At 36.1% G+C, this 60,948-nt stretch overlaps 1 protein-coding gene and 1 long non-coding RNA gene across 8 annotated transcripts; one reads left to right on the forward strand and one right to left on the reverse strand.

The window, feature by feature from the left end:
- Window positions 1-23,215: 23,215 nt before the first annotated feature.
- On the reverse strand, window positions 23,216-36,082 carry LOC126040388 (uncharacterized). Of its 3 annotated transcripts, none has more exons than XR_007506632.1 (3): window positions 35,561-36,082; window positions 34,390-34,932; window positions 23,216-26,019 (listed from the first exon to the last, which is right to left on the reverse strand). It is a non-coding gene; the product is annotated as an uncharacterized LOC126040388 (long non-coding RNA). The 3 variants fall into 3 exon arrangements; XR_007506630.1 differs by lacking the exon at window positions 23,216-26,019 and having other exon boundaries at window positions 27,258-34,501; window positions 34,869-34,932; XR_007506631.1 differs by lacking the exon at window positions 23,216-26,019 and adding an exon at window positions 27,258-34,275.
- Window positions 36,083-36,134: 52 nt separating this feature from the next.
- Window positions 36,135-57,600, forward strand: ZNF507 (zinc finger protein 507). 5 transcript variants are annotated; one of them, XM_049804655.1, is made up of 7 exons: window positions 36,135-36,201; window positions 39,741-41,872; window positions 43,016-43,121; window positions 48,659-48,773; window positions 51,147-51,251; window positions 54,329-54,463; window positions 54,598-57,600. In XM_049804655.1, exons 2-7 carry the CDS (start codon window positions 39,746-39,748, stop codon window positions 54,959-54,961), a joined length of 2,952 nt encoding a protein of 983 aa, XP_049660612.1. In that variant the 5' UTR covers window positions 36,135-36,201; window positions 39,741-39,745; the 3' UTR covers window positions 54,962-57,600. The 5 variants fall into 5 exon arrangements, with proteins under 5 accessions (XP_049660612.1, XP_049660611.1, XP_049660610.1 ...); XM_049804654.1 differs by lacking the exon at window positions 36,135-36,201 and adding an exon at window positions 36,703-37,345; XM_049804653.1 differs by lacking the exon at window positions 36,135-36,201 and adding an exon at window positions 37,068-37,136.
- The last annotated feature ends 3,348 nt before the right edge of the window (window positions 57,601-60,948 follow it).

A 60,948-nucleotide genomic window follows, 5' to 3' on the forward strand; every position in this document is an offset into this window, starting at 1 on the left:
GATCTAGGATAGTCCTTGTCAATCAAACATTGCGAATAACTCCCACTGCTAAATATACCAAAATTGTACAGAACACTGATAAAAAAGTTGATGTTTAATAACATGGTCTGATTAAGCAGTATCAGTCAAGCATACTAACAAAAGAAAGTTCTCAAAAGCTAAGACATACTCTATCTAAAAACCAACAACAACAAAAAAGCAAGACTACAGAGGCAACAAGAAACAATGCCTACAACTGGCAGAAATTTATTATTAAATTGTTTCTGGGAAAATACTTTGAGTTCTGCCCATGATGTTTGCCTAGAAGAATAAGATTTTTATTCAAGATTGGAGTTAGTTTCTTGGCATCATCCTTCTCTCACGCGTACATCAACATCACTGCAAAGTTTCACAAGGCTCACTGTCTCCACTTAACAAAGGTCAATATTTCTTTAGGCGTCAGGTCTCCCCGACACCAAACAACATTCTGTATCCCTTCACATTGTTCACCCAATTCTAATAAACATCGGCAGTTTTTCTATTATACTTCACACATCTCCCCCCATGAATACACACATAAGACATAGGAGAAAAACTGGCAATGTTTGATGCATTAAGATCACCTTTCAGAAAATATCTGTACCCCAAAAGGGCTATATCCCACATAAATCTGCTTCGCCTTGAGTTTCTTTGATGTATACTATTTCAGAAGAGGTACAAAGGCAGCCATATCTTTGGGGTTTGGAACAACTGCTTCCTTTCTCCTTTGATACCAAATCTATCCTACCTGTTTTGACATTTTCACACTGCTTTCTATCTAAAAGAAAGAAAAGAAGGTACAGGATTTGCAAAGATTCCAGAAGTCCTTTCAAATAAAGATATTCAACAAACCTAAACATTAGACATTTTTGTAGAGGGCTTTAACCACCATTATCAACAAGCAACAGATTGCCTTAAGATAGGAAAGTATCATTTTCAGACTCTTTAAGAATAGATCTGCCAAATATGAACTTTATGTAGCAACAAGTTAGCAAACAGTTAATCATGCACATTTGTTGGTGAAGGTATGGTGACTAGAATCTATTGGTATATTCAAATAGTGAGTCACTTTAATATTATACTTCAATAGTAAACTAATTTAGCCAACTAATCTTGTTTATTTCCTAAATACTGTTAGTTTCTATCAGTCAGATGATTTTTCCAGACACTTACATAACAAGCATTAAAAAGATACATTTAGCAGCTACAATTGTTAACATAACAAAGGCTACAGAATCCAGAGGTTATTGCATTCTCCCAAAAGTACTTAAATAATAGCCTAAAATCTGAAGAATTACTTTAATACTTCAATAAAAATAACCCAATTCAAAACATTTTCAAGGAAACAGAGCTCCTTGCTCTAGGCTACCGAATAATGGCTGAAAGAAAGTATATAGCTTGTCACTTCTGATTAGAGAACTGTGCCTCTGTGCTTTGAATGAGAGGCATGTCTGGTAATAGGAAGTGCAGATATTAAATTTAATAAAATAACGTGGAATACGATATATATGAAACTTGACCAAGTATAGCACAAAATGTAACATACATTACCCTGCTCAGTCAACTACTGTGGCCTAGCATCTAATGACAGACTTAATTTCTATTTTCCAAGGAGAGTACTATAAAAATATAATTTTCAGGTTATACAAATATTTTATCAGACTACACAAAAAGTGTAGCCAAAATTGCCTTACATACCTACATGAATATATAACAATAGTAGAAAATTGCTAGACTACAAAATGCTTAGCCTTAAAAGTCCACAGAAAGACATTAGGTCTTGTAAATAATTAGTTACAAAGACCCTGATGCTAATACATCATGGCATCATATGATCCACAGCATATTTCTTTCTCTCCAGGTTTAAGGATTCATTCATTTTGGAGATCTATTTGCTGGGTTTGGGGGTTTCAGATTTTGGGTTGTTTTTTGGCTTTGTTTTGTTTTGGTTTTTTAGTACAATCAGGACACAGCATTTACATATTGTTTATGAAGGAGGAATTGCCTTATCTCTGTTTATGTCTTAATTCTAGCATTCCAATGAAAATCATAACAGCTTTGTCTTTCAATACATTAACCCTCAGCATGTATTTTCACAATTAAGTAATAAGCTCCATATAGTACTTTCCATTCCCTTTCTAACACAATATTATGCTACCTGCAATATGACACATAAGGGATTTTAAAACAATTCCAAGAGCTAATCCCAGTAAACCCAGAATTAAAGTTCTTGTTTTCATATTTCACTTTCAAAATATTTAGAACTTTGACAGATATGACATTATGTTTTCATTAAAACAGCTGATTTCAAAATGCTGCACTGTGCAAAAACACCATAAACAGTTTATGATGAACTGCCACACTCTTAATTAAAACAATAAATCCAGTGCACAATATTTGTGCAGCCTCTGGTTTGACCTTTGCCTCTTGCTATCCACTACCAAAGCTGCTGCCTCATTCTGTGCACCAGATGTAGACGGTTTTAAACCATGATCTGAAAAGCAGTAAAGATAAAATAAGAGAAAATGTGCCATTACTCTTTGCAGTTATGATTAATTCAGTTCATATTTTACAATCTGGTTATGGAGTAAAACTGCAGACTTTACATCAAGTATTTGCCATTCAATATACCAAATGTATAAAAATGCCTGATACTTTAGAAAATGGCACAAGCTAATTCACAACCACCACATGAAGGACAGAAATAGGAATAATAAAATAAAAAAAAAAAGGATGGTAATTAGCTATCCATCTAAAATAATGAAGCTATCTCAGCCACTTGATGGTCAGTCTTGGCAACAACTGCATCTGTTACAACAAAACAAACCAATGCTTTCCGTTATCTCTCTACCACTTGATTTTAGATTAAAATACCCTTTTAAAACTATCAGATCTGCTCCACAAACAGAAACCAAAGGTATTAATTACTATGGCATGCCATAACGATGGCAGATTTGTTGTCTTTTTCTGGAAACAAAGTCGAATGCAGAAACAACTCAAAAACCTAAGTACAGGAAATGAGATAGGATCCTGGAGTACAAGCTGGAGTAGGCAGAAATCTTACAGAAAAGAAGATGAATTGAAAAGTCCTCATTCTGCAAATTCTTATACGCTTATCAGTTCATTACTTTAAGCCACTAGCTTCATACACAGTAAAGCCTGCAGGAGTAAACATCATGGCTGCCTTAGTAGATTTATATGTGACTCTATTCATTGCATACTTAATATTTTCCCTTTCTGTCAAAAGGAATCAGTTTACCAAATGAAGCTAATATAGTTCAAGATCACTTTTATGGCCAATTGGCATAAAAAAAGATTTTTTCCCTAAGATGAAAGAGGGAAAATGCTGTATGTTGCCAAATGAACAAATTCAGGATTCAAATGCAAGACCATTCATTCCCTAAGAAGTTAAGACTTCCTTTCCTATAACAATTCCTCACACAGAGCTCTAGAGAATGAGAACCCTATTTTGCTAGTTCTTTGATTTACCCACAGTCAGGAACTAAAAATCTCTCCTTAAGGCTAACTTACAGACACGTGTCATTCCGCAGCTGATAAGATGCTAGGTGTTTCAGGAGGTAGGGGGGTGATAAGAAGTTTGGTTTTGCTTTGACCTTTTTTTTTTTTTTTTTACTCCACAACTTCAGTTACAAATTAAGACAGAAAAAAATATTGGAACACACACACGTAAAACTTTCCCCAGGTTTGGTGCCTCACACAGTATTCACTATGCATTCAAAACCAAGGTGCATTGCTGTACAAAGCAATGTATCACTTTTCTACATCATTCACTGACAACACAAAAGTTCAAATTCAATGAATGAGTTCTTCAGGGACACAAAAGGGAAAAACATACGTGTATCTAGTTTCCCACCAACTGAGAAACAGGAAAATATATTAAAAAAGGCAACACATACCCAAAAAAGATCCACTACATTAAGAACTCCATTATAATCTTTGTTAATATTGGTAAATGTTCCTTGGATTTCTTTTTACAAAGAAACACAAAGGATTTAGACTATATTCAGTGAGAATTAAGTAAGCAGGGTAAAAAAAAAACCAAAACAAAACAAAGAAAAACAACTCAAACAATTTCAACTCCTCAAAAATAGCTTCCAAACACTTCTTCAGAAGAAAAAAAGAAAACATGCAACATGCAGTTGTTGGAGACTTCAATATTTATGTCTTTCTGTGACTTTCCTCGCCTACACTTGGGCAGATGACTATAAAAGTTCACAGTGAATGAGCTCTTTTAAATTTTTAAGCTCTTTTAAATGAATGAGCTCATTTTAAAAATGGATTAAACTTATGAAGAGGTGGTTTACTTTTAGAGATTCACTTGTTTTACTTGCATTATCACAGGTCCCACAGAAGCGAGTCTAAAAAACTTGTAGAAAATGAATGACATGAATTACGAGAAGAGGTTTAAAATTCAGGGATTCTTGGCTAACTCAGGCAAATTATTCTTCCAGAAACTCTTCCAGATTCTATGACTTTCCTGCTTTCCATATTTCTTAAAAGATGGTGGGTGAAGCTACCATGCTTGTATAACCTTTGAAGTTGTTAGATATTTTCTGAAAGCATGAAATATTCTTGCAGACTATGTACACAATAGGAAAAATTTTACAAACGTCCCTTTGTGATATACACAATGCCATACTTCTCAAAAATAGTAACCAATGAGGGAAGTATTTGCACACTTTTACATTTACCTGAATTCTACTGCATAACTATGAAGTCTGGTTTAAGTGCTTCAAATTCCTCTGAATTTTCTTGGGTTCCTTTGTGTGAATATAAACCATGCTTTAATCAGGCATTGCGAGCTAAAAATTCAAGATTCTTGCTAGCTCATTGCTTTCCAAATACACATACACCGAGTACTGCATATGTCAAATCTGGTGTGAAGAAGCTTGACTGCTAAAATGTGTCCATCATGACATGCCATAATTTAAGCATAACAGAAGATGACCAAATCTGTTCAGAAAATATCATGAGGTTTTTTGTTGCCAATCATAAAAGTTTTGAGATTTCCTTGAATCCTCAGCTCTTTACAAGAAATTATTATGAATGGCCAAATAGAAAAAATAAAACAAACCACAAATCCTTTCCTAAGCTTCTTGATTATAAAAGAAATTTAAGAAATATGGCATAACTTAGCAAACCCTGAACTCACAAAGAAAACAAAGAACAAATATTTTCTGCATTATAAAATCTCAATTTTTATGCCTGTCTCATGATTACAGTAGGCCTGACTCATGACATAAAAATGTTTGGAATTTGCCTACTGATTGCTCTTCCATAGCTTTAATGGAAACTTTCAAAAATAAGCAATAGTCTAACTCATCACCAAATAACCACTACTGTATCAAACAATCCTTTCTAAATCTCTTACACAAAATTCATTATTTTTACACTAGATATACATATTCATAAACTACACACATTACCTCTTCTGTCAGAAAGGACCAGATGTTTTCTAAACACAGGTAGAAAAACAGGAACACAGAGGATTCACCAGAGTTACTACAACTGCTGAACTAAGTGAGAAACAGCCTTGTAAACAATTTCCCCAGGAGGTTTGTGACTGCAGCACCACTTGCACCTACTTAGTCTAACGAGGTTTTGTAGCAAGAGTTAGGATTGGGTGCGGAAGGGGGAGTTGATGTAAATGAAGATTGAGACTTTTGTCTTCATATTAAAAAAAAAAAAAAAAAAAAAAAACAGCCAAAAACATCACAGAGTCTTTTTACTCCTCCAAGTAAGAAAGTAAGAAAGATTGTGTGAGTCTGGTTTGGACCTGGGTTATTGTTACTTCACCTGCAACCTTTCAACTGTCCCTTATGTCACAGCAAGATCCCATCAACCAGCTTGGTTACACAAGTGAAACCCATGTCAGAGTACCAAAACTCCTGCAATGATTTAGCCAATAAGGAAGCTGGAGCAAGAATACTACACAGATAGTGGGACAACTTCCAAATAACTAACTAATCCTTAATGCTTTCACAATACTGAAATTATTCCTACCAGTGTATCAACCATGATATTTCACAAACAAACATTAAAAGTGCAGCAGAGCACTTTCAAGATGTAATTACATTGTTCCATAGGTTTTTCCAAACCAGAAATTTTCACCCTGACTGCAGCAAATTTACCTGCCAAGTTAAAACTTTCTAATGAACACACCTAAACATGTCCAAGTGATGACTTCTTTTTTTTTAATGTGGACACCAAAATGCAAAACTGAAACAAATGTGCCTTTCTGCTATAGATCTATTGCAAAGAAAGGGAACTTTAAAAACTTCCAAAAAACAGGTGTAAGACTATTTGAATGTTAGCCTATGTCCTGTAGTCTAGTTCTCAGAAAAACCTAAAGCATTTTAGTTGAAACACAAAAATTTCAAGAGCATGCAAGTTTTAGTCCATGAAAATGGGTAACATTTAACAAAGTTTCAATACATTTAAAAACTCTCTTTTTTTTTTTTTTTTTTAATTAGAAAGGCTGGGCAAACTTAAATTAAGGGTGATGCATTGGCTGCTATAACAATATTTGCATGCCTACAGCAGAAGAGTTCATCCTTTTAGAAGAAAACGTTGTTCTACAGAGTACATTACATAGGGCATAAAATTTAAATAAGCTTTAAATAGGAATTTTGCCTAAAGATCCATTCCACTCCAGCCTCTGGTAAATGCTTTTCTGAAGAATATTTTTTTATTCCATGCAACGATTAATTTGCCTTCCTTTTCCTTCCTGGAGGAAGGAGTTGGTCAATTTTGATAAGATTCCTGGTGTAGGCACCCTCACATGAAACAGCTTTGCATTGCCAATTAAAGTGGTGGAGCTCTGATTCAGAAAGAATACTGAATACATAACAGAAATTAATACTGGCATATCTATACACAGCATACAGATTAACACAGGAAAGCAAAAAAAGCAGGGAGCAAAACCCTCCCCATACCCCTTTTCAACCATGAAACATCTGCATAGTTATCTCCTACTGGATCACATTAACAGTACATGCATGTGCAAAAAAAAATTATGCCCAGAAGGATAAAAGAACCAAGACCAGCCATCAACAGCCTGGCTATATGACAAATCCAGAAGCAACCATGATTACTCCAAACTTAAAGCCACAACCACTTGAAGAGCTGAATGAAGTTGAACAAAGGGTGTAAGTTTAGTGTCAGTCACTACAGGGAATTTCCATTAGGTCAACTGACAGTCAACCAGCTGGAAATGATAATTACAGATTCAGTATGATGCAGAACCACAAGACCACATTCCTGTAACACTTTTAATGATCCTTTAATAGGAAGAATAAAATGCATGAAGAGAAAAATACAAATTCACCTTCCCATTCAATACTCATCAAAATACTCATCTTACTTTTCTCCTTATCTTTCCCATAGCACATTACTCCAATACTTCAATTAAAAGAAATTAAATTCCATTTTACAGAGAAAGCTACAAAAAAAAACCAAACCAACAAACCACCAAGCCTGTAGAGAATTCATATCCAACAAAAGAACCAGTGAACTGCCCAAAATTTTTAAACTAAACTTTGGATTTTCACAGCTGCCCATCTCTTCAGGATTTCAATTCACTTCAGTGGAACTTGCAGATGCCCAGAACCCTAAAACAAACAAGCTATTTTCTCCATGTCATATTGAAATTAGAGATGTAGTTTGGACTCCATAGTACCTGACTTTGCCTCTAAATCAAGAAACCTTAAAAACAATCACTCATAGATTACTAAATTTAAAATAGTCATAATAGCAACTGGCTGAATAAAACAGTTCACAAATGTTATTTCAGTCCATACATGCAGAAAAACGACATCTGTTTGTCTTCAGCAGAGAGACATTCTGTGTTTGAAAAGTGCATACAATATACTATTAATGTTGCCAGAAACAAATCTATAACAACAAGAGGTCTATGTTTTCAAAGTTTTCCTGGAACTAAAAATATTAGGCATTTTCCTTTAAAATAAAAATTAATTTCTACAAAAGAAGTATTAGCAATTATGTAAAACTTGTGGACAGATACTAAATGTGCCCAATAGCATAAAATTTCTGAATTATGTATTTCCAGAGTTCTTCTATGAGCTGAACTTTCATACTTTCTTCTTTATCCTGACTTGAACAGATTAAAAGAACTGCAGAAGAGTAGATTAAGAAAAATAAAATATATGCTTGAGTCACAATATTCTTTAACCTCCTATCAGAGACCCTGCAAGAAAACAGGCATGTGAAGATCAGCATGTGAAAGATAGCATCCATTAAGGTTTGTGCTGCAATGGCTTTAGGTTTCATGAATAACAAAAAATGAGCTCAGTCAAGAAAAGTGGTTGAATAAAATTGAGAAGAAATACAGTATCCACACAAGGCCTAAGAAGTGCACCTTCCTATGAACTCAGTTAATGCTGTTTTCCTACTACAAAAGTAAGAAATTACTATTTGTTTAATTTTAAAGCAGATTAGTGAGGAAAAATTAGTAAAAAGGCAGCTTGAAGAAAATCTACATTTTCCAGGCTATTGTAGTCAGGTAATAAGTCTTTTCTTACTGGGAAATGTATTTGAGGCAGGGAATGGAGGAAATAGGAATTAACTAGATTCTTAAGTGAATTCTAGCTCAGTAAAGGCACAATATCTGTAGTGGTAAGAAATTTGTATTACAACAAAGGAATAGGAAGGAAGAAAACTGAAATTTTTAACAGCCTATATAACCAAGTATTTCTTTTACATTCAATAGATGAACCCCAACATCTAATTTAAACAGCATAAATGTCCCCCTGAGAGCTGGAAAGTGTTTCCAGTGATAAAAAGTTTACCTACTTTAACAGTAATCCAAAATAGTATGTCTCATATATAGACAATGAGTAGTGTAATCCTCACTGTCTCCCTGCTCAATTGTCAGCTTTAGGAATACTCTTGGATCAACTATGATACATGCTGGGTACATCTGCACACCCATGAAAAGTCTTCAGTTGTCCCAAACATCAGATCTACACTTGAACTCACAGAAGTTGATAGGTGATTAGTTGGTAGATGTAGGTGACTGATTTAAAAACCTAGCTCTGAGGAGACTATCTGAATGAGAATTAACCTTGAATTACATAGGGTAACTATCACAAGTCTTTGTAAAAGAAAAAGATATGCTTTTCCAATAAAGTTATCCACTAATCGTCTATCACATTTATATTACTATAAATAATCTTCCTTTTTAACACTAAGGAAAAGGGCTCCTGTTTACTAAGATGACTAAACAAATATTGAATTTATTAATTTTCCAGTGTTTTCATAACTTTTGTTTGAAAATATACATTATATACTGAAGCTACAGCAGTTATAAATACGAAGACAAGAATCTTGCAGTAAGGTTGTGACTAAAATTCTCACTAAATGAACAATCAATGTCTTTATGATGCTGACCCAGGAAATCCCAGAAATCATGCTTGGAACTACAGAACACCATTAATAAATACATTATCTTTGAAGGTAAAACAAAGCACTTTCTGTACCTCATGTGAAAAGGATTGATCCCACTCAATATTTATACATGAAACAAGTAAATCATAGAGAATCACAATGAAGTAAATAAATTTCACTCTAAATCCTGATATTTTCTTCTTTAACTGGTCAATTTTTTCAGTCTGGTTTGAAATGTTTTTGCCTCAATGTGGGAAGTGGAAATGCACAGCTGTCACCCAAAAGAACTATACAGACACTGTTCAAAACAAAAACAATTGGCTGAAGCAAGGAAACCTGAGACACTCAATCATTTCGATTGTGAGCCTTAATTTGTACTGCAGCACACGTAAGCAGTGCCAAATGTGAACAATTCAATACAAGTCATACTCAACTTCTGAAAATTTCGAATTCTTGGTTTGAATTCTCTGGGCATTATTCAAGAAAAAAATGCAAATTTCATGAGGAATTCTTCTTGAATTATACCTGAAAAAAATCTGTCTTTTTTGAGAATTAACAGAGGCTTTAAGACATCAGTCCTAGACTAAATATACTGAGAAATCACTGCCACCACACATGGAAAAACACTGTTTAAAAAAATCCCACAAAATTAGCTGTATTTTGTCTTTATATGTGTGTCTTACTAAGTTCCACCACTGGGACAGTGGAAAAAAGAATGGGATAAATCTCCATCTAATTTTTTATGTCTTTCTCAGTGCCATTATAGGACTAACATATTCTCCCTCTCAACTTTTTTTTTTTTTTTTTTTTTTTTTTTAATTGTGGTAGCACCACTGGGAGCAGGTGCCTTGAAGTGGGGGCACATGCCGAGCCTGACCTCCCCATGAACAGCTCTGAATTCCCTGATCTTGTTATGAATATTTTTTCTTCAAATGCAAAGCTGCAAAATGCATGAAAACTAAAGTAATTCAATTAAGTATCTATTCTGAGCTGGAAAAGACCATTTTGTTAGAACCAGTGGAGCACTAGTTTAACCCTGGTGCTCAGAATTCCCAAGCAAGTCAGCACATTAAGCCAGCTCTTCAACTTAAGAACAATTACTGTCATTTATCAGCCTGAATAGCAATAATGCACAAATCGACAGCTTTCAAGAGGCAAAGAGCGAGCTAGGTGTAATGATATGCAAAGCCACAGCACTCTACATTTTGAACTGTCTTCAGCCCATCAATACATCTCCAAGTACCTACAATTTATCAATACAAATGTGGTACCCAATGAAGGCAGGACCAAAAAGATAAATATGAACAGGGTGGAATAAAAGGTTCAAGAATGTTTGAATTTTATAATGATGAAGTACAGATCACATTCTTACAGCATTTTACATGCAGTGACCTGATCACATCACATTTTATTCAGCAAGATGAAACTACGATAAGAGATAATCTTTCTTTCAGGTAGTTGTAAGCAGCTGCTTTGCTTTTTTATTTTTTGTTTCTCTGTTCTTTTCTATTCTCCTTTTTTCCCCTGCTATATCTATTTCAATCATGCATCTATGCAGTACTTATACAGATATGGTTACTTTTATTGAAATATATAATTAACATATCATTATTTTTATCTCAAGAAAGCACACTGTATACAAAAGGCATCATTTGAGTCTCACTACCTTATAAACCCATTTAGTAGCACTACCTTATAAACCCATTTTAGTAGCAATTCAAGGATTAAACAAACACTTGGAATTATCTAATAGCATATATACCAAAAGGCATTCTGCTGATGAGGCTCAAGAATACAGAACTGATTTCCTCTGTACTTGATCTAATTGTGTGGGGATTTTTCTTTTGGATTTTTTTTTTCTTTTTTAACATAAACAGCTTCTTTGTGAATGGAACCTTTCAGCAACTAGAGCCTTTTCTTGTATAGGACCTATGCAGGCAGGTATGGTCATTTGGCTTAGCAGTTAACATATACAGAGAATAAAGACACTTCTATGTTTTACCATGAGAAAAAAAAAATCAGGATTATAATTATTTCACCTGCAAGTCTGGCAGTTCTACCTGAAACTGCTCATTTTATAATACCTTTTAATTTTCTGTTCTTTACTTTCCAATTATTACAGCATATAAATGTTATATGCAGTACTATCTTCATTCAAGATTTCAAGGTGTTCACTTGAGTTAAACATCTACTTTGAAATGTATTTTACACAGGGGATCTCACTATGCAAGCTATTTTTTCTAAACTTATTTCCATCTTCAAAAACTTAACTATGTTACAGAAAGCACTGACATGTCCAGATGGATAAAATGAGGTATGAGCAGAACTGAAAGAGGGCGTTATCAAAGAGAAAACACAGTCTTGTAGTTAAAGAACAGAGATCAAGAGCTCTGGGGTTTATTCCTAGCTCTGCTACAAACTTCTCATATAATCTTGAACACATCACTAAAACCTGTGCCTCCTCAGTTCCCCCAGAGACAGCTCTTTTTCTAAACACAGAGAATAGCTTCTTCAGGGGACAGATGACAGTTATTGATCAATGGAAAATAGAACATCATGATCCATGAACATCTGTGTGGTATTCCTCAGCAGAGGTCCAGAACAATATTGTCTTCAGCCTTCAGGAGACAGAATTTGCACAGAGATACAATTCATCATATGATATAGCACAAAGTTGAGAGGATTTAACAGGAGCTTTCACGTTATTTAAAATACAATTTAAAAAAGAAATACAATTTCCTCCTGTTTTACTGTCTTTCTAGAATTCATTCATCTTCTTCTAACTATTGGGGGGTGGTGATGGGATGTATATTCGAACACTCTGAGTTTATTTTTCACATCCCTTTTTATTCCTACTGACAACTTCTTTTACCAACTTTTACAATCTTACTAAGTGAGCTCATTACATGTTCCTAAACATAGATGTCTCTTTCAGACACCCTAGGTTGCCAGCTGCTGAAAAGGGTGCAAGAGATCAAGAGGATATCAACCCATTGAGAATGCCTTAGAGACCACCAAGATGTCTCAAATGGCAGAATACGTCGAAGTGTGAGATGAACTGAGTCTAAGATGTCCTTTTCCTGTAGGCCTTCTTTATATTGCTGATTACTCTTGTTTACCAGTTTAGTAGACTTACCAGTTAGTAATATGAATATTCAGTCAGAAGTAACTCACTATCAAGAAGCCCAATTGAACAGGTTACTAAACAAATAATATGTAGGGTCATCTCATCCCAAGGGAAAAACAGAAGAGAAACACACCACTGATTAAGATAGCAGTTTTGAGAACTTAATAACTGCTGGTTTTAAACAAATTACTTCTATATTTGGTCTAGTATTCTGATCTCAGCTCAGTTAGCAATGTGTATGGAATAATTCAGCATAATGGAAACAAAGTAGTTTAATTTTCCAGGAAGGTGAATGGGAAAATGTCTAAACGGAACACAATGGATGCTTATTTTGTTTTATATCTCTCTCTTACTTGTTACTGTGTTGGCAACACTCATGATCGTTAACAAGTCTTCTGTTGGTATTCCTTGGTATTCCTTCTCATCTAACCACTCCCACAGCTGTATTATTGTATAAAAAAAAAATCTCATTTTCTTTTTTCAAATTATGTTTCTAACATTCAGTAATGATGAGAAAACACCGCAAGCTCAAACCCAAAATTTTCAGAATACTAACGGAAACAAAAAGAACTTGAAGTAAATTGTTTCAAAAAATTTTTTTTAACTAATGTTTGGTTAAACCAACTTTTTTATCTGAAATGCAGTGGTCATTGGTCTTGAATTTTCCTGTAAGTAATGGCTCTAAAGCTACAGTGATAGAGAACTCATCTCTGTAACTTCTTCCAACACATTTGTGTCAACCTCACTACTGTTATCAAGCTCTATTGCTCCTGTCTAATAACAGCATCAGAAATGCAAATGTACTATAAAAATCCAAGGCATAAAACATTAAATTGATAAAAAATAAATAAATTATTCAGAAGAAGAGGAGAAAACTCTCAAATAAATGTGTAACCTGAACAATCTAAATGATATGTTATTGTGTCAAATCCCTTTGTTCATTTCTTACGTCTAAACTGACTGAGAGTTTGATCTTGCTTTCTCTGAATTCAAAACAAAACTTCCATCTTTTTCTTTGAAAAAGCACAGAAAGATCTTCTGGAGTGAGATAGTATCTTCTGTTCAAAAACCTCCAGATTTATCTATTCCTTGGCTGAAGTAATAAGCAGAAACAAAACAGTAAGAAAAATTTCTAACAGTTACAGTTTCAAACATTAATTAACTTAAAAACTATGGTGTACTGGCTGGGTTTTGCTGGGCTTTACAATAATAGAGTTGAGTATCACATTTTGGTTAATTATCTAATTAAACTACAGATAATTCTCAATTGTCAGAACTCAAGATGGCTTGAAGGGACCTGGAGGTCTGGGAACTTTCAAGGCTTCTGACACTACTGTAGAAATAAGAAGAGGGGACAAGTATCTGACCACATCTGCTTCCTTCCTCCTTTCACTAAGGTCTCTGGCAAAATTACCACTTGCACTCAGAGCGCCAAATATAGGCTCCTTAACAAAGATTTTCATAGACATGGAGACACGACTCATCACTGCACAGCCCATAGCTATGAGAAATCTGTTATAAAGTTACCAAATATAATTTGCCACACATACAAGCAATAATATCTACACTGATTTTATCTATAGAATATCTACACCCATTTTATCTATAGAATATCTACACCCATTTTATCTATAGGTACAGCAAAGTAATGACAGATCAGCAGCCACTTTGAAGGCTCACTAAAATGATGAAAAAGATGCAGGTTAGCATCCAATTTGTAATAAAAAAAAAAAAAGGAATGAGCTCTGAGAGCTGTTTGAAGAATAGTGGGAATTAGGCATGTCTGTACTTTTACAAGATGTGTATCCACACCTTTATACACAAATACATTATTACCAATCTGGTTCTGGCTTTGATTTTGTACCCACCCACTTAATTAAAATGTGAATTATGGTGAACAATCTCTACCAAGTTTTTAGTAAAATTAAATGAAACAGTAATATTAATGATTGGTTAATGATCACAATTCTGTAGATAAATGTATAAAGTACTTAGTGCATGACAAAGATAGTAGGAAAGCTCTGGACATGACCAGGCCCTGTGTTCTGCCCATTCACACTACAGGGTTGAGAGTACTTAGGGTCAAACTAAGGTGTAGTACAGAACCCTGAAGAGCACTTGGTTCTTTTTTTCCCAGAGTTGGGATTTCTTCTTTGTTTCAAGGTTTTTAAACATCAATAAAGCTAGAGAATACTCAACGAACTGGAGGAAGAACACCTCTAAATACCAATTCCAGCTCATCCACATTTTGGTTGCCTAGTAGACAGCATGGAGCAAAATTGAACATCAGCATGGTGCAAACCTGAACACCAGCATGGCTTGAGTTTCTAAAGATGGTTTAACCTGACAGCTAATTCCATCAGTAGCATAGAGGGAGCATATGTCATATATCAGGACTATGGCAGAAATGAGGAATTTTGGCAGCAGCAGTCCAGCCACTCTCCTACTGAATAATGGCCAAAAAGGACACAATCAGTCTGACAGAGTTGAATCATCCTTGGAGTTACCTTAATTTTTGCTAAAACAAAATCGATGCCAACCTATTGCAAAATTGTCAAAAGGGGATTGTGGCATCAACTGTTTCAAAGTGCCATAAAGGCTGATTTTATTTAATAAAAAAGAGCTCAGCTTACCATTGTCATTTCTAATGGGCCTTCTAGCACAAAGCTCTTCATTGGAAATGTGGGTATTCTTTTAAAAGGAAGTATTCCTAAATATGAATATTTAATATAAAATCTCATACTGACATCTGGATTTAAACTGGCAGGAAAGATGTCACAGCCATTTTATCCTTGTTTCTATTAACTGTATAACAGCCATGAAATATATACAGAAGATGACATGGAAGAAAAAGCAAACAATAAAATGGGAGCCAAACACTGTCAAACTGAAGAAAACTTCTTCACTCTTGTTACTCTTCTCCTTGAAGTATCCATGCAGTAATTTAGAAGAGAGTGCAGACTCACAAACTGAAAAGAATAGAGGGCAAATCAGGGCTATTTCAGGGATTCAGATCGAACATTGATATATTTAAACATGCTATAACCCAAAGAGGAGGGTTTTCTTCAATGTCATCTTATTACACTGCAAGGGAGGAAAACAGACAGTTCAATCACAAAATCATAATGCTTAAGCAGCATGAAATCATAAAGCTAGCAACAAAACAGGTGAAGCATGTTACATTTATGATTCATATGCTTCCTTTCACCCTAGCACAGTATTGGTTTACTGATAGCCCTAAATGGCCAGTCCCTGCTGGTCTCTCCAGCACAAGAGGAGTGAGCAGTATTATCCTTTTGGGTGTACTTACTGTACTGCACTCCATCATATAAAAATAATGCACATGAATACTTAAACTGTTTATCCAACTGTACACATAGGTTACAAGCTACCATAAATAGGGTTGTTGTTTAGACATGTACATAAAGCTCAATGCATACAAATAATCTTTACTGTCACATTCTAGATCCATTGAAATTGGTATACTGCTACAATGTAATTTGGTAATTTTACTTTGCTACAGACATCCCAATTCTCTTAAAAATTGATATGAACTAAGATAACAAATTGTTTGCAAAATCATATCTATAAAAGAAAGTCTAAATGTGGACTTTGATCATTTAGTTTTCTCATAATTTTTTCAAATCTTATGTGACTTTGAGATAGACAGTGTTGATATTTTTAAGCACTTGGGGGGCAAGTGCATCTTGAAAGAAGTGTCTACTTAAGATTTACTTGAGTATAAATCCAGAGTAAAAACAACTCAGAGAAAACTCTCAGCTTTGTCTTGTGCCTCCACGTGGTGAAACAGGCATTTCCAGCTAAGATACTAAACTGAAATAAGAACATCACAAGATCAACTGGGACATTTCCTCTCTGCACTGAAGCTGGACTCAACATACAGATGAGGAGGGAATGGAAAGGATAGCTTTGCTTACCTCAGATAGACTGAAGACTTCTTCAGTCTCTGCCAGCAGCTCATTTGGGTGAGTAAGGAATTAACTTGCAGAATTCAGCCCATCGTTTATTATCACAGATCTTCCTAACACAAGTCAATTTCTAACAAAAGAATAATATTTTCTGGAGTGATTAAATAATCTAAGAGAGGTGAACTAGGCTCCTAAATGCCTTTTTACAAATTTTAACCACATGTCTCATATACTGACATGTGTTCATTACCTGCTATACTGCCACGTGTTGTCAATCAATAATCCACGGTATTGACAAAATTTCTAAATTCCTTTCAACATAACATCATTGTTCTCAAAAAATTATTTGAACCAACTTTTCCCATCTAACATGAACATAATAAAGATTTCTTTTATGAGACGTACTTACAATATACTTTATCCTAGCATATGAAACTTGTTGTTGCAGTCAAAAAAAAAAAAAAAAAAAAGTAAAATTAATAAGGGAGGAACTGATGGAATATTTATTTGCTACTGGTATTTGCATTTCATTTTCTGAATGCTAATTCTGCAAACACCTTCAAGTATTTTCTACTTTTGTCCTCAAGACTCAAACAAAAATTCTTAAGTTTCTCTTTTCAGCCAGAAGATGGAGTCACCGTTTCCTTAGAAAGATCTTCATTGCCCATACTACTATCCTGTCTAGTTCCTATGGCTATGTCAGCTTCCAACCAGGTAAATGTTAATAACCACATTAAAAGTTATCAATTATTCAGAATTTTGAGACATTAATACTGCACAGTACAATACTGTTGACCCAGATGAAAGTCTACTTTATCAGCTTATGGCAAATCTTTCTAGAATATATCAGGGGGGTTGGGTGGCAGGGGGGAGTGTTTATGAATTACTTCTATTATTCTAGTTAGTATCTTTCCAGTCACAATCTTCACCTGAAGGTTTCTGACTGAATTTCCTGCCCTGGCTCAGTGAAATTTCCACAGGAATAGAGGCAATCTTCACATACAGTTTACTGATCACTCTTCTTGGCACAAAGTGATTGCAGCATAGTTCATCAGAGAACAGGCAATTTTGGAGTAGGAGCTTGCTTACTGAAGTTATATCTATTGAAAATTAATATCAAAGAGTATATCATACAAGAAGCAGTGTTAAAAAGAGCAGATAACTAGCCATAGAGAATTTATGGTTACATGTTCTTCACATACAGGTGTACCAAGGAAATGAACATACTCCTACCATACAACTTGAAAGACTAGAAGATCAACATGAGAACTTACATCAACAGTTCCGATTATAAATAAGCCATCAATTAACAACATACTACTAGTACTTCCTGAAATGACTGATCAGTAGTAAAAAGCTGGTCCATGAACTACAGATACCACAAAAAGACAAACTGAAGAAACAAATGCAATAAAGGTTACAGGTAGCTGACAGTATTGGAGTTCTGCACATACTCAACCACAGTGACCAAAACCTCCTGTTTTAAAAGGCTTAACATGAAAAGTAATTTATCTTCCACAACACTGTAAGCAGATAACAGGTATTCTAAATTAATCACAATTTAAATTCATAATCACAAGCAAGTATTTCAGCAGTCATACATTATCTGACTATACCTGTAGCTGACATAACAGTATTCCCTGGCTATCTACTGTTGAATTTGTGCCCTGTCTGGCATCTACAAAATAGAGAAACCTAAAAAATCAGGGTTACCCTTGCCTTCTGGATTAGCTACAAAGGTGGAATCCATTTATTTGCTTTAAAGTGCAGAAAGGAAACCACCACCCACAATTCAAACAAATGTGTCAGTGAGCACTCAGGAACGTATCACCATAGATACCCAAACTGTCAATATGAGAAAAATGTTTTGCAATTTCTCTGTGAAGTCAGTCTGATCACTTGTAAGTTTCAAAAAGTAAATGTAAGGGGAAAATTATTATTTTTCATTTCCTCATGGTTTTAATTTAGACATATCTGCAGAATATTCATGCATAATAAGTCACAAATTCCTATAATTGAATACATTGTTATCTCAATTTTTTCTTAAAAGTACAATACAATAAACTCTTACATACATAATAAAATGTATTTGCTCAGCTATCAGTTATTTGTTTATAAAGCTTTCACAGCTACCTAACAGGTTCAAGTTTCATTCACAAAAGAATAATAATTTAGCTTCTGAAACTTTGTGTTACTTCCCACAAAGACATTTACTCACATCTACAGTTCAAAAGGTTTAACCTTTCATTGCAGCATTACCGAGGGTCACGATGGTTAACTCCAGCCAAGTTAGGAAAACAGCACTGCTATTAATAATTATTATTTTTTACAGTAAATAGTAGTAAATTAACTGGACAATAAAAGGTATTGCTATGATTTATCAGAGTATTAAAAACTCATTCAATGGATTTTTTTTTCCTACTGAACTACTGCATTCAGTATTATAAAGCAAGTTTTTTACCTCTTTATTTTAATTAGGTGACCTGGTTTTGGAGAAAGTAAAATGGAATTCTTGTGAATGTTAGTGAGAAGGGAGTAGAAGTTATGTTATCATTAGAAAAACAAAAATTAGGGTAAATATTTTAAGAAGATTTCCTTCATCTTACATTTATGCAACTGCAGAAAATCCACACAAAATATTGTTCAGGAAGTCCAACATCTGGGAAAATTAAAGAAAACCTGGACAAAAGACAAAAAATACAATGTCCAGCTTTAACAAAAGGAAAACAACTAGTAACCAGATAGGTTTTTCTCATCATTATTTTTTATAATTTATGAAGAAGTATTAACTGACAATGACATTGCATTTGAGAGCCAAAAATCAAGACTATTTCTGCTTCATCACCACTCTTTCAGAGAATTTTTCAGACATAAGCCATCTCTATTAAAATGGAAATATATAACTAATACCTGGCAAACCTTTAGATAGTAACATGCTCATTATTATTGTACAAAAAATTAATGAACTATTTTCCATTTCTTATCATTAATACTGGTTTTGGAACTACTACCTTTGTGCTAAAACTGCTAAAGCAGCCAATATGGTACAGAGATGGAAAGACCTGAATTATTGCACTCAGCACTTTTGCCTGCATGTATCATGCTCACAAATACATTATGTGTAAGAAAAAGAATGTATTATTGCATAACATTCTTAATTGCATCTCTCCCTGCAGGACTCCATCGAAACACGGCATGTTGTATCTTTATAAAAAATATTTTGTAGAAGGAATTTAGAAAAGCACAGAGTTTAGTAAACAGATAGCCATTCCACATATAGTTACAATGCATTATGTATTTAATAACCTAAATTTTTCAGATGACAGTGCAGATTTTTAGTAAACCTAAATGAACATTAACTCCACATGCTTGTATGTAGCACAATCTTTACCTGCTTTCATAAAGAAGATAAGCTATTAGCCCAAATGACAGATACTGTTTCCATGCTCACAAATACTGTCTAAATATTCCTTCAGTTAAAGACATATTTAGAGTTCATTGCTTTCCAGATTTGAAATTATTTAAAGTTGGAGAAGAGGGAGGTTTTCTGAACTAGGCTTCCATGGGAAGTGGGTGAGTTTGTTCTCTGAAAGTGCATTATTGGTTTGCTTCTTGGAGGAGAGGAACAAAAGAACATGGTACGTGCAGGGTATCTTCCTGAATGGACTCCTAAGACTGCTGGGGGGACATCGTCTCTCATTCTGATAATTCACTATGCTATTTAGAACGTGTATGTGTAGAAAGAGGAAAAAAAGAAAATTTAAATTCTGACTTCTGCAGATAAAGTGGATCCTTGGGATTTGTGTGCAAAACCACAGAGACAAACTTTTCTATCCCCTAGTATCTACTACAAGAACTGTGAAGGTTTCCATTAATTTCCATTACAGCAATTGGGAACAAGTTCTTGTTCAATGCTTACAGGAGGATTACCTCATAGTTTTCCTGTCATCACTTTCTTTGTTACCCTTGAAACAGGTGGAGACAATCCAAACAGCACATTTGCAGTGGTCAAAATGGTGTACCTGGAATCTATGACTGTTGTGAAACAGTTCCTTCAAATGTCATATTGTCAAACACCGTTTAAGTTGGTTTCCCTTTGAAAACTCTAGCTTGGGCAGAAGGGAAAGCAAAGGAGGTGGTGAAGAAGAGACTAGAACAGAGATGCTGATGGTTAGATTGTATTGATCCTCCCAAGGTTTCTACTGACACTCAGTGGAAGCCTTTCCACCATACTGCCTACTGACGCATCTACTGTTATTAATACAAGGTAGTATTACAGTATATCAGATGGAGTGAGCTTGTAAAAGCATCTGATGTTATCTTAGTCAACGCAGAAAAAAGCCCTCATTCTCACAGTGCTGATCTAGAAGAAAGTATGTCAGTCTTGTTAGGAATTTTATGGAACCTTAAAAAAAGTCCCTGCATCTTCCTCACACAAAAAACCAAGCTCATTAATATCAGTGGCAGTCTTACATGAATAAAGACATTAAGAGATGATTAGTACAAAGCTAATTAGTACACTGTGTTGGATGTCCATGTCCAGGTTTTCTTGCGGTGGCTGCAGGGCTGGTCTCTGTGAGGAGAGGCCGGGGCTGCCCCGTGCTGCACAGGGCCGGTTCCGGCCGGTTCTGGCCGGTTCAGCAGCCGCCCCAGCGCAGGGCACAGCTGAGCCCGTCAGCGAGGCTGTCGAAGCCTCTGTGGAAACGTGTATGAGAAAGGGCAAAACGCTGCCCCGCAGCCTCTGGAGAAACCACCGGGGAACAGACACCCACGATGCAGCCTGTGGGGGGCCCCACGCCAGAGAAGGCAGGTATTTCCTGAAGGAACTGCTTCCTCTGTAGAGACTCGCACTGAAGCAGGGGAAAAGTGTGAGGAGGAAAGAGCAGCAGAGATGAACTGTTACCGACTGACCACAACCTGCCATTCCCAAACCCCTGCCCTGGTTGACTAGAGTTGTCGGGAAGGAAGGAGTGAAGTTAGGCCTGGGAAGAAGAGGAGGGGAGGGGAGGAAGGTGTTGTTTTAATTCTGTCTTTGTTTCCCACCATCCAAATCTATTTTCTTTGGCAACAAATTAAATTTTCCCCAAGTCAAGTCTCATTTGCCCATGCCAGTAATTGGTAAGTGATCTCCCAGTCTTTATCCTGACCTATGAGCTTCTTCATTATATTTTCTCCCCGTCCTGTGGAGGAGAGAGTTGAGAGAGCAGCTGGGTGCGCAGCTAGCTGCCTTACAAGGTCAACCCACTTCATCCCCAGGCTGATGAACACTACTGTCAGTTGAGGGGGGAACATGACAAAAAAGGGGGGAAAAGTTAAAGGTGCTAAACATAAAAAGAAGGGAATACTAGATTTATTTGAAATCTTATCCCTACCTGGATTATTATTGACTTTAAGTTCTGCAGTCAGTCTCTGATATATTTGGATGTTTTGATCACACATCCATACTGCCAATATTTATTTCAGTGACACATTTGGGCCTCTGTACTCATTTAGTTCTATTCTCAGCACTCAACTGGAACCCTAAATATAGTCCTAGTCTGTCTGCGGGTATCATGCTGTGTAGCTACAACAGGCATGCTTTACTGTAGTAACCCTTTCTTCTACTCTTGAATTGTGTAAGCACTCGGCAGGATCTAAATCTACAAATGCTCAATTTCTTTTATTGTGTCAAATCCTGTATATATCTATTTGTAGGGAAAGATGTGAATGAAACTACGGATATTTGGGAAGGCTACATAAAGAAACATGTTTTCTAATAAGCATTATATTAATCTGACAAGGATTATATGTTTTTTTTAAAAAAAAGGAAACTAATAAAATACTTTTAAAAAACCACAGTATTTTCAGGAGATATATGCTGAATACCCATTGTAACACCTCCTGTATGCTATAATTTTATACATATCTTTTCCTGAGATGCATTTAGTATCCCTGAAATTTATTCTCAATTAGCCTCCATTTGCAATAAAATTCTTCCACTATCACACAGTTAATTTCTGGTTACAGTCTCTACTGAGGCTACCTTTAATGTTAGGCCCACTATTTTCCCCACCATATTGAAAAGTGTTTCCTTCCTTCCCCACCAGTTTCACACTTCCATGCTCCTTTCCTTAACTAACCATAAAATTCTACCAAGAATGTTCAGTAAACTTTTGTCCATCAGTAATGATACTCCTGACTGGCTACTGAAGAGTACCAGTCTCATTCTTACACACTTGATTTGTGTAGCAGTTGTGATATTGATCTAACAGTCCACAAAAAACACAGCTTTCAATGGTTACAATAATTGAGCAAAACACATCCATTCTGAAATTATTAATACTATCATAGGGAGATTAATTTCCTTTTGATGTTCTTCTATCAGGAACTCTACTTTGATTCATTGATGTCACAGAAAAAATTAGTGCAGTACATAGCCAAGCAGTATAATATTAAAATTGGACATTATTCTGCCACTGATATCAAACAATAAAGTAGCAGATGCCTTTTTTTTTTAGAAATGGCTTTCATGTCAGTGTAAAAGGCTGCACAACCCAAAATTATTTCTTTTTCTGGAAGTTTTTCTTGTTTCGTTGCATATCTGGACCAAAATCTTCAATGTATGAAAAGATTACATTATGTGATAAAAGGTCAAACATTCAACAGCATACAGAAGATAAGAGATTTCACAACCATTTATGTTTTGGCTCCTTATCTTCAAAGTGGCAACAAAATATAACGCTTGGTAAAAAAACAAACACTGACCAACTTGCAGGTACTTTGGGACAAAATATTTGCCAAACATTCAATTTTAATAACATTGTCTTTTTATATACAAAATTTACTTGTAACACATGCTACACTTGCTCTAAAAGGAATTATCTCTTCATAATTAATTAAAAGCAACTATATTTACACGGCCATCAAAACTGGGTTGGTAAGATCAAGCATTAGTGTTCCAATGTTCTTCATTTTTACACTAAGCCTGAACTTGCTTCTCCAGTGAATTAAAGACAAATGTTACGATTTTGTCATTTGTTTCTGCAGTAGGTAAATGCGATTCAGTGTCTTCCTTTAAACATGTCTTCCTATGATACTAGCAATGTCATAAGGACACATGCTACCTCTCTCTATTCAACACATCTATTCTCTTCAGAAATTAAGTCATGGTGTTTCAATACCCAGGCTTAGGGACAAGTTTCCTTGTTGAGGAACAGACCAACCCATTGCTGACACATTTCCTCCTACTGAGTGCTGGTAAGCATGTATACTGTAAGGAGGAGTAAAAGACCATTAAAAAAATAATGTTGTCTATGACTACTTTTAAATGAATGAATGAAACAAAACACAAAGCACAAAGGTTTGTTTCCTGTTGTGTTTAACACCGAAAATGACAGGTAACTAAATGCAGGTTTTATGCAGCTATTCTTGCCCACCAGCAGATGCGTGGAACATCAGATACAGCAGAATCTTTGAATTTCAATTGCAAACACGAGGACAGTATATGTAATATACTTCCTGTATGTCAAGTCATCAATTCTGTAGCTTTAGCTTCATATGATACAGTTTCCAGGGGCATGAACAAAATAGAGCCACTTACTTCAATCTCAGCCCATGGGAATGGGAAAGAAAAAGCAGGCAAACATACTTACATAATTACTAAAAACAGAAGAGTCAAAATATAGAAACTAAAGAAATCCATTGAAAGGAATAATACTTCATTACTTCCTAAAAAACACTTCAACATAGAAACATGAGATGCTGCTAAGTGGATTAGCTGCAATACAAATTCTATTGAACAGAACAGGCCTTCTAACAACTTGCAATTTGCATTTCTCCATGGAGGACTGGTGATTAGTTTTTCATTAATTGCAGCAACCTGTTAATACTATCCCAGACATGTTCCACTGGCTACCAAAATCACTTTTTTCATTATAAATTCTTATTAGTTGTTGTATGTATTTAATGCTAACATATCAGTTAGATTGGGTTTTCCTGTTATTAATACAGGATCTTCTGAAACCTTGGACTACTTATGAAAGAGGTTGGGGGCAAGGCTGGATAGGATTAGCCATAGTTTGTATTATCTATCTTTGAGAAAGTACCTGTACTTGGGTTTTTTCAGTCTTGTAAACCTTGTGCCATGCTGTGACCTTTTAATACTCACGCTTGTCAAAAGGTAGACACTTAAATTCATTTAGAAGAGTGAAAACATTACAAGTATGTTAATAACACAAAACACAGATATTTTTAGAAAGTTCTGTATAACCAAGGATTTTCTCATTTGAGCAAAATGTTTAATGAATTCATATTGCTTTTCATATATTCATCTCCAATTTTAGCAAAATCCTTTGAAGAAATAAGTATCCAGGCATGCAGAAACACAGGATAAATTCTCAAGTTATTTTTCTGAGTTGCTGTGTCCCTTTCTCTTCCACCCCACAAAATACCCCGAAAATTGTATTCACCATCCTAACGTAAATTATGTTTAGAATATATCGTGTTTAATATAGTGAAAGCTTTTATTAAAGCTAAACTAACAAAGATGTCCAGTTTTCAGAGTTAAAAGATCAGTTTCTTTTCTATCACATTAAATAAATGACCAGTAAAATTGTAGGCACAGAAAATGCATTCTGTATTCAATGTAATAGTGAAATATTTGGCTTTGCCAGCAACAGACCGAGTACTCTATTTTATGTAGAAAAGGATGTGGTTTGCTTGGTTAGCTTGGAAATAAATGCACTGAAAAATAGTGGAAGCTTTCAAAACACAGAGAAGTACAACTTAGTGCTGGTTTCCTATAAAGCTGCAGAATGTAGGTCCCTTTCAGCTGTTAAAAGATTGAAGAATGACTTGGCGTAGAACAATAATGTCAGAAGAACAGGGAAGTGCACACTAGACAGCCATAAGAACTTCATTTGACTTGTATTGGCAATTGATTTAAATGGAATTGCAACTACCCATCAAGGTCAAGAGTGCTTTCTTGACACTAGGGACCTCTGTGTCAACTGTAAATGTACAATGGTCATCTATTTTTTACAAACACTTTCAAATCATTATAAATCATGTTTTAGAATGATTGTTTTAATGTTCTAGGTAATGTGATTTTACCGAACAGTAGTATTGCTAACTGAACACTTTGCAATATATTCTTTGATATACAAATTACTCCATGAAATTAATACCCTTTATCAGATTCTACACAGCTTAACTGAAAGAGACAGATCACACCAGGTACCTCCCATTTCAGTATAGCAATGATACTTTTAAGACAGCAACTTTGCGATTTCAGGACCACAAGGTCTTACAACAAGGTCTTGCTTAACATTAGAAAAATGTTAAACTAACACTTGAATAAATTCTAAAACACTGGTTCCAAGTCAAAATCTCTGGAATGTTCTGCAACTTCTATAATAGATTCTTCTCCCACTGAAGTTGAGGACAACCTGTTTATTTGAATTTTGTATACTTACAAAGAGCCCGCGCTGTGACAATTGCGGGGGTTTTTTTATTCCTCCAACAAACTGTGTGTTCATGGTGCTGTAAATACAAATAAAAATCACATCTTTGCTTTTGGGATACTAATAATCTAGGTTCCTGACCTACAGAGATGAGGGGTACCCTCTAAACCTCATTTCTATGTATTTCTAAGAAATTATTAACATTAACTATGTTCAGCTCATATATATTGTTCCCTTACTTTTCTTTCTGATGTAAATATATTTTGATGATAAAGAGCCATAAGGTTAAAATCAGAAAGAAGAAGAGGCTCACAGTGAATTACATTCCTCACAGGAATACTGTTGCTACCTCAGTTATTCTGCTGCTTTGTCACTCACTGCATTCATACCTTTGGAAATTTTGTAAAAACATAGAAATTAGCTTAAGAAACGGTGAAGTGTGACAAAGAGAAAACCACAGCACAGATCAGAAGTAAAAGACCAGATCTATGTCTTTGTGAAATAATAGTATTTGTATTGGCTTCAGTAACCACTGGCACAGCCCAAACAGCATTCATGTGTTGTAATCTCCGTTTGGCTTGTGGTTTGTAATTCTCTATCTGCTTTTAAAATCTAATAACATGTCATTCTGGAGCTATAATTCAACTTACATACTCATTTATATTTAATATTCCTACTTCATGAGGAGTTGAAAAAATTGTCAACTGGTCAACAAAACAAATGAAACATGAGTAAAGAATATAAGGGTAAACAGCTCTAAATGCCATATCTGAGTATAAACATAAAACCCTAAAGATTGAATAAACCCAAAACTTAATAATCAATATAACCTTATTTTTCAATAAATTATCACTGAATTATTTTAACTATTACATATGTAATCTTTAATCAGTTATTGGGACTCCTTTAGCAGCAGTTACATAAAGGGTTTCCTTCAAATCAGTTTTTAAGTGATGTATAAATACATCACTAACATTATTTTTCTGCATTTGTTAGGGTAGCTACTTTTGAATGTTGTTTCTTCAACATCATTAAGTTGTATAATAGATACCTCTTTTGACTTCTAGTCCAAACTCGTGTTAGTCTCGCAGAACAGCAACACCTGAGCAGCAATGCAAGGCACACAGCAAAATTGTTGTGGAGTATTACTACACACCAACTGGCTTCCCAGCCAGAAGTTGTTTTAGAAGTTTGTAAAAATAAATGCTTTTAACCTTTTCTTCTAGTGCCTCCTATTTTGACTAATTAGCTAATAATAATTTAGTAACCTAATAGTAATTGACAACATAGAAATGCATAATAACCATGTCCTGAAAACTGACATGAGCAGTATTATATCACCCAATATACTGGCTTTCATACAACTATTTCATTACCTGCAAGGTTCTTGGTAATGAATATGCTATTAAAAGGGTTTTTTTAATTTTCATGTTTCTCATGTTGTAATTCTCCAATAAATTTCTCTGACTTCCAACATAAATAAGTTTCATTATTCCTCATTATTAAAAGAAACAAACACATTCTCCTTCACTGAAAGGGTGTCATATAATTAGATGACCTTCCTACATAAAATCATGAATGAAAAAGGACCTGACAACTTGCAGGAAAATATTTAATCAGACATTAGGACATTAAATATAGTTAGTCAAGACACAAGACATTATTATACTAACAAATGCTTTCAGAAACAGTCTTTTACAATACAAGAGATCAAAACAGACTTTAGTTTTACTACACCATTAGACAAGTCCCAGCTTTCCAACAATTTATCACCGATTTCTTCATTTGGTTGCTTTAAACATGCTTTTAAAACATACTTGATAACTAGTAAAAATTGTATACAATGCAAATGACATTTCAGATAAGTTTTATTGACTTAATGCTCTGGTAATAAAATTATAACAATCAGTATTATTTTGATTTATTGCAAATTTTACTTTCACCTTTAATGGACTTGGTGTATGGCAGAATTGAATGTAATGCTGCTGCCACCTCAAGGTCACTACAGAAAAGTGTGATGGTTCATTTTGGTCTACTCATATCTAATAAACAGTAACAAGATTCAATAACTAAGAATGAATGGACTCCTTTGTTTTCATGCAGTTGTTCGACGCGCACTGTGTGCAGATTCCACATGCATATTTGCAATGAAAAGATAATTTTATGTCTCTGTACACGGAAGTGCATACACATGCACCTGCAGACCTGCATGCACATACAGTGCTAAGGGTTAGAGAAAAAAAATTCTGGATGTCAAGGAACGTTCATAAAGTGAGCCAAACCATGAGATCCTAATTTTATACAAACTCGTGAACAAGAATTTGACTTAGTAAAATTGAAAAGGGAATTAAAAATTTGGTCCAGTACCTTTCCAGGGTGTATGTTTGTTGCTTTTCTAAACTTGCAGATTAAAATCACAGTAGGATGGAAAACTCCCGTTTGTCATATTTATGTTAGTGTTTTAATGTATATTTTGAGGGAAAAGTGCACATTAAGTTCTGTAGCACGGATAGGAAATTGTGTAAACTTGCTTATTTAAGATTTTGGAGGTCACATAAATATTTTAATGAAGAAAACTGGAACAATGTACTTACTGGGTACTATGAAACATCTGCAGTGTTGTGTGTTTGTACGGATGTTCAGAAATTATATAAGTTTGTACTCCTAAAAGTTCTACAGGAGCATAACAGAAGCCTCACACCATCATACACATGACATATATGTGGTCAGCTATATAAATTTTGCAAAATTTATCAAGGTTAGGTTAACATGACTGCTACACTGAACTTATCTTCAAAATGTCACACTCTAAAATTACAGTCTACTGCTTAAAACCCATCTCAAGCACCTACATGCTTGATTAAAATACCCTAACTAATCCCATTTGGCAAAAACCAGATTGCACTTCAAGTAAACCAGTCTGCAAGAGGAGATCAATCTATGCAACATAAGGAAAGTTGCCAAGACTAGCCAGACCATTCACTGAAGGACAGATGACTGGTCCACAACTCCCTTTAATGATATGAGAAGTACTCAAAAGCATTTGTTATTTTTTTTTAAGTTATCTAGTTTCCATGCTGAGCATATTCTGATCTATATTGGTAATTGATACTGAAATTAAGTCATGGATATACCAGAGTTTCACACCTGACTGGATTTACAAATTTTTGGTGGTATTTTATCCTTTGGGAGCTAGCATGTAGTACATACTCTAGAAGTTCTTTCTTGCAACAGAAATTAGTGTATTTTAGTCTACAATGACTGATTTACCAAGGAGGAAAAAGTAATGCTTTTTAACTACAACTGTAAAAAAAAAAAAAAATTAGCAATTAAATCAATTACAGGACTACTGGCTATATTAGAATTCCAGGGAGTCCAATTCTTTTTAGGGATCTCCTTTCACATGTGAAATATTAATTTATCTAATGTAGAATCTGATTCCAGGCTTCCTGCAGCTTATCATTCAAAAATGAATTCTCTTGAATGTGTAAAACACACACTGAGGACAGTCACTGGGGCATGTATGAATGGCAAATGTAACAACTGGGATCAGTATGTACCCAGCTATAATACAACACTTCACATACAGCTAATTTCTCTTAAGAATGCAAAGGACACTTCTGTATTTTCACTAACTGCAACAAGAAAAAACAGTGGTAGTCTGCTGTAGGAGTGTTCTGTGCACAACTCCCCTTGCTACAACTGCCAGTAATAAATCACATTCTATCCTCCCTTAATTGGATTACATACCTAAGAAAGCACTGTTTGGCGTAAGAGCGGGCAAAAATATCAGTATCTATGCAAAGTAATAAAAAGGGAAAATAATAATGGACATTAAAATATAGTACATCATGTGGCAGCTCTCTATGAACTGCCTTGATATTTTGTGCATAGCTAAATAATTTTTGTCCCTATTCTAAGTGGAGTTTCCCCATGGCCAATTCAGCAGTAAAAGCCAATCCAACAGACATCAGAAAACTGCATATTCTAAGGGCTAGGAGAAGCCCTGAGCCTTTTGAAGAAAGTGGTGAAATACCTCTTAAGAATCACACCTGTTAATTTATCATTTCCCCCAAAAAAGAAAAAGATGGCAATGAGGTCCAGTTGTCACCTCCAGTGGGCAATATCATTTCCACAACTGTAGAGAACTTGAAACTGGTAAAGGGGCAGGCTAACTGGAAAGCTAGATTCTGTTGACATTCAGAGGTTTTCACTGCCCTAGCTCACTGTGGAATCAAGTCCAAAGAATCAACAAATTGTAGCTCCCCTAACAATTTCTCCTGCAGTGCCCTGATTTCAGAGGATACAGTGCTCTTGATTCCATACTTTGCCTTGAAATACAAATTAAGCAGAATATGGCATGGTTTGGCTATTTTTTAAATGTACTTTTGCAAAGGCAGGAGAACACTGGTGTTTGCAGCATTTGTTCAAGTCGTAATGCATCCTACTACCTTCAGTCACCATTGCAAACTCACTCCTTTTCAATATAGAATCATAAAATGACAGTTACATAGAAAAAAATATAGATTAAAAGAATTGTTACTTATTTTTAAGAATTTTATAAATCTTTCTCTCCTGTTTCTTCCTTCCCCCAGTCCTATTCACACTCAACTACAGCTCAGATTTATCCTCTTCTGCTTTACACTCACTGCAGACCTTCCAATGAGAGTCAAATATGTCCATTGTGATACTTTGACCAAGTGTATAAAAATCATCTACTAACATACTAATAGTAGTTAGGGATGTGATTTTTGGTGAAATTTTTGAGTAAGATTTAATACAGAATGCAGTTATGTTTTGCCAATATCACTGACAGAAATAAGCTTTCACTTCACAGATGAAACCAGCAGATACAGCAGTTGTGAAAAGAATTGCTGTGCCAGTATGACTTCTATATAAAAAAGTTCCTGTTGGTACAGTTCTATCAGAAAAACACCTTTATTTATTGTAGAGAACATTTTACTACCTTGACTTGAGCCGTGGTGAAGCTTTCCATAATATCTCACTATTTTCAGCTCACCTGGTTATAGTTTCTTTCTCCTATATACCAGAAGAGCTATGAAGGAAGTTAGCTTACCCTAGCTTCTACTCTTAGTACATCACCAGCAATCTCACGTCAAGTGATTTTTCACATTCTCTTAAACTCAGTGCCTCCTAATAACTGACTGGTGGGTTCTATGAAAATATAGCTATAAGTTTTACATTTTAGAGCACCTAACATTTAGGGTTTAGTTTTGCTTTTTTCAGTTCTGTTTGGTTCACTCTCTTCTCCAGCTGTATAAATTTTATGACTCAAAATTCTCTGGTCAGTAACACACTCCCAAAACCACACACATGACTTCAAAATTTTAAGGAAATATCTAAGGAAAAAGATGAGCCTTTCCCTGTTTCTTACCAATGAAAAGTCAGTTAAAGAACATACAATATATTCTACAGAATGGCATGAGGGGAATTTTGCAAAAAATTATATTCTCTTATTCCTGAGAAAAAGTTGTAAATACAAGTGAAGAAGCTGATGAGAAAGAAATACAGAATTTTTTTTCTGTAAAAAGCAATTCCAAATAAGTGACTTATGGTCAAATAACTAAGATTCAAGGGAAAGAAAGTAAGTTTGCAAATAATAGGACAGATGCTGTTAAATCATCTCTAAATTGCAATTATGTATTTTACATATACACTTACTTGCACACATAAAATTGGATTTACGTATAGCTTAGAGGTGGCCCTGAATCATAGGGTTTAAATCTGGAGTCAAGCCTATATCTGCAGACCCATAAAGCGGGGGAAGTAGGGGATTGAACATAGGGATTTTTGGTTTCATTTCCTGTACAAATTAAAGTACATGTGATTTTAGGCAACAGAATAAGTCATATAAGAAAGCAGAGTCAAAGAGATTTCCCTTTAATTCACAGAAAGGTATACGTAAAGTATAGAGTGAAAAAAAATCTCATCACTTCATAACACGTCATGAAAAAATACAAGATCTAAAGGAACGAGAGATTCATTGATTTGCAGTGTTAGCAGTACTAAAATAATTAAAAGACAGATCAAGGGAAAACAAAACAGAAAAAATAAGTTTAAAATGTGATGGCTGTTCTCTGAATATATGACATATATCAGATTTACAGCTTTTTAGTGAATACTAATAATTTAGATTTAGTAAACGTATTAGTAACCATCTTCTCAAAAAATAGGAGATACGTATCTAAATTAAACTAATATAAATCAGCCCCTAGATGTCATTGTTGCAGCTGAAATATCACTTAATACAGAACTTTCCTAATTCTGTAGTAGAAAAGGCTGCGTAAAGCAAAATAAACCATCTAAGTAATATAAATTCTGCTCAGTTTTAATGCCTCAATGCCAAAGCACAAAGACCTCTCAGGCTATAACAAAAAAGGTAACTAACTTCAACTATACAAAAGGGTTGTATACAAGATTCAGATTCTGACAGCAGGTAAGTGAAATCACCTCAAAGGACACTGCAATCTAAACCTCATAGTGTAAAACATATACCCCTTTCACAAGGGAAGATTCTTCCTAAGTCCTATCAATTTTTGCCTCAATACTAAAAGCATTGACATTTCATACACTTAACACAATTCTATCTGGAATAGTTGTAAATGTTCTCTCTATATATACAAAAATTTAAATATTGTTTTTTAAATCTTACAAGTTTTTGTTTTCTACAATATCTTGTAGCAATGAGTTCCAGAGGTTATTTACACATACATAAGAGAAAAAAAAAAATCTAAAACTTCCTGTACCTGTTTTGAAAGGGCAACCATTCAACTTCAGTGAATATCTAATTAGTCTAACAGTAGGAGAAGCATATTTAAAGTGTAATTTACTTTCTTTATACTATTTATCTTTATATATCTATCATGTTCTATTTTATCGTCTGTCTAAATGAAGCAATGCAGTGTTTATTCTTCCCTGTATAATTTTTCAGTACTTCTAATAATTCCTAATCCATCTGCAATATTTTCCCTCAGAATATAATAAAGTCCTATTTCATAAATGAATAACACAGTATCATTTTTTGCTATACAGTGTTCTTACCACTCTTGTCTTACTCTCTGTATTTTCATAGATTATACAGCAGGTTTGCCAACTTCTATGTTTAGAGGGTCAAAATGTTCCCTGTGTAAGGCTCCATTTCACAGTAAGGACTCCCAAGATGCCAGCCTGATAAATCAAAGTAGCCAATACATATGCACCTCTGTAAATATATGCAAATTCTTCCACCATTTTTTGAGAAACTCCCCAAACTTTATTTTTCATGTGATAATCAACTGTATTTTATGCACTCTACACTTTTTTTTCCAGAATCAGAACAACTATGAGCAGCTAAACCTAGTACGCGGATACAGACAGTATGAAACAGATTCTGTCATCCAAAAAGAATGAGAAAACTAAGTCCAGGCTCATGTGTTGCAGTTAGTCTATAAAGATGGCAGAAAAAATCCTAGTTGCCAATAGTGTTGCAATGCTACCGCAAATTTCTTTTTTTTATGGTGGATCTACTTCATGATAGATAAAGGCCACCTCCACGCTGCCAAGACCTAAAACTTAAGTAAAATAAAAAAGAAAAAAACCCCTACTTCTTTATGTGCCACTCAAAGTGCTCACACAGTACTCTTGGCCACCATTCTCCCAGGAGGAGATGTACAAGCCAAGGCCTCCATTCCATCCAGTGCTCCCTGCAAGATTCACTTCTGTTGTGCATAGAGCTATGAAGCAGTTTATTTAATCTCCACTCAGGAGATTCAGGGACCCCATTTATATAACACGTTATAATAATGTGAAAATTATAAAGCTTTTGGAATGGTTTTGGAACAGCCAGGCACAAAAGTGTAGACAAATTGAATTTTTTATTGACAACTATATAACTCATTGCTGTTCAAGTCATTAATGAAAATAAGCCTAATCATTAATCTTGATGACTGAAACGAGTTTGAGACTGAGGCCACAAAGAATAAACAGACACCTTGTAGGCAAGTTACTATAAGTAGATTTCTCTTATTTTAAAAGTGTACACAAAAAAGTGTGTATACTTTGCATGTATCTACTTCAAGATAGCATCTTTGCTGATGTAGCTCTTGGTGTTTCTAGACTATGTATTACTCTTTTAAATTAAGCTTATAATGTTTACCATAAAAGTCATGCCACTGACATTCTGTACATATTTACAGTAATTATGAAGCAATTTTGTATAAACTTTTACAAAAACATCAACATTCTGAACATATTATGCTCCATACAAGTGTATCATCTCTAGCACTCAGGGATAGTTGCCTTATCGAAACTTCATTTGGTTTCATGTCTCCTTCAACTTGAAAGCAATGAAAATGAAAAATATGAAAAGAACTTTGTGAATTAAGAAGCCTTTCAAATGACTGTAAAAATGTAAAAACGAAATCTGTTTTGTTTGTACAATCATACTTACCCAGAGAATGAAATCTTAACTTAGTCCAGGTTTAATTACAACAGGACAGACCGTTACTTATTATGAATACAGTATTTTTAATCCAGACATATCAGATCCTAGCGTATTTTGCCTGGAAAAAGGAGGGTGAGAATTCTGTATCTACAAGAGTGATTCAATTCAGATAACCAGTTAATTAAACTATGACTAATACAGAAGTGGAAACTAAGCTTTTAAAGGAACAGGGTCCATGAAAAATAATCACATTTCTATGAAAAGGCTCCATTTAATATGGCAGAAAAGCTGAAACAAGCTGCTATTTTATTACTACTACTACATTTGACATTGTGAATACTATGCAGCTTCAATTTTTTTTCTTTTTTAATGAAATGTATTTTAGTAGGTGTTAAGAAGATAGGTTGTATCCTTGCATTTTCCCCACAGCAATTTCTTTAAAAAAAAAAAAAAGTCTTACCAAAATCTTACCAAAGTTATCTTACCATGTCACAGACTGTAGGATAAGGTTTGAAGTGTCTTAAACTTCACACAACTAAGCAGAGCTTCCTAATTGAAGGAATCAAAGTAACAAAGTAAAATTAGAGATTAAATAATGCCTATTGAAAGGATGGCTAAATCCATCTCTTGAATAATACCTGATCTGCCAACATTTCAAACCCATCTCCTATGTCTATGTAACAATACACCATCATTAACAGAACTCCAAGCTCTGGGAGAAAGTGAACTTTGCAAAAAGTTGCTACAGTTTTACCAGGTCCCTCCTAAATCCAACTGTAGACCCAGCCACATTAATATACTCCAAGCCCCTTTCTGGAAATGAACGTTAGATTTTACTTGCCATCACCCAGCCATGAGCCCCTTCTGAAACTCATTATTCCCCTGACTCTTCAGTTTATATGAAATATGTCATAAATTCACAGCATGTAACATTTCTGGTATGTAGCTTCCTAGGTTGCTCCTGACACGCAGCGTATGCTTTCAACTCCATATTCCCGCTAACTTAAATTGCTAAACCTTCTTGTCAGTTCTCTGCAGTTCACGCTTGGAAACATTTGCATTGATTTGCCATTTTAGACCCGAAATGTGGGAGCTGTTGTATTGGTTGGGTTTGGGTTTGTTGTTTTTTTTTTTCACTACAGGTGTTTACCATTTGAAACCCGTGCTGAAAGAATACCTTTTGGGAGACCACACCATTTCTTGAAGCGCGTCGTGCTGCCCGGCTTGGCACTGGGTACCGCAATATTGACAAACTCCTGACTGACAAAGGCAAGAAGCCAGGGGATCACCTAAGCACAGCGCCTGGAAGGTAAACACCAATTATTTTGAGGCTCTGAATAAAACCACCAGCTCAGCCGCGCTGGGCCACCACGAGTGGCTGTGCATCGCTCTCCACGCCGAGTGGAAATTGAAGTTAAGATGATAAACGTATCCGACGGAGCCACCCAACACCAGTAGTGCCCTCGCAAGAGGCTGGCGGCAGCGGTCTGTGGAGAGGGCCAGAGGAGCGCAACCGCCCCGCCACACGGCTCCAATCTCGCCTTAGGGACGGAGCCAGCGCGGAGGCGGGGGCCGCTGGCGACGGGGCAGGCCAGCCCTGTGACAGCCCCACCGGCCTGCGTGGCGCTCGGCGCGACGAGCCCCGCGGCACCGAGCAGGGACGAGGCGGGGCGCGGCCGCGCCGGCGCCGGCGCTCGTCTCCGTGGCAACGGCGAGGAGGCGGCGGCGCGGCGGCGTCCACCCGCCGGTCACCTGACCCCAGCCCGCCGGTCACGTGATACGGTCTCCATCGTCGCCATCTTGAAGCGGTGGCCGGGGGTGAGGAAAAAAAAAAAATTTTTTTTTTTTTTTCTTTTTCATTAAAACCCAGGTAAAAAGCAGGGCGGGCCCTCGGCGCCGCCGGGGCGATCGGGCCGCGGCGGCCGGCCGGCCGGCCGGCAGGTAGGGCGGGCACGAGGCGTGGCGGCGGCGGCGGCGGGCGGGCAGGCAGGCAGAGAGGCCGGCAGGCCCCGGGGCGGCGCGCCGCGCCGCAGCCCATGTGCGGAGCCGCGGGCGGCTGCGGCTCCCGGCGGAGCCTTCCCCGGGCCGGGCCGGGCCCAGGCCGCGGCCGCCTTCTTCCCCTGACCTCCCCTCCTCACCTCACCGCCTCGCCTCGCCGGCAGGCCATCTCCCCGCGGCTGGCGCTGCCTCTCGGCCGCCCCGTTGGCGCCGGGCCCGCTGCTGGAGGGCCGCGCCGCCGGCACCTGCGCGCTGTAAAGCGGGGGCCGCCCGGGCAGCGGCGTCTGGCGGAGAGCGCGGAGGGCAGGGAAGGGCAAGGAAGAAGGAAGGGTCGAGGGGGTCCCGGATCCGCGGCCGGGCGTCGCCGAGCCGCAGTGCCGGGGCAGCGGCTCGCTGTCTGGGGGCGACAGCTGGCGGCACGGAGCTGCGGCTGGTGAAGTTTCCCTGCCCTCGGGAGCCGCGATGTGCTCAGACCGGCCTCTGCGAGCGGGGTGGTTGTGCAAAGCGGCGGTTGGCTTTTCCTCCCCCCCGGGGGCACGTCACCCGGTCTCTGCCGCGCCGCTCGAGCGGGCGTTCGGCGCGGGCGGAACGGGCAGCTCCGGCGCCGGGGCCTTCTCCTCGGGTCGGGATCTTCCTTCCCCTTCGGGCCCCTCCTCACCCCCCGGGGCCGGGTTTCAGTCACGGTGCGGGTGGCGCGGAGGGTGCGTGCTGGCAGAGCCTTTCGGCCAGACCGAAGTTGTGCGTGTCGTGGGAGGGTGAGTCGCCTTTGTTCTTGGCGAAAGCCACGCAGTTGCTAAAATCCAGGTGTTTGGGTACAGTTCTTACCAGCCCTCTAAAAGCCAAGGTCTGCAGCAGCAAGCATTAAACCTGCTGTAAACAAAGAATGACATAACGCCTGTGTACCGCAGTCGCACGTTTGATAACTTTCATCAGCTGCAAGCATCCCAAATCAATACGTCTGAAGGTACTCTCTCTCCTTTCGTCTTTGACGTAGCAATAGCATGTGGCAGCGCGTTTCTTTTATGGTCCGTCTGCGATCCTTCCTCTTAGTTTCTGTGCTGCTTTCAGATGAAAAGATAGGGGAAATACTTGCCTATTTAGCATTACTTACAGAGTTTTTAAAAGTACCGAGTATAATTTAAAGTAGCACTGCGTGCTTACAGTTTTCCTTAGCTCCTTCTCAAATTGAAAATATTTCAAGTAGACGTTATTTCTCTGAGCACTTAATGTAACGTTAAATCTGCTTTCCGGGGAGAAAGCACATTTGTTTACTTTTCATAACGGTTTTTAAACATATTATAGCCAGTATGAAACAAACAGAAAAGTATTTTTGTATAACTGAATAGGATGGTTTTCAAGTAATAAACTTCTTTGAAGTTAATATATGATCGGAGATATTACATGAAAGGGGTATAACTTTGCCCAGCCACATAGACAAGAGTCAGTCATTCAATAGACCGGGCCCAACACATAATAAAAATAGAAGCAGAAAATGCACGTTGAGACATCTGCTGGTTTGTATTTTAAAACTTAAATACTTGGATGTCTCAGTTTAATGGTAACTCTGTGGATACATACATTGATTCCTGTTAATAGAACAATACTGAACTTGAATTAAATATGCAGGCTTTTTGGTATACTCATACATAAAATGATACTTTTTTGTTGTTGTTGTTTTAAATGTATTTCTTTTTTAATTTCTATCTCCTACAGTTGATCTACTATTGCAGTGCAGTATTGATCAGTTTTAGTCTGCTTACATAGATCCAGCCAAAGCCATAAGGCCTTAAGTAGCTTAGTTTTCTAGTTATCATGGATCCAACTACCTTATGGCTTTATTTATATTTTGTTAATTTTTCAATTTTAATGTAGGTTTTAGCCATCACCAAGTAAATAATCTTAAAACACTGAGAAGTAGTAACGTTGAAAAGAATAGTCTTGTCTTCCTTAATGATTCAGAGTTGACAAATACTGCTGCATTTTCAACTTGAAATATTTTACATGAGCATATGAGGTGTGAATGATACTGACATTGCTGATATTGATCGTTCCGATGATAACCTGAATTGTAAGTTGAATGGCAAATAAAGGTAACTTGACTAGTTCAGCCCAGAATTTTTCTGTAGTGGGAAAGGAGCACCACAGAACCCACTCTCATATATCTGTTCATTATATTGCCGTATACTAAAATCCATAAGTAGAGTGGATTTCATGGGTCTTTAGGACCAGTTCTGGAAGTTATGGTTTGGCCTGTGTATCTTTCTTGTAAGAAAAAAAAAAAAAATCCACATGAAAGAGCTTGGGATACATTTTCAAGGATGACTGATAGAAAAAAAATCTGGCATCTCTTTATGTTCTAAATTTTATATATAGTATATAAAAATACTTATTGTGTATAAATTATATGTGCGTATATATAGTGCAGCTTCAATGGTTCCTTTTTAGACATTTTTTCAGAAGTAAATTTCACTGTAAGTTTTTTTTTTTTGTCTGGCTCCTCCACCCCTCACCTCACAGCTTTGCCGACATCACAAAGTATATTTTCATGTAAATTTATACATATTGGCTTCTAATTTAACCTCCAACAGTACCACATTACTGCCTGTGGTTTATGGTTAGATATGTTTAAAGGAAGCGTAAGTGGAAATAGTTATTGCCTTTAGCTTTCCTCAGAACAGGAAAAAATTACTCTTTATAACTTCAGTACCAATTGATTTTCGCTAAAGTTAAAGAACTGTAGAAAAAGCTACAATTAGTAGCTTTTCAAGAAAACTACATTTATAATAAGAAGTATGATTTGACATTTGAAAGGTCTTTAATGTAGTCATAGCGAAATGACTAATGCAAGTAAATACCCGAAGTACTTTCTTTTCCTAACATTTCAAGGAAAAAAATTGCTTATTTTTGTAAATTATGTTGTTGCAAATTGTCATTTGCTTTAGGAGACATCAGTGTATCAGAGTATGTATGTTAGGAATACATTTTCATACCATATCATGGTTTTTAAAGATAAATATGCCAGTTACTATTGATTGGTATTAGTCCTTGTAAAGAAAAAGACAATAGCTGTAACAATGCTAATCAGCCTATACTTGAAAAATATTCATGTTGCACTTTTACAACTTGGAGACAGGCTCTCTTGGAATTATTCTGTCCAGCTGTACTGAATAGCCTCTACGCTATCCACTAAATGTCCTCAAAATCGTTGGCTACTTATATAGCAATTCTGGAAGTTTTTATTAAGTTAGTGGCATTAGGCTTCCATATTTAGTGGAGGGAGAAATCTAAGTAGTACTGGGTTGTATTTTTATTATTGTGCATGTATAAATTTTAATTTTTTATAAAACCCTTTCTCCTAGGTATTATGGAAGAAGGAAGCAGTGTTGCAGTATTGATGCCAAATGTTGGGGAACAGGAGGCTGTGCTGATTTCTGAAACAGTCATTGGCCCAACACTGCAGAACAGTGAAGATCAGAGAAAATGTAAAACTGATCCACTAATCCATGTTATCCAGAAACTAAGCAAAATAGTTGAAAGTGAGAAGTCACAAAGATGCCTTTTAATAGGTAAAAAACGTCCCCATTCTAATGCTTCTGCACAGTCCTTTGACACAGATGATCTTTGTGAAATCCCAGCTAAAGCAATTGAGCTATCTGTTATTGCTACTAAAAAGACTGAAGAGTTACAAGCAGATTATTTTGTGACTGAATGTCTTCCACAAAGCAAAAAAAAGGTGACGTGCTACCAGTGTAGTCTATGTAAGTTTCTATCACCTTCTCTCTTAACACTACAAGAACATATAAAAGAACATGGGCAGAAAAATGAAGTGATATTAATGTGCTCAGAATGTCATTTTGCTTCCAAAACCCAAGAAGAACTTGAATCCCACTTCCAAAATTACCACGAGAATGATGGTAAAAATAGTATCCAGACAAAAGTGCAGCAATGTGTAAATGTTGCAAGTTCATTTTTGCAAGGGCCAGTGGAAGGAAGTGTCAAATCAGGGACTGATCAGACAGGAAATCTGGAATGTAAAGATATAACTCAGTCTACTCATATGCCTGAAATGGGTAGGAGAAAATGGTATACTTACGAGCAGTATGGCATGTACCGGTGTTTAATTTGTCGGTATACCTGTGGTCAGCAAAGAATGTTGAAAACACACGCTTGGAAACATGCAGGTGAGGTTGATTGCTCCTATCCTATCTTTGAAGAAGAAAATGAAACGACCAACTTGTCAGAGACAGTTGTAACTCACACACCTCACAGCGTGGATACAGTTGTTCTTTCTTTGGAAAACAATGAACTTGATATCCATAGTGAACCTTCTCTTCAACTTCAGATTTGCAATTCTGAGCAACTGTCATGTAAATCGCCAGGAGGAACAAATGTAAAAGAGGAAGAGATGCTAAATCAGTCTGTAGTGCATTCTCCTACTACAGAGGTTTTAGAGGAGACTGTATCAGATACAGAACAGGATAATATGATAACTGATAGCCTACTTTCATCAGCACAGAAAATCATCAATTGTAGTCCAAACAAAAAGGGTCACGTTAATGTAATAGTAGAGCGTTTGCCAGGTGCTGAAGAAAGTGTCTTACAAAAGCCTTTCTTGATGAACACTGATATTGAAACAGAAAAAGAATTAATCTCAGAGGAGTCCCATGTTACCTGTGAAGAACGTGAGGAAGTTTATCGTTCAGATGAAATTCAAGAAGTAATAATAGGATGGAATAATACTGAGAAGAAAGATAATGAATTAAGCTCTAACAAAAATGTAACAACTGATGAAAATGTGCCTCCTGCACGAAGAAGGACAAATTCAGAGTCTTTACGACTACACTCATTAGCTGCAGAAGCTCTTGTTACAATGCCTATCAGAGCTGCAGAACTAACAAGGTCTAGCTTCAGGACTCTGGCTGGAGAAGATGCCGTGGATGCAGGTGCAGGACAGGGAGAAGCTGATGGCCCATGCGTGGCTCATTCTAAAGTGGTATCCTCACTTAAGAATCCTTCAGAGGAGTTCAGTGGCTTAAACCAAAGTGAATGTGCAATAGTTGAGATACAGAAAGAAAGGCCAGAGTTGTCAGAAGCACCAATTAAAATGGGCATCAGTATGTCACTGCTCACTGTCATTGAAAAACTGAAGGAGAGGACAGATCAGAACGCTTCTGATGATGACATTTTGAAAGAATTACAAGACAACGCACAATGCCAAAATGCAAATGATGCAAATATTCCTGGAAGTAACCTAGTAGAATATATACCTAATGTCGATCGACCCTACCGCTGTCGGCTCTGCCATTATAGCAGTGGTAATAAGGGCTACATAAAACAACACTTGAGAGTCCATCGTCAGAGGCAGCCGTACCAGTGTCCTATCTGTGAACACATTGCTGACAATAGTAAGGATTTAGAGAGCCACATGATCAACCACTGCAAAACAAGAATGTATCAGTGCAAGCAATGTGAAGAATCCTTTCATTATAAGGTAAAGTTCTTCCCTGTGCCTGTCTATAATAGCTAAATAACCTATTTTGCTACCTTTTTAATAACTGCTCATCCTTCTTCCTAACCTAATTCAGTCTGACATCCTGGCTTCATTGTCATTACAATTGGGAATTATTGCCAGCAGCACTTTCTGAATACAATTCAGCTATAATTATTCTGCTTTACTGAAATAAACTTGCTTCCTCACATAAGTTATTTTCTTGAGAACCACCTTATGGATGTATTAAAATCATGTTTTTCTGCCCGCGTGTAGCAACTACAGGGAGAAATGGAAGCATCAGAGAACTTAATAGCTGAAACTTTAAAAGAATGCTGAAACATGCCCACTAGTTGTGAGGTTGTGCAAAAGTAATCGTAGCATTTGGGAGTGACATAAGACACTTCGAAGCAGAAATTCTTTTCTTGTTTCTTCTGTTGTTGTGTTGTTCTGGATGTTGTACAGAACTTAGATCTGAAAGTTTACACACTGGAGCAGAATAATGTACTTCTGCCATTTTTATAATGGCTATTTTAAGCATTAGTTCCAGTGAGTGTGTTCCTATGTACTCAGTTAAGTACTCAGGAATATAGAATAGATAGCATCAGTATCTAGCTGTACACTCTTGTAGGCAGTGGTAGTGCAAATTTTTCCATATTTACTGTTGTTTAGTCCTAGTTTGAAAAAATGTACAGGTACGGTAGCAAAAGTTTCTCTCTCCCCTCTCCTCCCCAAGCGAGTAGAAACGGGAATAACATATTCTTAAGTTACTAGGCAATATGAAAATCGAGTGAATTTTCACAAGCCATCCTCTAACCTCTAATCTAATACTGCTTTTGGAGTATAATAATTTTGGAAGAACTGTTTGCCACTGGTTTATGGGAATGGGAGTAGAAGGAAATTTATTTTCTAAATAAACACAAATCATAATCCTCTCATCAATCCTTTATGTTACTAATTAATGTTCTTTACTTTGTTTTGTTTCTAGTAAAATTACCTGAGGGATCATCTGTATATACATTAACACATGTTTTATAACAGTTGTCATTAATACTTGAGTAACAATGCCACAAATGATTGCAATATTTGAAGTGACCAGTGTATGTTTGTAGTGTATATTTAAATGTGGGAAATTGTTTTTTTCAGAGTCAACTGCGAAATCATGAAAGAGAACAACACAGTCTTCCAGATATCTTTTCAACAGCTACATCTAACAAACTAATAGTTTCCAATGAAGTAGATGAAAGAGAAGGTACTGTTCATATTTACACTTGAAATTACAAAAAGTCACTCATAACATTACTTCTGTTAGCTATATTTGTATAAAACTGGTTTTAAGATCTCGTTCATGCTGAAATGTTTTCATGCCTGTTCATAACCTTAAATCGATGTTCTTTTTCATTGTGCAAAATTTACCATAGTCCATTCGGAGATACCTTACTGGCACTTACTGGTAGTAAGACATTTTTAGCCCCTGTAATTGGACCTTGTATTTCTTTTTATGGAAAACAACTGGTATGCAGTATTACTTTGAATTTTTAAGAACAAAATCTTTTCTTCCTTCCTTCAGCAGCTACAGTATTTTTCAAATCACCTACAGTAAACAAAAGAAAGCCTTTTTTTAAATTCACTGTGGTAATGCAGTTTGCTGTCAGCATATACATACCGTCCATTCTGTGTTTAGAAATTTCTGTTTAATTATGGTAATGTCCAAAATGAGTCATTTGTTTTACCCCTAGAGAGGCAGACGTAAGGCATTCTAAAAACGCAACCTGTGTCTAATAGTTGCCAGGGTAACAGTAGGTATCCATTTTCTAAATGTTTGTTTAACTGTGTATCCGCTTATAATTTAATACTGTTTGTTTTAAAAACAACAACAACAAACCCCAAACTGTTAATGTGTTAGGGTAGTGAAATAGGGGAAAAAATAGCCAGATTTTGAAGTTTAAGAGAAAATGTAGTCTTAAAATCCTTTGAGTAGCCTGGAAGCCCAGTATTTATTATTGCAACTTGAATCCATCCTCTTCTCTGGTGAGTTAAAGTTATTTACAGCATTTTTATTCTGAAGGCAACGCTGTAATTGTAATTTGTTAAATTTTGCAATTTTAGAGCACTGTGGAAAAATACTAGTAATTATATCACTTCCGAAGAGCTGTGGGATGAAGCATTTCCATTTTGTGCACATAGCTCTTACCTGTCCTAACTATGGTCTCTTGTTTGTTTAGAGAGGAAAATGTGCACTATAATAGTACTTAGATTGCAGTTGAAATTTCTGGGTTCTACTCTCACCTCTACAGCTGATCAGTGACTGCAAAAGTAATCATTGAAATTGATGCAACTACTTGTGGAAAAAGGTACTAACCAGCATGAGCGAGGATGGATGGCTTGAACCATTAATGATTTGTCCAAAGCAACATAGCACATGTCAGAATAGAATGAGATCCTTAACTCTTCTGTTCTCTTAGCTCACGCTGCCTCTTCTTCTGGCTTTCAGTATACAAGGTAGAAACTTAAAAGTTAATTGCCTAATCAGCCTCAGGCAAAATGACCCTTCCCAACTCCTTTTTGCTCTCATCAACGCAGAAAGCATTTACATTCAGGAAATTGATCTGTAGTGCTTATTACATCCCTAAAACCTAAGCCTGAGAGAGCCATCTGAAGTCAGGGGGAGACAGGAAGAAGGCTAGGGAGGGTCTGCTGGTAGTGGGAGCGTTCCCCTTAAGTAGTGGGGTTTTTTCTTCAGAAGAAATAGCATGAATGTTTTAATGGAAGTGATAGGAAATAAAACATTGTTAGTTTAGCTGGGTACAAATATCTATGAGCACAGCCTGGACTGTTACTTCTGAAAATGTTTTCTTTGTTTTAAACTGATATTTTTAAAGATGTCGTGATATAGGAATAACTACCTAGCAATGCCTGAAACATGTCAGATTTTGGGGAATACTGTACCTTACGAGCTCAAGTCCTGTTAAGGTGACTGAAAAGCAAGGTGCCTATCTGCTTTTGAAAATAGTATGTTTTAATAAGGTGATTTTAGAGTTTATATCCTGATCTCGTAACTTAACTTCCATGAAAAAGAGGCCCTGTCTGTGGAAACTGCCTGCTTTCTATTTAATTACTTTAGAGATATTTTTTAATATTTTTTGCTCATTATTATCTTATAAAAGTGTTACAGCCATGCACTTTAATTGATTGTTTACCCCACATGAAATTTAGTAATGTGGCTTGAATGAAAACAGTTCTCCTTTTAAACTTTTATTAACTCATACTGTGGAATGCTTAAATTATTTCAAAACCAATTTATAATCAAATTGCAACACCGCTGCAGTACAGCAATCTCTTGTCAAACAGATGTCATCCCTATAAAGCGACACAAAACAAAGAAGTTTATGGCATAGCATCTGTTTATGTGAAAGATGCCTGAGCTGGAACAGTTTCGTTTCTTGTTTATGAAATAGTTAGTCCTAAAAGTCTCTTTATTCATCATGGTTGTACAATAAATTAAAAGGGAGCATTATGACACTGGATATGATTGGATTGTAAATGTCTAATAATGAAGGAATAGGGTAATAAGCAGCATTACAGGAGCACCTGTTACTGCTGCTAGAACAAAGATCTGTCATTTCCATGCTCGCTTTTAAGAGACCTGATATCCTCCACCCAGAAAGCAAAAAAGGCCCCAAACCCACAAGAAATAAGCCAGCGGAGGGGGTGGGGGACACGACTGCTATTTTGCAACAGTGAGAGATTATATGATGTATTATAATATATGTGCAATTTGTTGAAGGAATAAATATAAAGTAGTGATTGATATAAATAATTGCTCCTAAGTGTGTGCTACTGGGTGGTTAGCCACTTATAACTATGCAATAGATAATATGTTTGCATAATGCTTTAAAAATCTCATTAGGTACTGTTTGTTTTAAGCTGCCTGCCCAATAAAATACCAAATTTATAACAAAAAATACATTTGGAAGCAGTTTATCTAAAGCTGCAGAATTTAAGATGGAAAACCCATTCAAGTAGAGCAGGCAATAGCTTAACCTTCACACAACCCTTGTTCTCCCATAGATCTGCAGCCCAGTAAGTGTCTTTGTATTCATTTGAGGTCTTCTACATAAATGTGCATTCATAAAAGAGTAATTGTAGTAATATAAATTCCGAAGTCTCCAAGTATGTAATTTTTTATAATTTACATTAAAGAAAAAAAAGAATTTTACTATATGAGCATATTGTAGGAAAAATTCCGATATATTTTGCTTTAAGGTTGACTTGCAAAGTGCATGCTATATATTACTTCCATGTTATTTTTTGTAAGAATGCTAGAAGAGTGAGCACTGTGTCATGTTTTAAAGTAAAAAAAAATACAAAATTTTTTTCTGCTATCTTGGTACACACAGAATTATTTGAATTTTATTTCTGACTGTCTTTGTATTCAGATTGCTATTTTATTTTATATCACATACTATATGTTCTTCAAAATAACCCTCGGGGGTTATCAGCCCTACCTTACTTTGCCTCTTGAACCAAAAGTACTGAATTTTGGAGTGAAAGTTTAATTAGTGGTAATTTTCCCTTACTGTTTAAGTTAACTGTGTGACTATCTCTCACAATAATGTATCTAAAACTTTTTTGGAGATAATTCAGTGCCCACCTGTGGGGGGAAAAAAATCAAAGTGAAAAGTTGAACTTCCATTTCGGATGACTCGTTCTACTGGTTTATTCTTCAATGTCTACTTAAGAGTTTTACCATAAAGATTCTTAATTGTTGCTTTGATAATGAAAAGATTCAGTCTGGGTTATTGGAGTCCAACATCATCAAGAGGAAACTCTGGAACAAAATTATCTTTACAAAGTCTGTTCAGTATTTTGGACTCGGGAGACGAAACCTCTCTTTTCAAGATAAACTCTACAGTTCCTCCTGAGTTCAGTCTGCTTGTCTCATTCCTCCCTTCTTTAGCTAAAAAAAAATTGGAATTCAGGAGGTGGTAAAAGAGGGCATTTGGGTCAGTTTTTATTACTCCAAAATGGAAAGAAGTTAATGGTATTTGGACCTAAGTAGAGATGTGTCTACTTTCCATCTTTTTGGACAGTCACTTACTTCAAATTTCAAGCTTGTCTGTCTTTTCAAACTGCAAGTCAAACAGTAGCAGACAGACCTTCCTCTCAGTGTGACATGGACCTTCAGTGCTCTTGACCTTGAGAAGCTTTTAACAGAATTCTTCTTCAGGATTCAGAATAGATGGATCCCATTTGGGAAATCAGAACTTAGGTTTTACAGGGAGGGGAGTTATTTTTGGGTTGGGGAGGAGCTGGGAGGTCTGGGAAGTAGATCACCTGCTGATATTATCAGAGTTCTTAAGGCAATATCTACTAAAAAACATCCAGCTAATACACCCTTTTCTGTTCCACCTAGGATCTTCTGGTGTATCCCTCTAGCAGTAAACCCTATCACAACACAAACTAATGATTTGTTTGTGCTGGAGGTGTGCTTCATATGAGCATGAAGAGTTTCTGAAGTCTGTTCTTGCAAGATTTGAGCTTTACTTTGTCTCCCACATGTTATTTATTGAATTGTATATTTATTTTGGTGTGGGGATGTACTTTAGTAATGATCTTTACCTACTGGAGAAATTCTCCAAGGATCTCTATCAGAGTTTCTTCAAAGCCCATATACATACCTGAGAGTAATGGCTTGACTGTTCAGCCAGCTAGTAAGAATTTGGTGTAAAGATAAAATGAGCTTGAGCACCTTACTTGCACTTGGGGGGGGTGTAGAATTACTTAGGCTGGTGAGGAGGTTAGATGCAGAAAGAAAACTCTTTGATTTTTAGTTTGATGTTGCTTTTGGCAGTACTGCTGATTTAAACAGCTCCAGCCTTGGTATTCCTTCATGTTTCTGCTATTCCCTCATTTACGGAATGCATGAAGGCTGCATGATGGGCTGGAATGGGAAAATGACCCGCATAAAAAATACCATCCCTCTTCCCAATTGTTAATATTTTAAACCAAATCAGTTCCATTATTCAGTGAGGGAGCAGGAATAGGGCTGTTTAAGTCTACACACTTACATCTCAAAAATACTCAAACTGTGCACTTGCGGGCACACATTTTCCTATGTTAAATTAGTCATTAGCCTTTGTCTCTGCAACCATTAATTTTTCAAGAGTCTCTTTCATTCTGGAAAGAAAAAATGATTTTTGTTACAATTGGTTTTTAGTAATTTGGAGAAGTTCCAAATTATTTCTTAACATACCTGGTCAGTATCTTTTTTTTTTGTCATCTCAGATCCTTCTGAAAGTGTGGTTGTATGTGGATGATAAAGAGGATTTAGATGCTTTGGGAGGCCTTTTGCTTTTCTTTTCTATGTTTGCCAGTTGGAAACTTGTCCTTTCTCATTGCCCATCTTTTCTTTTGATTTGATTCATTCTGCAAAGCGGTGAAACTGCTGGGTTCAGCATTTCCCACATTTTATCACCTCTTTCTGTGACACAGGATTTTAACCCAACTGCAGGAAGAAGGGAAGTGTCCGCATAGGGAGAAAGATTGCATTTTCCTAAAATTTTAAATTTCAGTAAATGGTAGGGCAAATGCAGAACAGCATGGTAAATAAACTATACCTTTGTTGTCTCAATGTCCATTGCCAGTTTGCTCTTTGTAGATATTTAAAAGTATTACTTTAAAATGTTAATTCATGTTTCATAATTCAATTGTCCTGAAATTATCATCTGAGAACTTGTTACAATGCGGAATGCAACTCTCTAAAATAATGGCTTTTGTTTCATATAGGAAATAAGTCTTCAGTTCAGAAACTGTATAGATGTGATGTATGTGACTACACAAGCACAACTTATGTTGGTGTACGAAATCACAGAAGAATTCATAACTCTGATAAGCCATATAGGTAAGTGTCTCAGTTATTTTTGGCTGATGCCAGGTGCTTGGTTTACTTGTTTTAACTGAAAAGGTTACTTAATTGCTCATGCAATTTGAAGATACTGTTAAAAATTTCAATTACATAATTTTACTGCAAATTTAAAGGAGCTACACTTGCTGGTTGACTCAAACTATGTAATTAAGATTTGCTAACTTTTCCAGGATGCATCTTTTGCTATAGCAGTCTACAGCTTGTTGTCAGTTTGAAGCTTTCAGATCTGGAAAGGGAAATAATTACATTGTAATATTGCACTTTGGCCAATAGTAATAATATATTTCTCGAACTCCTTGCACACTGAAGTTCATTTTGGATTTGTTTTATTGCAAAGTGTTCTCCATTGTCATATTGCTACTTTGCACATTAGCTTCTACAGTGTGGCAAAATTCTGCGCTTTGTCTTGTCACCAGTCCCCTCATCTTTTTCACAGGTTTCAAACAATATTAACACAGTCACTTAGGATCAGATTTTATAACTTTTCTACAAGGATCAGATTCTATAACTTTTCTACAAGGATGTTACATGGATTTATATAGAACTTTGATATTAAAATCGCATGTAATATTATAGCTGAGGTCTGTAGCAGAAAAATAAATCATGCATTTTTCTATTGGTTGCTGCATAAATTCTTGCAAATTCAATCTATGCTCATTCAGTGTGGATCTCTGTCCCTCTCTAGTGGCTAGAAAATAGATCTGAGTTAATAGAATTTTTGAACTAATATACTTCTATCTTTTTAACACAAATTCTAGAAACTCAACACCTTGAAATGCTGAGCTCAGCCAGGGACTTTCTCTCTTGGATAAACAAACCCAGAAGACGTGTTGTATTTTGATTTGTGCATTATAATGATATCCCATAACACTAGCAAAAATTTGCAAGATGTTTGCTCAGAGAGCAGATGTGGAATACAAATAGATTATTTTTTTTCTCCTCAGTATCTTCCCTATTGCTGTTATTTGTTACTTAGTGGAGTTGGAACAGCAGATACTGTACAGTGTTTTGTATATGGTGGTTTTCTGAATTGGTGTTAGCCAGCCTGTTTGATTTAGGAACCCTTGAAAATTTCCTATTGGTGATACAGACTGCTGCATACTAAATTTAAGCCTACTGATCTGGCTTGCTTCTCTTATTATTTTTTCATAAACCCATTAAACAAATCTGCAGACCTGGTAGGATACTTAAACCACAGCATAGAAACCATAAAGATCCAGTATTTATGGTATTTCTCCTTCTGAAACATGTATTCCTCAAGCCTTTCATAGTATCAGATAGCAACCTACTATGTTGCTGCCAGTTTTACAGCTGTAAACATATTTTACTATTTGTTTGACAAAAATTGCTGGAAATTAAACTGTATAGCCTCCAGTGATGCTTTTTTGTAGATTTGATACCTTCTGGATTTTAATACTGCACAATTAAGTCCTTTCAAAAAAGTGAGTAATCTCAAGTTAAGTATCCTGTAGTCTCAAACTGTTTAAAAATACAGACCAGACTTAGTAAATATTGGACATTTTACCATTTCAAAAAAGGAAACAACTAAAGTCCTAACAAATACGCTAAGTTTTAGCTGAGCTTGATGGCTTCTGTTTCAATATGTTATATACAGGAAGCTTGTGTGGTAGTATAGTGATATTTATACATAGCATAGTATTTTGTGTAATACTTTGGGATCTAAATCCATGGATCTAAATCTAGATCCAGACTATTTTATGTATTGTTTTTATACAAAGATATTGTGACAGAAGTAAAAAAAAATAGGCAGCACGATGTGACACATTTGTCTTGGGGCACTTGGATCTAAATGTGTCGATCTTGTCCCTGACTTCTATTTCAGGTATAATGCTCTGAAATTTAGACCTTTGATTACTATGTAGATAGTTTGGCTTTTAAATGACACGAGAAACATGGCTGTTGCATTAAGTAGAACACATATTCTTGAGGAACAAGACTCACTTCTAAATACAGTGTCCCCTGTAACTCTTACGGTCATATTCTGCCTTTGCATAACATAGCCAAGCAACTTGCATCAGGGCTGCATCCATGTCTCCCTCATACTTCGTGATGCTTAGAGACTTCAGTCGAGGTGTACAAGACAGATGTCAGAAAGGAACATAGTCCCTATGCCTAGTGATTCTTGCTCAAAGTTGGGAGGCTTTTTTGGGCTGCAAAAGATTCTCACAGTCCAAAAATGGAAAGTTAATGTCATCACTTGGACTTCTGTAAATATTATTAGTCTTTAACTGTAGTCTTTCGAGATACCTTTGCTTTCTTAGATTTTTATTTCTGGAATAGCGTTAGCAGTTAATCGTCAGATTAGTTTACTTGTTGTTGTCTCTTCAGATGTCGAGTATGTGACTTCGCCACCACAAATATGAATAGCTTGAAATGCCATATGAGGCGCCACCCCCAGGAGCATCAGGCAGTGCAGCTAATGGAACAGTACAAGTATGTAACAGTTCTAATTTGGCAAAAAGCTGTGATAGTAGTGATTTTTTTTATTATTTTTTTTTTTTTACGATACAAAGCAGAGTTCAGGTTCTATTCTTGTCCCTCCTAGATTCATTCTTTGTTCCAGTGACTTTTTTTTTGAGAGAGAGAGAAAGAGATTTGATGTGGCGTTGCCAGGTGAAGTTTATGCTAGCTAATTAAACATGTCCATGACCTCCCTCTGGTACAGTATTCAGCTTTTTCTTTCCAGAATGGGTTGGTTGCATATAAACTGCCTATTGGAAGTAGTTTCTGGACCGTGTTAATTACCAAAGCATGCCTGCAGTTGTTTGGGAGAATGCGCGTGCCAAAACCACGCCGGGGCACTTCTAACATTTAACATTATAGATTGTTAAATTCCAGTACCCAGGAATGTTCTCTGGCTTTGTTTAATAACCTAGTCTAGGCACAGCCTTTGCATGTACATGTTAGTTACAATCCAGATTGGCATCACACTGCCCTAGTTAAGAATTAGTATGAATAGTCATTATGTTTAAGTGAGGTGTGTCCTTTATCGTCTGTCCATCTATGTGGGTTTTATATATATATATATGAGAAAATTGGCAGAAATATGTGCAATTGTTTGTTCCTGATTTGCAACAAAAAATAAAAGCTGGGAAAGGAAAGAAAATCAGGAACATTCTGAACATTTCTTAGTGGAAGATTTTAAAGGCAATAGGAATAATCCAACTAAAGCACATTCACATAAGGGTTTCTTCTCAACAAAATCTGCTTCTACAACTTCAAAGTCCTTCCAATGCATTTTTTCCCCAAAATGTTCCTAGTAGCACTAAGTTCTATTTCATCTGCTGTCATACTTCATACAGTATTGCTGAGTGCTTTTAGTATTACTGAAGATTACTGAAAACCTCCACACTTTGGTCCCTGCATCCCCAAGGAAATATTCTTATAAAAAACTGCAAGATAATTGTTTCCTCAGTAGATCAATTTAGGATACACTTGAACAGTAAAGTTTAATAATTCAACACAGGTCAACCAGTAGATCAAATCATGCTATAGAATTGAAACTCGATATTAAAATAATTTTGTTTCTCTGGGAATGTCTTGCATATAGTGTAACTATACATCAACTATATGATCGCAAAGTGTAGTGCATTGGGCTAAAAGCTGTTGAGTGTCTGTGTCTTTGATTTGAACTGTATGCTAAAGCAGTCAACAGCATTTGGGTTGTGATAGTGGTTCTCAGGAAAGTAAATCTGATTAGTGAATCACCTGAGTAAATTCACGTACTTCAAAAAATGAGACTGTACTTAAAAGAGGCTAAAAACAAACACTGAACTGTTGCTTCATTCGCTGTCTTATGAACCCACTAACCAAGCTGTGTTAGTGGCACAGAAAAATCATACATACGATAACACTGGTGGAATACATGTGCATGTAGAATGGAGTTAAGATTATTTGTTGATCTTTGTGTTTTGCAAAAAACTAATTTTGGCCTAATTTTATCTGTAAATTAACTATAAGGTCTGCCTTTTTATCTTATTTTTAATGATGCCATTATTTTGTAACAGCCTTATTAGAAATACTAAGATTTTCAACCTGAGAGTGAACTTGCCTATATTTGAAAGCATCCATTTTCTTTATAAGGCTTCAAATTAGAAGGAAAAGAGAAAAACAGGATAGTACGTTCCAAATCAAGTAATAGAGAAAAGTGAGCTAGAAGGACATGCCTGTCGTTACCCAGCAGGACAGAATTACCTTGCTACATAAGCAAGGCAATGTACTATGCCTTCACCTAACTTGTGATTGTGATTTTTGCAGTTCTCCACCATCTTCTGCAGAGCAGAAATACTTTCCTGTATATGATTATTTGCAAGGCATTTAAGAATTATATCCTACTGTCATTAAGAGAAGTAAAACCTTAGTGAATTGTAGCGTGTAACATCGTTTTATGTAGGCCTTCTCATGTTTCCAGGTTATATTTCTGAAAAGGTCTTAAAAATTTACAAAAACTTACTAGTATATTAGTCATTTTAACAGACTCATCATAGTGTACATATCAAGATCACATTGCTTGAGCAGAAAACATCTTGCTCTCATTGAGGAATGAGATAGACTGAGATGCATTCCTAGCTATGATTTATTAGAACAAGGTCACCTTTGATTTCTAGAAAAATTTGATCCTGGTCTTTTCCATGTAATTTGAGAAACTGAAGACTTTCAAAGTAGCAGGTAGCTAAGCAAAATGGCTTCCTTGTCCACAACACAAGTCCTATGGGATTTGGTAAGTCTTGGGTTATTCGTGCCTGTAAATACACAATACATCTTTATGTAAATAGGATTTATTCTTGAAGGTTTTGTTCTTTACTGTATAAGACAGTGTTTTATAGGGAAATAGAAAATTTAGTCTTGTGATACCCAAGCTGATGGAAAAATCTATGGACAAAATTGTCACCTGTCTGAATATGGATCTGTGAATATATTCAAAATCTGACTGGACACTGTCCTCAGCAACCTGCTGTAGCTGATCCTCCTTGAGCAGGTGGCTTGGACTAGGTGATCTCAGGAGGTCCCTCCCAACTTCAACAATTCTGTGATGCTTAAATAAACTAAGATATGCTACACCAGGAAAGACTTTATTAGCTTAGTTAAAATTATCAGTGGTAATTACACAGCTCCTGCTTGATTCAGAGCAATGGCAAAGAGAGCTCACTACCTGCCTGCCAGATACCACACCAATGTAGTCCATGTTTCTGCAGTCATCAGAACTATTGCATTTTTGCAGTATTTGAACAGTTTTAACAGGCCAAACAGATAGGATTTTAATTTAGTTGTTTAAGAAGTCAGAAAAAAGCAAACTTAAAAATTCTCAGACCGTAAAAATAGTCTGACATTTCAGGATGAAACTTTGCAAACTAACTTTACCTAGTTAGGAAACTGAAGAGGGGGACCGAGAAGAGGAGTTACATGTACCTATGTTTACTTATCCTTTTGGAAGAACTAATCCATTACTAAACTAATAAAATTTAACTTGTAAATGTTTCTCTCTTTCCCTCTCCACTTTTTTCCCCTAGATGTTCTCTCTGTGGATATGTGTGTAGCCATCCTCCATCCCTGAAGTCTCATATGTGGAAACATGCAAGTGACCAAAATTATAACTATGAACAAGTGAACAAGGCTATTAATGATGCAATTTCACAAAGCAGCAGGTATATCTGATTTAATTTCAAGCCCTATCATCTAGAATTTTCAAAGGACCCAACTCTAATACAAAATAAAGTTCCTATCAAAAAGCAACAACTGTACATTTTGATATTTGTTTTGGTTTTTATTATTATTTCAGGTTTCAAGGACAGCTTCCTGACAAAACATTATTAGAAGGCACAGATGAAAGTACAGTACCTACACTAGGAAGTTCAGACAACTTGGTGTCTTTTACAGAGTCTATTAACCAGACTACAAATGAACTTTCAGGTTCTGATGAAAATGAAAAACCTAACTTGATGAATACCTCATGCAGTTTAGAAAAGAACTCCACTCTACCCCATCTTGGCACAGAATACTGTGTTCTTCTCTTCTGCTGCTGTATTTGTGGTTTTGAGTCTACCAACAAAGAAAATCTGCTCGATCATATGAAAGAACATGAGGGTGAAATCATAAACATCATTCTAAATAAGGACCACAACACAACTCAGAGCACAAACTAGGTGAAGCAGTAAGTTAAAGAGAGGATGTCCTAGAGTGAGTATTTTCTTTCTTTGCTAATTTTTGCCTGAGAAACTTACTGAAGAGACGAATTGCAAGCAAAACTTGATTTCCCATCCTGAGTCCTTGTTTCAGTAGGAATACAGTATTTTAACCAGGGACCGATGAATCATTTAGGAGATAGACAGAAGGAGTGGGGAATAGAACGATCACTTTAACCTGTTACTTCTCTACATGGTGCCAAGAATGTAGGATGTTGGGGTTTTTTTTTCTTTTATTGTCAGGTACTAGTCAGTGATAATGCATTAGTACAGTACCTTAAAACCCAAAGTTATTAAAGCTTTGTATCAACTGAAAAGCTTTTTTTCTTCCTCCCTCTTTGTTGTTTTCCAAGTATTTTAGCAAAGAACTTTTTTCCTTTTTTGAAACTGGCAACAGACCAGATGAAAATTTTACAATATGATCTCATAAACCCCACTGCCTGGATTCCGGAAGGTAGGGAGAGGGGAGGTGGGTGAGGGCATGTGTGTGCTTGCATGCAGGCATAGGCGTTTCATTTTTCCCAATCTATTTTTAATACCTTACAACTCCAAGCTGCCCTTCAACAGAGACGGCTATCCTTTCTATCGATTTAGAGCAGCAGGTGCTTAGGAGCCTAGAAGCATTTTGCTAATAACTATTTGTCTGATTGGTTCCTAACTAAAAAACTGCTGTCTTTGAATTGATAGCATGTAAAAGATCCTTTCTAATAATGACCTGCTGTTTCCTAATGGTTTGTTTGACACACACACTCAGCAGAACTATATAAAAAAAAAAACCTTATCATATGTCACTTTTAATTTGTGGTGATTGCAGTATGTATGAGCAATGTTTCTTAATGAAAACAAGATATTAACAGTCATTGCCATAAAGAGGTGTAGATTAAACCTATGTAGATTGCTAAAGATGTAGGTGAGCACAAAGTGGGGTTTTGAGAAATGCCTACATGCTTTGAAGTTCTTTGAAATCCCACTGGCTGTCTAAGTTTCCCATTTGTCTGGCAAAGCTGTAACTGTAGGAATAATTCACTGAAAGATACAGTAATCTTCCTGCAGAAAATTGTATTAAAAAAAAAAAAAAAAGGAAAACAATATTTTAAACAAAAACTGTATCCAGTGACTTGTAGAATAAATTTTACTAGTGCATATAATATGGATTCATAAAGGGAATTAGGGATTACTTTGTTTTCTAAGAAACACATAGAAATCATTCCCTTTTAAAGTCTTTAGCTTCTAAAATTACAGTGTTTTTTACAGTTACAGCAGTTTGCAGTAGAAGATGTTCATCTACATATTAGTTTAGAATTTTATTATACTGGCTAATTACCTGGCAACTTTGTTGAGGTTATTTAAAAAGTTGGCTACTTAAATTGTTTGAAATATATGCCTCTATCAAGTGAGTAGTAGCACTTCCAAAGTAGCCCTTTGGCAGGCAGATTTAAAATTTCTAGTTCGGGCATGTGTTTCTTCTTGTAATGAATGGCAGATGCACAGAAGCATGCCTAGTTCCTGACATGAGGATGCAGTTACCTGATTTTTAGTAGCTCATTACTTAAAAATTACTTACTCTTAGAAAAACAGTATTTTATGGTTACTTTCTATATACATTTCTGCTAGCAGAAATAAGCTACAACTGTAAATCTAAGAGGGTGGCATAGGTAGTGTGCAGTCCATTGCGCTATCACCGACTGGAAGTGGCAAACAGAAAAAGAAAACATGCCTTGTTAAAACTTTATGAAGCAGCGCAAAATCTGAAGGCCAGGGTGAGGGCACTACGATTCCAAGTATATTTGATGATTTTTGTTTTCAAGTGATTTCCTCAATTTGACTTGTTCTTTTGGGTTAAATATCTATTATTTTGTTTATAAATTATGTAGTGGAAAGTACACATTTTACTTTACAAATTGGTCAGGATTTAATGTCAAAGCAGTTTTGTGTCAGATATCTGAGGTATTTTCAATACATACGTGAAGTAAGTATACTTTTTTCAGTTAAATGTTATTTTTCATATTCCTATGTTACATTTGAAGAAGTTATTTACATGATCTCAAATTCAATTAGAGATAGTAAACTTCTAATGGGATATTCATACTGTCTTACTGACACCAGTATTTTACCTTCAATGTAGAATTCATGTGAAAATAGTACATTATCTGGAATATATCTCAACTTTCTCATTCAGAGATCCCATTTGTTGAAAAACTTAAAGGTACAACGAGATCTGTAGTAATGCTGAACTACCAGTCAGTATTCACAGAAACAATATTTTGCCATGTTGTTATTTTTCTGTAAAGGGATAATTATTTTAAAGTTGCTCAGCTAGTGAAAGAAAAAAAGGTGAAAAACTTGCATTCATAAGCTAAGAAGGAGAGGGCAGTGAACCAAGACTTAAAAAGCAAGTAACCTTGAATCAAAACTAACAATTTTGATGTATGTGCAAGCCACACTTGCAGCATTAAATGTAATGCACCAGGACTCATTCTAATGGGATTACTAAGCAGGATGCACCTATTCACAGTTGTTCCTTGCCATCTTGTGGCTTTTTTCTTTTTGACCATGCGTTCCTATAAAATAGTAGAGAGTTAGTTGGCTCTAAAAACCATTGTCAATCCTAACAAATGCCAACAAATAATTCTTTCCCATATGCACAGAGATTTATTTTTTTTCACTGTCTCCATGCTGCTTGCCATTAGTTACCCACTCACAATTCCCATAGATTTAATCAGAAGTTCTGCATGTGAAGTAATTATAGACTTAGTTTTTCTGAAAGCAAATTATTTCTCAGGTTATCTGCTTTAGAAAGTGTATGGTTGGCTTGGTTGCATGTTATGTAAGGGTTTTTAAGCACACTTCAAAGTCACCAACACTGCGGTCTTCCCCTTTCTTTAAGCTTTTAAAATATTTTCGGATCTTCTGTCACAGCACGAGCAGATGATCAACTATTCACTTGCTGTTTGTTTAAATTAGATTTTATTCTGTGATACGAACTGTAACTTGCAGCTTTGTTTTAAATGCCTACACTTCTACTAAAGAGAAAACTTCATTCATACTAGATTATACTGATAAATAGGTGCATATTTCATCTTTCTGATTTATGCTTGGCCTGGAAAAATAGAGTGGGATTCAGTCAAAGTTATTGTATTTTCCTCTTCCAGAAGCACTTATTTAATCATTTTTAAAAATGTACAGTTGGTGCTCAAAGTAACATTTGTTAAGATATATTTAATAGAAATTTACATTTGCATTTGATATTCATGGACATGGGTACATGTATTTTTTTAAGAAAAGGTATTGTAACACTATGGCACTGCTTTTATAGCCAAAGTATGAAAAATTTAGAAAACTGACATGTAAAGACTGCAGTTAATTCTGATACTGTATCTTATTAAATAGGATGACCTTCATTTTATAAAATTATCCAGCACATTAAGCTGCATGCCTTAAGCTCTCTCTAGGATTGTGTTCCTGATAGATGACTGTTTGGAACTATGAAGCAAAGTCTGTAGTACTACTTTAACTACCTTCTGAAATACTGTACAATGTTAGAATAATTTATTTTGCTTTACAGGAGTTTGTCACATATTGACTTTAATATTGTATTTTGGTAATAAACTTTTTTTTGTTAAACACTTTAGTCACTTTTATTTGACCTGTATAAAATATGAATATGGAACATTCAAACACTGAACCAGTGTTTAGAGAGATGGGAATCTGTTTAAATCAAAAAGTATTTGAAATACTTTATTGCCATTTCTCACTCTTGTGTCAAGTTATTACAGTTTTAATACTGTTAATACAAGTTTTATAAAAGTAACTGTAGTGATGAAATATGAGACTATTAAGTCAAAATACTTGTAAGCCTGCGTGCAGTTATGATGGGACAATGCTGAAGGACAGAACTGCACTTTGAAAACTCATAATGAAGTTAGTGGGAATTTTTTCCCTAATTTAAATGGAGTGAAAGCCTTACGCAGCTTTTTTTCAGGTAAGTGATTGACTCTTGCTTATCCATCACATAAGCTAAAACATATCTTGCAACCTAATTTTAAATATACAGCAAATTTCTTGGCCTTGCTGGAGCTTTTCTTCCCATCTTTTTCAGAGGAAAAAAACCAAACAACTGTAGCTTGGTTGCTGTTGCTGGCCAAGGAGAGAAATGAAAGTACTGCCAGAGTACCCATTGCTGGTACTATGGTTTACATTTACATAAACAAGCTATCTTTTTTCATTTTGTTGTTCTTATTATGGCCCTGGGACATGTATACTGAAGTTAAAAAAGCTGGAACTACAAATGTGTTTAGATGCAATGATACAGAATGCTGTGTCATGCAGCTTTTTCACATTTTCTCTAATGCAAAACCTGGGAAAAAAGTCTCTGTAGTAGTATGTGGCATCCAGGTATTATCTTATTCACTGGGCTAAAATACCTTGCTCACTTCAGCTTAATAAAGCAGAAAAGCCTCGTCAGAAGTTACTTTCCCCCATAAATAACCTGGTCATGTGTCATCCAACTGGTATCCCAAGATACCTTATCTGTTGTGAAGCTCAAGTCTTACCAGACACCTTCCCTCCTCACTAGTGCTGGCCAACCCAGAGTGGGGCTGCTTCTGCCAGTAGAAAGGGCACTGTGCTTGCTAGTGAACATTGCAGCTTTTGCAGAAATGGGACTGGACACACAACTTGTTGGGATAGATCTACACTGACCTAATGTTTGATGATTGTAACATTCCTGGGAATGGAGCCCTGCCACACATCAGTGGGATTTGAATCACTCTGTCCTGTATCTTTGGCAAGTATTTACAGTCAGAATTATTGCAGAAAAGTTAATGCACCGTGCCACTGTTCTTTTTTTGTCATCCCTTCTAGGCATATTTGGAAGAGAGCTGTCACACTGAGCCACTCAGAAAGTGAAACACCATTAATACTGACATGACTTAGCTAGCTAAAAAAACTCAGAACTGGTAAAACTAAGATGCTTTTTGCCCAAAAGCAAAACTTGAGGCACCTGACAAACTTAAAAGTTGAAATAAGAGATAACCTAGAAATTTGACATGTAGCACTTCACATGGCTGCTGAACAGCAACTAAAAAGGTGGCAGCTTTAGACTCAAAATTTATGTAAGCAGAACTTGAGTCTTCCTGTGTTTCTGGTTCACAGTAGCTCTTTCTACAGTATTGAATCCAAGAGAAAACACAAATGTAAATACCATAAAGAAATTCATTCAACCATTTCCTATACGCTATGGGTTTGTAAATGTTTGACTTAACACTTGTTGGGATTAACATTTGTTGGGATTATGGGTAACTTGATACTACCATTAAGACTTTGCTACCATACAATCTAGTTGGAACACAGTGAGCAACAAGAATATTGATAAATAATATCCTTTTGCTGCATTGGTAAGTATAAAGCCAGTGTTACGGTATTATTACAATAATATAGTATTACTAATGGCTTGCTACAGTTTGATATATTTTAGTTTACATTTTATAATACAGTTTTCAGGGATTAGTATCTGTAAGTTCTTTAGGTTTTCTGTATATCACATCTTAAAACATTAAATCTCATTATCAACAGACATGTTGCCTAACTAATACATTGTTTCAGTGAGAATATGTGAATAATACTCTCAGGTGTATCTATCTCCCTCATGGCATGGGATTTTCTTCGGTTTTTACACTTACATTGCTCTAGTCCCTGGCAAAAAGAGGCAGCAAAGAACGCTGTAGTGTAATACTTTCCAGCTATTACTGTATTTCAGGTGGTGTCCTTAGAATATTAGGCAAAACAGCACCAGATTCATCTTTTCTGAGTACTTCCAGACAGAGGATCAGGACAGAGGGTTTTTCTCCCACTCCATTTTTTTCTAGTGCTGTCCCCAAACACACACTGCAACAGGAAATATGACTTGTTAAAATATTATACAGAATTGGGGAAAAAAAAATGGGTTT

Source organism: Accipiter gentilis, chromosome 7, assembly GCF_929443795.1.
Source record: "Accipiter gentilis chromosome 7, bAccGen1.1, whole genome shotgun sequence".
NCBI lineage: Eukaryota > Metazoa > Chordata > Aves > Accipitriformes > Accipitridae > Astur > Astur gentilis.

Excerpts from the sequence above, each read along its gene's own strand:
- ZNF507 (XM_049804655.1), top strand. The coding sequence starts at position 39,746 with ATGGAAGAAGGAAGCAGTGTTGCAGTATTGATGCCAAATGTTGGGGAA. Across the intron at positions 41,873-43,015 it reads AAGAATCCTTTCATTATAAG|AGTCAACTGCGAAATCATGA; the intron begins GTAAAGTTCTTC and ends TGTTTTTTTCAG. Across the intron at positions 54,464-54,597 it reads GCAATTTCACAAAGCAGCAG|GTTTCAAGGACAGCTTCCTG; the intron begins GTATATCTGATT and ends TTATTATTTCAG.